Here is a 72089-nt window from a genome sequence, read left to right on the forward strand (position 1 = left end):
CCTTTGCACATAAATTATTTACACAATGCTAAATGTTGTGTGTGGTGATACAGGAGGAATCCAGGGAGTCACCCTTTTGTTTTCACCTTTACATAACTCTTTATTCATTTATACCATATGACCTGCATAAGTATTGCAGATGCATCACATACTCCATTTTTTTTTCTGTCTCCTCCCTGCACAGAAGCTGCCACCAGCAATGTATGGGTGGGCAGTCACATGTGCCATCTTACAAGAAAAGAGTGGAGTGTGTCACAAGACATATATGTCCAGGCTTTCTAGTGTCTGGTCTCAATCAGTCTTGTAAAAACATTAGCCTGGCCAGTACTGATACCAGTTAAGCTTGGGCCTTGAAAATTCAAAGCTTAAATATCTGTTTTGGTGAAATTTCCACATTTTGGTTTGATTATTATGTTGTTTCATCAAGAATGAATAGAGGCAACTCCTTATGCTGGTTCTGTCAGTCTGCATTCTGCAGAGAAAGAGAAATTTAAGGAATTGGCTCACAAGATTGTGGGGACTGGCGAGTCAAAATTCCTCAGGGCAGCAGACTGGAAACTCAGGCAGGCCATTTCTATTGCAATCTTGAGAAGAATTCCTTCTACATCCGGGAACCTCAGTCTTTTTCTTAAGGCCTCCAACTGATTGGATGAGGCTGCTTACATGAGTGAGGGTAATCTGCTTTACTCAACATGTATTGATTTAAATGCTACTTACAGGGGGCCCAGTCCTGTGGCCTGGTCGTTAAGTTCTGGGTGCTCCACTTCAGCAGCCAGGGTTTGGTTCCCCAGTGTGGACCTACACTACTCCTTGAAGGCCATGCTGAGGTTGAGACCCACATACAAATTAGAGAAAGATTGGCATGGATGTTAGCTCACACAGCAACATCTAGACCGTGGTTTGACCAAACTATTTGGCACGATAGCTTAAGCCAAACTCACACAAAAACTAACAATCACACCTCTTTTATACAGGGCTATGTTCAAACCACCCTACTGATGTGGACATCTGTTCAATCTTTAAAATCTTTGCCGAGAAAGTATATCATATAGACTAGCTTGAATTCCAAGTTGAATTTTACAAATTCCTGTTAAATCTCCATCATAATGTTTAATTGTTAAATCCACTTGTCCTTGCTCTCTCTCTATTAGACGTGGATAATAATTAGATATTGTATCCAATTCCTATTAAATGGTCATCTTTTTTACTGATATTCAGAACAAATTTGTTTTCACAATCATGCAGTAATCTCTTCCCATTATATATAGATATTTAAAAACAAAATATGGCAGTCAAGTATATAACTAATAAGTATATAACTAATGCTTTCATACCTGTGCAAAGTACATGAAAAATACTTATTGATAAGGTGTAGTTACATTAAACAATTAAAACTAAATTGCTTTTCTGAAAAAACTTAGATTATATATGCATACATATATTTATGACATATATATCTTTTGTGATTCATTTTCCTACAATCGACCTATTCTTTTTTAAAGAGGGTAGGTGTATAAGTTGTAGGTACATACTAATAATTTTTCTACACATTACTATCTAGAAACTATCTTCAGTTATATGATATCAGTCAACATACCATGAAAATGAATGCTCTTCATATGCCTATGAGGTCATATCATATTGGTAATGCCCCATTGTGTGGGGTATAACCAGGAGAGTGGGTTAGAGGATGTGTTATTTAACTAATGCCTTGATTTAATGACTCAATTCCCTGTACATTGACAGTTGTGCTTATTAACGTATTTCTTATCTTAACCTTATGAAGCAACAGCAGTGGACATATCAGATGCAGATTTCCTATCCTAAAATCTTTGTTTACTTATGTATTCACTCAGTCACTCACTCCCGAGCACCTAAATTGTCCTAGGATGTGTGCTTGGTGTTGGGAACCCATGCTGAACTGACGGAGCCTGCCCTCATAAAACTTAATAGTCTCCTGAGGGAGGTAGACATTAGCCAAACATTCAGACAAATAAGTGCAACATTACAACAGCTGTACATGCTGAAAGGGAAAGGCATGCAACTTTTCAACTTCCCAGACGGAGGGGAGAATATAACGCATTCTGGCTTTAAGGGAGAGAGTATTGTTTGTTTTATTTTATTTTTAAAATGTTGCTAGCTGGTAGAGTAAAACAACAATTTTTCCTTTTCAGCATCATATTGACAAAGATCCAATCAAATATGTTGGCATTCCTACCTTGACTGACTGATTGTAAAGATGTCCTTTTCCTGCCAGAGAGAAGAGAGCAGAGGAGGACGAAGGTCGGGGAGAGGCATTTCACCATTTCTCCAAATGGGAGCCCCCCAACTGCGATGACTGATAGGAAAGTCAGAGTCGCTTCATGGTGTGCTATTCCCTCACGAGAGGTACAGATTCCACTCTCAGGAATCAGCCACCAAGCATGACTTTGGACCAGCAGTAGGATCGCTTGTGCCTTGACTCGGTTCAGAGGGAGCAGGGCAGCAGGGCCTTCCCTAGGACCCTTAGTTGTGTGAGACCGCCTGTCCTGCCCTGCTGCTCTGGGCTTGAACAGATTCCTTGTTTATTTTTAATGTAATATATGAAACCATAAAGTAGTATAGGAAGGTATATATTATTTACAAAGCTCAATAATAGATTATATGCCTTTCCGATCTCTACCCAGTTAAGCCCTAAAACAATACAAAATTACATTATATCTACCTAAGTTTTCATCCCTGATCGTATCTTTCTGCCTTTCCCTAGAGGTAACCACAATGCTAAATTTTGTCGCTATCCATCTCTTGCTTAAAAAGTTTATCACTCCATATGTTTCCCCCCAAAATCTTGCTTAGCGCTCTGCTTTTGTGTGTCTCCTACAGCTTGCTTCATTCCCTCGATACTTGTCACTTTCCCACTCTCAGAGAACATAAGCTGAGTCTTTAAAAAGAGGGCAGCATGGTTTAGAAAATGGAAATTGTGGGGCTGGCCCCGTGGCCGAGTGGTTAAGTTCGCGCGCTCTGCTGCAGGCAGCCCAGTGTTTCGTCGGTTCGAATCCTGGGCGCGGACATGGCACTGCTCGTCAGACCACGCTGAGGCAGCGTCCCACATGCCACAACTAGAGGAACCCACAACGAAGAATGCACAACTATGTACCGGGGGGCTTTAGGGAGAAAAAGGAAAAAATAAAAAGAAAAATCTTTAAAAAAAAAAAAATGGAAATTGTGAGAGCCTGATTGGCAAGGAACACGGCCATAGAACATAGACTAGTGCAAAAGTTGAAAAAGCGCATATAAGGGGCACGAGATCCTGACTTTAATATTTCAGAGATTTGGTCAGTAAGACAATACAGGAGATAAGCAGATGGCATGGTGGAAAATGGTGAAGGCTCTAGAATGAGGCAGGCCTGGGTTTGACTCTCAGCTTTTTCAATTAGGAGTTGAGTGGCCTTGAGACATTAATTCACCTTTCTGAACCTCGGTTTCCTCAGTGGGAAATGGGGTTGAGAATGTTTCTCTTGCAGGTTGCAAAGACCTGGCACCTGGTAAATCTTCAATAAATATTGGTTTCTTTTCCTCTGTATAGCACCCACTTAAACCCCAAATTACAATCATTAACTCTCTGTTTCCCATCTGTTTTTTTAATATATTAGGATCTTTGTCTTGAATTTGTCATGTTTGACTATTTGCACCGCCAAACCACAACACTGTAATTTTATCCAACACCTTCTTTTTTAGCAAAATTTCCCCGCAAATCTTCAGTTTTTAGGTTACCCTGTCATCTTGTTTCTTAGCTTTGTTAGTCTTTTCAGCATTTTTGCTGTTTCTCAAAAATAAAATTTTGGTTTTCTCCTATGTCATAAGTAACTGACAATAATATTTAGCATCTGTATACTTCAGCAAAAGCTACACAAATGCAGCATTAGGAAGGACGAAAGTGTCAACGTCGGATTGATTCTGCTGGGACCAAACGCTGATGAGTGACCTCATCGTACCTCTCCCAGTCACTCACTGCATTCTCGGGGCTGCTGTGAACTTGACCTACAGAACTATTTGGCTACATCTCATTGTGCTGTGCTTTACAGAGAACTCAGATTTCATCCTGTGGGTTGTGTGCCTCTGGTACATAGACTTGCAGACAGTGAACTAATATACTGACCTCGTGACTGAACGATGTGGATATTTGAGATTCAGAGGAGGATGCGGATCTGACACAAAGAATGATTATTATTTCCTGCAACAAGAGCTGTATTAACAAGAGAAAGGTGATAACATGGTGACGTGTCAGGAAAATGTTGGCAAGAGCCTTGGAGAATAAAGTTCTCCTTAATATGTTTTCTTATATGTAGTTGCACTTGTATCAGCAAATTCCTAAAAATCAGTAAATGACAAATTTTGTAGGTCAAATGTCAATATTGATAAAAGTGTTAGAAAGTGCAATATTCTTCCAGGACATATGCTATTGATTTATTTTATTGAGTTTCTACACGTCTATTAGGGCTATTCCTTGGTGGGTGTTTTACATCTGAAAGCACAATTAAAATCCATTTATAATATCTGTTCAAGTAAAACATCTGCAGATAACAGCCAGAGAGTTCCCCCGCCCAAGCCAGCTTTTGATAAAGGACACATAATTTTGTATGTGCACATGTGCAACTTATCTTACTTAGGCGCCTGGGAGATGGTTGAAAATCACTTGGGTATAGGGGTAAGAGGGAAGATGGTGGGCTTTCAAATAAGGGTCAGATGAAACTGTTTTGGAAGCTTAGAGATTTTTTAAAGTAGCTCTGTAAGACATGAGGTTTCTTACTGTAGGTGGCCCAGGGCTTGTTGAAGATTATAGGACACAGAAGGAGGACACAGTTATGTAACTCACTTTATTTATTCAAGGAAGTCTGTTGCTTAGGGAATACTCCCACCGTAGATTGCAAAAGCCTGAACACACAGGAATCTACAAAATTAAATATTCAAATCAGCAACCAATTCATGGCCATATTCAAGATGCTGGACTATGATGTGAGATGTTTATATATCTCATTTGCCTCATGAATGTGCTTCACGCGATGTGATGTTTTAATTCTTCCTCTGGGCCCCAAGCTGTGTGTGTTTCCTTTATGGTGACTCTGTACTACACTAATGAATTGTATGTTTTTGAATATGTAATCATTCAACAAAGTTTACGTAAAGTTAAGAAGTTTGGAAAAATATGAACTGAATCAATAGAGGAGAAAGATGAAATGAGTATTTACAAAGGGCTTGGCAAGGGTGGAGCATTTACTCCTTTTAAAAGCATTGACAAATGACAAAGTAGGTGATCGATGCTCAAGCATTGATGCAATTTTTCTTCTTTATTCTCTGTCAATATTGGTGCAAGAGAACACAGCCTAAGACCAGAAGTTAGACAAACTAAGTTCTAGTACCAGCTCTCTTCCAAATGTCTTGGTTTCCTTAGTTTTTTCTTTTGTCATATGAAAGTTGAAATACATCGTTTAATATTTTTTATTATAAGAACAATATATTAAACATGACTGAAAATTTACATATTCCCAGGTGGTAAATGGCCCTAACATGAAATAAATTATTCTGTGCCAGTTGGCTTGGTGATTGATTAGATGGTAAGCCACGTCCAAATCATGAATCGAAGTCATGGCTCCTAGGTGTAGGGAGTGAGCAAGAAAACAGTGGCTCAGGTCATATCTCATGGCTTAATAATCATAAACATGTCCAGTATGTTCACAATTTGATTTCTGGCTGTAAGTTTCGAATATAGATTGTGTGGTAGAAAATCCCTAGAAGTAGTCAGAAGGAGCAAAAGAAACCCACCTTAATGATCATCAGCTTCCAATTTATTTCAATATGCAAATTCTTTTCTAAAGATTAGCTAGATGGTGAATTATAATAGGAAATTAAAATATGATTAAAGATACTAATATAATTAAGTAATAGTTGATTTGGATTCAAATTATTCTCTTTATGAGAGTTTGGCGCTTTTTTGTATTTTTTAATGGTTAGAATACAAAATTTATTATCTTGGCATTGCCTTTCGCTTTCCCCTGTATACCACGTCATGGTTCAAATCCCATCAGTTTTTACTCCTCAGGGCCCTTCCCTTCTGCCCCTTTTTCTTCAGTCAATTGTCCCTATTTAAAGCCTTTCTCATCTCAGGCCCAAACAACATGTTGTGTTATTTTATCAGGACCATGTGGTCTTAGATAACATGTGATTTTAACATCCAAATGAAAGAATGACCTCCTGAAATCTACCTTTGAAAAATAAATTTCAAGGAAGTGTACTATGTTGCTTGATTTAGTCATTGGCTAAGTAGGATTTTGATTTTATTCTCCCTTAATTATACTTATGAATTGACACAGTTAAATTGGAATTTCCCTTCCTTGAATGGACTCAGTATTGAATGATGAGACAATTATTATGCTTCATTGAACTTGATGCAGATGAAGTGTTGTCACCATCTGCACATTTGTTTTTAAAGGACAAAATTGTGCATATATTTGTTATTTTGCCATGCACTTGACTTTCTGAAGACACACTTGTTCAAAGACTTAATACAAGTGAAATAAAATCTTGTATCAATTCAACCAGGTATCAAGATAATTTCCAATCAAGTTTCATTTACAGTTGTGTACACTAATGATACTCATTTAACTGATGTTTTATAGGAGAAAAAATTAAGGTAATGATTATACTGAAAGCTAACAATTGTTGAGAATTCCTAATTGATCAGAGACTTTACCCTCTTCATCTTTTCTAAAGCTCACAGCACTGTGAAGTAAGCGTGTATTAGTATCCTAATTTTCAGTTGAGGATTTGAGGCTTGGTAAGTTAAAAAACTTGCACATGATCTTGCAAATAACAAGCAAGAGAGAAAAAAACTGTAAGCCAGCCACCCAGACTACATATTCTGAAACCAGTACTCTACTCTTGCTCTTCAAACTTTGGTCTGAGGACCAACATCAGCATCAGCACTTGGTGCTCGACGCAGGCACAGAATCTCATGCAGGACGAGCAGTTCGTCATGGTTAGCTGAGTACTTTCCGTTTTCTTACTACAAGTCCCTTGTGCCAGGAAACTCTTTGCTTCTGGGGAAACCAAGACAGTCTGTCATCCTAATCTCAGTCTCTTCCCCTGAACTAATGAATCTGGATCTGCACTGTAAACATCCCCAAGTGACTAAGATGCACATAAGAAAAGGGAAGCATTGATCTTTAAAGTTTCATTGGTTTAATGAATACTTCCTAAAAAGATTTCTAGAGAAACTAAATCTTGGAATCAACTCTCGTGCTTTGAACTGACATCAGTTCAACTGATCTAGTCATACACAGTGCTCATAAAGGATTCAGATTCTGATATATTTGTCTCCAGAAATTCACTCTCTCCTGGAGAAAGAAGTTGTCTCACTCACAAGAAGAGACACTAAACTACTCAGAGTTATCACGATCTGAGCTCACCATGCCACAGAAACGAAATTAAAAAAATGAGAGAAGCCTGTGGGATTATTCCCTCCGATTGTAGTAAGAAGGATTTTGGTTGTCAAAAAATTGTAATTTTAAGTGAAAAGTGACATATAAATGTATTGATATAGTACAGAACATACCTGACATCTGTATTACCAGTCTTGGTTTGCATTCTCACTGGATTAGGAAGCTGTATCACTTTATTAGCAGAAGCCACACTTGTCAGACCTCAGTTTTAATGGTATGACTTGTTTAATAAGCCTTCCATATTTCACTTATACACTTTTATGCCTAGGATTTTGCAGATAAAATTCTCCCAGCATGTGAAATCTCAGGGGACACACCTAGAATGCTGAGAAAGTTGGCACTGACTATTCCTATCTTATAGCATAGATTAAAAACAGTTAGACCTGGAAGAGACCTTGGGGAAAATATAGCCCATTTATTTTATGAATTAGGAAATTGAGACCTATCAGAGTTAAACAACTTCCTATGGCCGTTCACAGTACAATCAGGCCCAGAATGGAGCATGGTTGAGAATAGATCTGACAATATTGGGTTTTCCTTGAGTCTTCCTTATGTTATTTGAAATATAAGTTAATAGCTGTTACACTGAAAGAAAATTTTAGGCTTTTACTGAAAAGTTATATGATCGCAGATGTCTATTTAAATGAAGATGGAATATGACATTGCAGAGAGCTACAGTGGCAATTGCTCCCTTTTCCTCTCATGATCAAGATAGCATAGTCAGTCAGCAACAAGGAGCTGAGCTTAGAGAATTATGTTCCACATTTGATTTAATTTTTAATCTTGGGAAAATTCATGAACTCTTCAGCATCTTTTATGGTGTGTAAAGTAGCTTCAAAAGCTGTTCCTTCTCTGACTAAAATGATTATTGGAAAGAAGAATGGCTACTGTGTGCCTAATGTATGGCACTAGAAAGGAGGGATGTAGGGGCTGCTTCTCATAATTACATAAACGTTCCCGCTACGGAAGAGAAAGGGGCTAGAAGTTGGGGAGTCTGAAGCATGAGAGAAGACCAGCAGCAGTGAGATAAAGAAAGGAAAAAGAAACTATAATCAAAATTTAAAAGTCTTCATTTCAAACTTAGAGAGCAGAGTAAGAGAATAAAGTGTTGAAAAAATAGCAAAAGTAGTGAAGGTTTTAAATTTTTAAGAAAGGAAACTGCAAACTTGATAAGGAAAGTAGGACAGGTTTAATTCTCTGCAGAAAGAGTGAATGACTCATTCAGGCTCTTAGATTAAAAAAGGACTCTTATTTTTTAAAAGAAACATTGATCTTCAGGAAGATTTAGAACAGAGATGTGTAAGGGTCCATAAAGTAATTTTTGTCAGGAAGACTTTGATTAGAAAGCCAATGGAGATGACATAGAGACATCTTAGCAGTCAGAGATGCCAAGCATAAAAGCATATGATGTCAGCTTTAGGAGTGGGCAAACTATAATTTATTTGTGAAGGAAATTTCTGGAGAAGCAAATGAAAACTGCTGGCTGAATATCACCAAAATGCTATGAAGCAGCAGCAAGATAAGACTGGTTACATATTATTTACAAATGAAATGCTTGCTAGAGAGGACATATGCCTATAATTAAAAGACATCAGAAGATTATGTCAACTGAGTAAGAAACTGGATGTCTTTAGGTGTAGATAAGGGGACATAAATTTGAGGGAAAGATTTTGGCCTAGAGAAACTAGAACAAAAGGTCTATTCTGCAACTTCTCCCTGTGAGTGCCTGAAGAGATACTGGCAGCCATGCTTTCGCCATAAATGCAGACCCAGGTATGATTTTAGGAGAGGTGCTCTTTCTTACCTCAGTGCTTGAGGTGGGAGGCAAGGGGCCACAGAAGCGCATAACAACTTGTGAACTTTGTGCTAGCAAAGGGAGAGAGGTTTACTCCAAAAGCTTATAGTCAGAACAGAATTTAGAGGACATTCAGGAATTCACCTGGAAGAGAAGGCAGTGTGGAAGGAACGGCACCCAAATGGGTTTGTCCAGAACTTTCTATACTAATAATAGGCATTAAATGTTCAATAAATGCCTATTATTATATGGAAATAAAGTTTGCCAGAGACTGCAAAGTGCTTAAGATCATTTAATAAATAAAAATTAGCTGTGGCTGTTCTACTTTCTGAGGTTGAAGAAAGGGAAAGCAAGTTAAACAAAGAAAAGAGACGACATCTGTGCAATTATCTCTTGCTCTACTAACTAATTATCCAACAGGCAGGTTTTGACCATTTAATGGAAATTACATTGGTTTCCTCACATGGCCACTCTCACAAGTCTGTTCTTACTAACTTTATACCTGACTTCTATAGCCGATGCCTGTTTCCTCCTGTAGACACTGCTCACTCTGACCTTTGATTTGCATCCCAAAGGCTGCTATGATTCTGCTACTTCTCCCCTAAAAATTTTCAAAATCTCTCTAACCCTGCGAAAATAAAGTCCCAACTACACAAATTGGCTTGTCAGAATCAGGACTTAATTTGCCTTTCCCACTGTATTTCTTAGGAGTCCTCTGTAAACTATCCCGTCCTGCTGACCTGGCCAGGTCAGTGTGTTAATTGATTCCTGAACACAGCTTAAGCAGTCCCATTCTGTTTTTAGGCACAGCTTCCCCTGTTTTAGGCACCCCTTTCCATATTTGGCAGCATTTTCCTGACCACATATAACCATCCTGCAATGAAGCCTCTCTCTTCTTAACCTTGTAGAGATTATTACCTCGATCATTTGGTATTTACAGTAATAGGGCCTGCCATGTTTAATTCTGTATGGCAATATCTTGTCTCTTCAGATATAATAATAAACCTGCAGAGCACAAAGACGGTACTTCCTCTTTGCCTTTAGGAGTTGACTTTGGATAGGTAAATTACACAAGAAAGACTGGGGAAAGGGGAATAAAGAGAATCTTTAAAACTAATGACAAGTAAGAACTAAATATCTGAGATAAGCAGAGGAAAAATCAGAAATTCATCAGGATTTACATAGCTTGTTGAAGACACGTGGTCAGCTAACGAAAGCCCAGGTTAAGGGATTTAAAATGATTCATAATCAGGGGGAGAGTCCCGTTCGCTGATTAGATGACCCAGAGTTTAAGATCAAGGAGAGACTGAAGTGGTAATGCAAAGAACTCTGAGTTTTAGGAAAGATGAGTTGAAAATGATCTGTGTGACTTGTCTGGGGACCACAGAGAAGGGTAAACTAGAGAAAATGTAGAGTTAAAGAGATTCGTGCATGGTATGGATTAATTCTGTGAATGACGGAGGTATAGCAGTCATACAATTGCTTCAGCACAGAAATGATGTCAGTGGGAGTGATCGAGGGAGACAAGGCTTTGAATTGGTTTCATTTCTTTGGGCTTCAAGGGAAAGAAAGTCACATTGATGCATATTTTTTTCCATTCTCCTTTCCCATTCCACCATAACAAAGAGGCCACAGACATCTCTGGGCACAGCTAGGACTAGAACCTGCAATGTTTTCTCCCACCACTAAGCTGGTGGTTGGCTTAAGTTTCTCCTTAAAAATTACCAAGAAAAGAAATAGGAAGATAGAGAGTGAGGTTTGTGAAGGCTGTGCCACACCACACATACACACATACATGAGACACTACCTTTGAGCCTTATCTCTGTTTCTGGGCACTACAAGTTCTGAGGGAAGTTTTGCTGCATTTCAGGAAAAACTGGGCCCAGCAGGGATTGCCAAAATAAAAAATACATATGACTGAAAGTATTTGGAGTCTTTCTGTAGAAGGGAGAGATAATATCCATATCATATGCCATGAGAATTCACTTACAGGAGAAAATATACAAGAAACTGAACTGTGGAAAAATTATTCCCCACCAAGAAAAAGAAATAGTTGATACTGTGGCATGGGACTTAAAGAGTTTCTTAGGGGTGGCAGTTTGCTTTGGAAAGGAGGAAATTTAGAGAAGGATATAGAATCCCAAAGGTAAGGCAGATGATTAAATGGTGAGGAGAACACTTTGGTGAGAGAAATATTTGAAAAAGATGGAGGGAAGGCAGTAAGAGAAGGAAAAAAGGAGGGCAATTTAGAGAAGAAATCCATCCTCGGAGCCGGGAGAATGTCTTTGGAGATACACGAGGGAAAGAGAAATTACCTGAATAACAGATTAAAAAACCAAATGAGAAAAGCCTACTTTTGAGCGCTAAGCTAATAGAACAAGCAGCGGGAGATAAACCTGAGCAATGGCTGGCGCCCAGGCAGCTGCCCCAGGTTGCACTGCTGCTGGCGTTCCTGTTATTATTTCTTTATCTCACCAAAAAAATATCTATGAAAATAAGTCACTAGGAAGGGTTTTGGTGCAATTTGTAAGGGCGTAGCTGGTCAATTGATTTTAGATGATACTTGATTAGAGAAAACAAGTGGGCTTTTGGTGAAAGGGATTTGCTAAATTAATTGTTGCTAGGTTTTTTAATTTTTAATTTTAAATATACTTTAAACAAGTGTTAAATATGCTTTAAACAAGTGTTACTAGTTGCACACACACAAATTTCCAAGGAGGCGCAGGTTAGATCTGGGTAGAATGATGACACTCATCTCCTGCTCTGGTCTTCCATGCACACCCGGGTCCTGTCTGGCACAAAGTACCTGCTCAGAAAGGTCTCCTCCCACTAACAGATGGGTAGGAGTTCTGTATTCTATCTTCAATATCACCGTGAAAGAGTAGTGAAAAGATTGAAAGGGAAGATGTGTGAGCTATATGCTGCATACTCACAATAGAGGAAATATTTTTTTCTTATCTTCTTTTTTTTCTGTTTTAAGTGAACAGGCACATGGGCAGTGATATACCTACCTACATTCATCTTTACATTTGGCTAAAATTCAGATTTTCTTTTCTCTCATCCATCTCCGTTTCCAAGAGGAGAACCTGTGTTCACTGCCCCTACCTCTCTATTTTGTGACTTCCTTTCCTGGGAAGTTCTGCTAGGCTCTCCCACGCTGCCCCTTGCTGCTCACGCCCTGGCGTGTGTGACCTCTCTGGGCATATTCTTTTATACAGTGTCTTTTGTGATTATCTTCCACCTCTCTCCTTCTGTTCCCACCTGCCTTTCCAGAGTTGTATCCTACTATCTGTGCTCTCTCTTCTTTAAGGGAAAAAACTGGTGAGTAAGCGATGATACATATTGATGCTGATAGCATATTTTATGATACTTAGTTTACAAATCTCTTTTATGCATATATTCTTTGGAGTTCAAAGGAATCCAGACAATTGCATGCAGTTATTGCCTTCCTCTTTTTGTAGAGGTATAGAACATTGAAGTGACATCTCTAACATCAACCACATGCATAGAAAGAGATAGAGTTTGGAGTTGAACCCAAGTTATTTGATTGAAAGTCCTAATATCTTAACCCTCCCAGTGATATTTTCATCTTAAAACTCTTGAGACACAATGCTCAACCATTTAGATATTCATCCTAAATGACAGGATTTCAAGACAGCTAGCTGGGGTGATCATTTTGTGGTAGAGGGAGCACTACCAAGAATTAAAAGTGAGTGCATAAGACTGCAAGGTTTAGAAGGAAAATGAGGAAGGAAAATACAGTGGTGGATAGATTCTTTAATATATCTGGATCGGGTAATCTTTGGACAGGACAGAATGTTGGGTTTTTGAATATATTATAATTTGATTTGGTAAAAAGTTGAGTTGCCTGACAAATGTATGAAGTGTGGGAAAATGTGATTATTGTTTAACTGAAAATAATAAAACAAAAAGGTGATGTAGTTCAGGTGAGTGAGGAAGCAAATTGTTAACAAATACAAAAGTAACAAATTTGAAAGTAAGTTCTGGGGACATGATAACAGGAAATAAATATGTTGGCAAACTCATTTATTGTTATTCAAATAACTAATAAATTGGGCTATTGATGACAAAGATGCAAATTTCTGTTTTCAAGGTCATGACGAATAGAGCATTCAGAGTTCAATATCAATAAGTACGTAGAGAGAATAATTTGTTTGGGGAAGAAAAAATTAGAATGGGAAAAAGACCCATTAAAATCCCAGCTATATAGAGAGCCAATTGCAAAGAAATAATAATACGTGAGTCAGGACAGAAAACATTTTTAAAGGAAATAAATCTATGAGGAAAAATGAAGGAGGGATAATTGCTCTCTCTTTGAAGTAAAAATAACATGATTACATTCAATTAGGAATTCCGTTACTGTACTGGAATGGCTTTGAGGAGTAAGCTAAAGGCATAGCTGGGAAACCACACAATCTACTTCAGCCTCCTCTTCAGGCAAGAGACACAGGAGGGAGACAAGCCATTGTTTGACAAGAAGCAGCCTCCCCTTGCTTTGAAGGCAGGTGGCTGGCTGTGTGTTTAAACCCAGAGGCACGCAGAGGTTGCAGCATAGTTCTTTTCATGAGAGACAACTCCAGTTGTTTCTGTGCACAGAAAACCCCCTGCCCCAGCGCCATGAAGACTTCTGGATTTCTACACCCTGTATTTCTACAGGCTCATCTTCTCTCCAGTTCTCATGGGGAGAGAGGATTGAGCTCACTTGTAAACTTGAAAACTCATCTCATTTATAGTAAGTTCAGTTTTATGATTTAAAAAAACTTTTATCAGTAAATAAAGGTCAACCATCTGGCAGCAATGTGCCTATTTGGCTCTGCTTTGGTTTTCTACACTATGTTATAAAAATATTACAGTCTAGTATGACATTAGCAAAGTGTGACATCTGGGCTTATACAAAATATAAATGTTGGCAGGGGGACTAATTTCCCTTCTGAAAAATTGCCATGGCACAAAGGGACTGAGGACAACCCAATGGCTTAGAATACAGCCCTGGACATCGCTGTACTTCAGCCAGGATCATCCTCCAGAATGTCTGCCTGGAAGGAGAAAGGAGCCTAATTACCCGAGAGGATCACATTGATGGATTGCAATGGGCTTTTGAGAATAGAGGCTATTTTAGCAAAAGAGAAAAATTTTCTCTACCTGTAGTGCTAGGTGGTCATGCATTCAAGAATTAAATGAGACTGCTTCAAAAAAAAGTACTGGAGGTATGGCAGTAATAAAGCTGGGCAGCTTTTCAGTGGGTTTAGATGTTAGAGCATTTACTTTGATGGTTGAAAATGTATAATTAAATTTTGGCATTGCTTTTAGGTAGTAATGATTTTTATTAAATTCCTTTTTGGTATGACCCCTTTTATGAGTTCAAGACAAATGCCATATTTATTTTTTCCCCCTTAGACTCTGTGCGTGTGTTTTAATGCACTATAATCTAAAAGATATCAAGTCACTGACAAAAAGAATACATGCATCCGGACAGGACCATTGTGCAATCTCAGTTAGAAGCTGATTCTTTTTTTTTTTTTCTTTTAAGAAAAGAGAGAGGATCAAATTTAAAGAAAACTTCTCTCCTCATCTCTGGGCACTCAATTTTGTGGCGATTCAGGCACTATTAATGGCAGGTGGTACTCCTAAGTGGAAAACTGCAATATCAATTTTTCACAGGGGTTAAAAAATCCCTAAGCTTTAAGAAGTTTAGATATCTAAAGCTATAGTGCCTATTTTGAGAAGACTAGGATGCAAAACGTTTAATCAGGAATCCAAATTACTGAAGCTAGGAAAATCCAAAATTCTTACAAAATGCTGCACAATGGTGACAGGGAACATTGGTGACTTGTAGACGCAGCATGGTATTCTCATTTTTTTCCCTGATAAGTGGTGATGGCCAAGATTAAACACTGTAATACTGAGAGCTCTCTGCCCATCACTGCCTGATTTCCTTAAGGTTGAAATAGCAAATTACTGCTTGTCCCTATCTGACTTTCTGTGAGCACCTTTCTCCAGGGAACATACAGGGAGGAGAGATGATTGACTAGGAGGAAGAGAGCAAAGGGCACTTTGGGGGCCCATCTCAGAATGAAGGGGAGTGAAGTTGTCAGCATTTCCAGTTGTCGCCTGAGGAAGTCGCAGCACGGAGATGTTCCATGGTCAATGAGACGATGGGGAACCAAGCCTTGAGGGCAGGTCTTGTCACTCCTCCTTTAGCTCTTCGTAGATAATTACTGCCATCCAGACCAGGGGACCTTATCATGTGTTACTTTTCCAAGACTGAATAATTTCCACTGCAATAGTCAGAGAGAACGAAGTGTGCTTCTGGAATTTACAGATGTGATCCAGGGGTTGGGGAGGGATCTGGGCGGTTTTGACTTTCCTTCAGAACTACTTCTATCTCTGGGGAACTTGCCTCACAAGAGCCTCATAACCCCTCAGTCATACTGTTATTGATGCAGCAGTTTTTGTTGCAGATGGGGAAGCTGTGAGAGAGAGTGGGCAGTGAGATTTTTCCTGCCCTCTGTTAAACAGGCTGTGCTCCTCCTTGCTCTCCTGCACTTAATATTTTCCTCCTTTCCTCGGGGGATACTCGTAATAGAAGCTTCTGACATAACTCCAAGGAGTTGAAGGTTATGAGCATTCCTGGCCCTTGGAGACTTCTTAGGAAACGACCTGAGCTGCCCTTCCAGAGTCCACTTGTGGCCCATCTTGGTATTCCTGCCCCTTATTCTCCAACTCCTGGCTGCTGTTCCTGTTGCTGCTCTGGTTTAGACAAGCTCTTGGCTCTGCCTCAGTGCCTGAGTCAGTCGGACCAAGGGCTGGCTTAAATACAGAGCCTCTCCTTAACCTCTTCTAGGACTCTGGGGTTCAGACAGGAGATACAATCAAGTTGGGAACTGAGTCAGTGGTTTACAAACAGTAGTGCTGCAAGCTACCAGGAGCACACTCCCAAATGATACCTCTCCCCAAGCCCTTTCATCCCTCCTCCTGGCACCCACTAATCTACTTTATCTAAATCTCTATAGCTTTGCCTATTCTAGGCATCACATATAAATGGAATCATACAACACGTGACCTCTGTGTTTGACTTCTTTCACTTAGCATAGTGTTTCCAAAGTTCATCCATGTTGTACTATGTGTCAGAATTCCCTTCCTTTTTAAGTCTGAATAATAATCCATTGTATGGCTATATCACAATTTGTTTACCCATTCATCCATTGATGGGCATCTGGGTTGTTTACACTTTTTGACTATTAAGAATAATGCTGCTAGAAACATTTTTTGTACAAATTTTTGTGTAATCGTATGTTTCCAATTTTTCAATTCTTATATGAGATAAGGTCACAAGACTAGATCTCAGCCTTTTTATCTTCTATTTTATTTCATTAATTATTATTATTATTTTTAGAGAAGCAGTGTGCATAGTGGAAAGAATGTGGACTTTGGGGGAATATATAAAATTAAGTGCAATTTCAAACTCTGTTATCTAATCTCTCAGCCTCAGTTTCTTCTTCTGTAAAATGGATATGTATACTTACTTCAAAGGGATAATACGATTTAAGTGAGATATTGTCTATTGAGTGAATATAAATTCCTAACTCTTCAGCCTTAATCTTAGTTTGCACCAGTTTAGTCACTAAGAATTCTAGCCTTCTGTTGCCCAAACATAGCCCAGGGACCAGAGGGTCTTCCATTTGTTCTGCCATAGGGATGCACTGTCCCTATGAGACTTCCTTATTGAATATGGCCTGAGTTACTTTTTGAATTGAATCTCTTGAGGCTGACTGTTGTCTGACAATGGTGTGACCTCCCATTTCTCAGGTACCCACCTGTCCCCCTGGAGCCAGCCCAGGAGGAGGGGACATTCCCCAGGCCTGGATTCTGTAAATTCTTTGCTTACTCCCTCCCTGCTTCTAGTGACATAGTGATGATTTGAGTGACCCAGCAAACAAGTACTCTGAACTTGAATTAAGATATAATGAAAGACAGAAGGAATGAATAGATATTTTGGAAGACGTTTTATGGGGAGGGAGGCTGAACCGTGCTGAGTGCTCTGCAAATATTGTCCCATTTAATCCTCACCACAGTCCTGTACGATAGGTACCCTTTTTTCCTGATGGGCTGATTGTGGTTTATAGACATCAAATTGTTGAGGTTCACAAAGCTAGTAAGTGGCAGATTTGGAGTCTGATCTTAGAGAGGTTTGATGTAAAGGCTGCTATCCTTTCCATGATACCCTGGGCTCCAGAGCCGTGAAGAAGATGTCACTTTATGACTACCCTACCTAAAATGTGATGGTTTCCTCAAGTTCTTCTAGGTTATGCTACGACTAACGGGAAATACACAAATCTCAGTGGCTTACAGCAAGAAAGATTTTTCTTCCTTACATTAAATGTTGGATATAGATCCACTCTCATGTCTTCTCCATTTTCGGTTGACACTGAAGGAGCAAACGCTAACTGGGATGCATCTTTCTTGACACTGAAGGAATAGAACAATGGCAGAATCATGCAATAGCTCCTGAAAGTTCTGTTCGGTGTATAACACATCACTTCTTCTCACAGTCCATTGTACATAGCTAGTCATGTGGCCAAGCCTTATGCCAATATTGATTGATGAATATTCCTCCCATACGGAGAGCCACTCTAGAGCAGCAGCTGGTAGAAAAGATAGTGAGTGTTTTCAACAAATAATGCAATCCTCCACATGTGACTTCCACATTACCATGCACATAGTAGGAACAGCAGGAATTAGGGTATCATGCTTTCCTGGACTTCCTCCTACCTTATTGGCTCTCTATCTCAGTTTCTCTTGCTATGGCTTCCTCTTCCTCTAACTAGCCTCTAAACGTGGGTGTGTCCTAGGATGCATTCCAGGTTCTCCTCTCTCTGTACACTCAAACTCCAGATGACCTCATCCAGCATGGATTTAATTACCCTCAACTTGCTGATAACTGCCTAATTTATCTTCAAGTCCTGACCTCTCTCCAGGCCTTACGTTATTTCCACTTGGAATTCTAATGTGAAGCTCAAATGTAGTACATCCAAAATGGAACTTCTGATTGCTATCCTATCCACCCTGGCAATCTTCCCTGCTGTAGTAAGTGGTACCATCCTCCACCCAGTTACTCAAAGCAGAAATCTGGGGTCCCTCCCTTTCCCTCACTCCCACATCAAATCCATCAGCAACACATGTTATTTGCGTGTTTCAGATAGTTCTCAAAAATGTTCACATCCCTCAGTTGTTAAATGCCAACACACTGACTCGAGCCACTATTATCTCTCACCTTGAGTACTGCAGTAGTCAACTAGCTGGTTTTGTACTCCTTTTCTTTTCTACCTAAAACTCTTTCTTCATATGCTAGTCAGAATGATCTTCAAATGTATAAATTAGGTTATGCCTTTTCCTCTGCTAAAAACCTTCCAAAGGTTTAACATTGCATTTAGAAAGAAAAAGTTAAATTCATGGGTTACAAGGCCCTGTATAATTTGATAATTGCCCACTATACTGGGTTGAATAGTGTCCCTTTAAAATTCTTATCCACCTGGAACCTCAGAATATGAGACCTTATCTGGAAATAGGGTCTTTGCAGATGTAATTATGTTGAGATAAGGTCATACTGGTAAGCATAGGCCTTAAATCTAATATGTACTTGTATCCTTATAAGAAGAGAAGAGACATAGAGACATTGAGGAGATGCACAGGGATGAAGGCCATGTGAAGATGGAGGCAGAGATTGGAGTGATGCAACTATAAGCCAAGGATTCCCAGGGACCACTAGCAGCTAGGAGAAACGCATGGAACAGATTTTCCCTCAGAGACTCCAGAAGGAAACAACCCTGTTGATACCTAGATTTCAATTTCTGGCCCCTGAACTATGAGAGAATGAATTTCTTTGGTTTAAGCCACCTGGTTCGTGGTAATTTGTTACAGCAGCTCTAGGAAACCAACACAACCACCTCTTCTTGCCTCATTCCACCCTTGCCTTCATGCATTGATGCCACACTAACCTTCATTTTATCCCAAACCTTAGTCTCATGTTGGGACCTTTGAGATTTCTCCCTTCATTGTGTCTCAGAGCTCTTCCCAGGTCTGGGTCATTTACATCAAATATGCCTCTTCCCACACTACTATAACGTCTGATGTTGGTGCTACATGTTTACAGCAATATGTTGACTTGGATGTATTCAGAAAGTGTTCATTGTATTTACTTCTTTTGTGTCACCCATGTATACACCTAAAGGATATACGTATGCTTGAAGCATCATTAAATAGTAGATTAAGTTGGTTCCAAACATGGGTCAGATAAAATGAAGATGGGTGAGGGGATGGGTAGTGCTCAGTTCATGAATTTCATGAAATTTCAGGATGACCTGATCCCCTGGGATCTGTTTTCCTGCCTTTCAAAGCCAGTGGCAATAAATTACCTCCAACTGTGGTAATGTCACAGAAATAGAGGATGTCCATGCCACATAGGCACGGAGGGGATTTCCTGAGTGGAGGCAGTCGGCATTTTCAGAGCCCATACATTGGAAGAAGCAAATTTGGGAACTAAAAATACAGGTTTCACATAATATCTAAACTCTAAAAAATTTCTGGTGGAAATATGGCAATTCTCTAATTTGGATTAAAAGTCCAAATATGAGGATATTTCGATTCCAGGACAAAGGTGGCAGGGCCTCAAAGTGAGCTCATAAACACTGGTCACTAATTACACAGAATTCTTATGAAGAAGGAAGAGTATCCATATGGTTCTGAATATTTGTTCTCCCTATTCTGGCTTGGTCACACCAGGCTATATCATTTATCTATTCCCAGTGATAAAAACTGGAAATGAATATATGAACCAAATTGTATATTACTTTTAGCTTGCATATTTGTGTGACTAGGGTTAAGTAATTTAGCAAACTGCTTATAGTTCTCATTTCGTAGGTTTATGTGGTTCTTCTCCCAGAATACTTTTTTCATTCTTAAATCGAAGAGCTCCTTCAAGTAGTATATAGATAAATATCAAAACTGAGTTACCGTAGATTGTTACAGCTTAGTGTCTGGTGCACCAATCAAACCAATAAATCAATAACATCAGTGGTGAAGAAGGAACCCTAATATAACCTAACTACTCATTTCAGGAAGCAAAACATAACCTCTGTTCAGTGGGGTCATGGTGGTTTTTATGACTCACACACCCACTACCTCTCCCCACAAGTAGTGATTCTTTCTCTGGGAAGTTCTCTGTGGCTAGATGGAAGCCCTGTAGTTCCGTGAATTTACTACGGTAGCAATTCTTACCTAGGGGCTTTATCTATGTATTGGGCATGCATTTCAGAACCAGAAGGATGATTATGAGCACCTCAATGTAGTCCCCCAGGTGGTCCAGTCAGTAATGTTTCTGTTCTCCCAGACTAGGAGTCACAAATTCAAACTCTTGATTATAATGCATGGTGCCAATGTGGTCGTGCTCATGGTTATATCAGAATTGTGCTTTTTAAACTTTAATAAACATGCTTTCAACCTTTTTATTTAATTTGTTTCTCACAAATATTGGGCAGGAATCTACCCTGTTTAGCTGATATGGAACCAGAGGTGCCTTATGGCTGACCAGCCACTGAAGCCTAATGACTTGGATTTGCGTTGTCCCTAAGTTTGAGCATAATCTGTAAAATGGGTAGAATATCAGATAGCTTGCCCTCTAATAGACTGGGAAGTGCACATTAGCAGCTAATTTGTTCAGACCTACTGTAAACATCATCCTGGGAGGGCTGACTATCTTAATACAACCCTATAGATTTAGGTAAAATCTGATGCCCATTTTTGAGATGAGACATCTGAAGTGTGGAAACATTAAGAAACTTGCCCAAGGGTGCACAGACCTAGTAAGTGGTAGAGTGAGGTCAAATAGAAGAACTCCTGTTGGACGGAACTATACGTAAATATCTAGGCTCACTTTTCTAGCTGCCCAAACCATGGGTCCAGTGTCTGCAGGTACCAATCTATTCATTGTTACATCTAAATCCGTAGGCTGTAAAATATCTGAGAGGAGCCAAGAGATGAGTGAGGTTCTTTTCATTGGTGTCTCAGAGAACAGGTTGCGAATAGTCTAGAGTGCACAGAAAAGAACAATAAAAATGAAAGATGAAAGAAAAAGCTAGAATTTCAAAGATGAAAATTGGTTTGAAATAACCAAGTGCAATAAAAAGTTCCTTGTGAAAAAAATAATCTGCTCCACCAGATTTTAAGACTGGAACATGTGAAAATGCAGAATTATTTTTACTACAAATCTGCTACCTCTGGGGGCCCCCTTGGAGGGAATAGTGTAGACTATATCCTTTTGGGGATACAATAGATTCGCTAACTGTGAAAGGGTATTACCCATTCTGGAGTAGAAGGCAGCCCTTCAGGCATCAAGCCTCAAGAGGGCAAATTGTCTTTGGTTTCTCTCTCTACATTCCATTTCCCTTACCAACTAGCTTGCTAACTTTTTCCTGAGTTGTACTTAATGAATGAGCTAAAGCAAACTTAAATCATGCAGCTCAATTTAAAATAAGGAATGTTACATTCTAAAAGCTTTTAATTTAAATTTTTTCTTTGAGAAATACTAAACTAAGTCAAAGGCCTCCCTTTTATTATTATAATTTCAGCTCCTTTGGTTTTTTGTGTTCCTTTTCTAACTGCTAGAAGATATTTTAAATATGTCTTTGTTGAAGCAATGCTTTTATTTTTTAGGTAAGCAGAGTCACATTTGATTGACCTGTGAGTCAAATAGTCCTCAAGCCACACACATATTCCAAAATTCCTTTATGCCTAAACAATTCTAAATACTCAGAGTGGATCACAACAAACACTGACAGAAAAATAAAAATGAATTTGTATCCATTGATATGAATTCATTTCAGCACTCTCTATACTTTTTCTCTTCAGGATAATTTGACTATCATTTTCTGCTATTGTTTTAGAGTTAAAAACCAGATTCAGAATATGAAATAAGAATTTGTTTTACTCTTGTCTTGTGCCTTACACAAAAACAACTCAAAATGGATTAAAGACAAGTATAAGTCCTGAAACTTTAAAATTCCTAAAAGAAAATATAGGGGAAAAGCTTCAGGACATTGTTCTTGGCAATGATTTCTTGGATATGACACTAAAAACAAAGGCAACAAGAATAAAAATGGACAAGTGGGGCAACATCAATCTGAAAAGCTTCTGTACAGTAAAGAAATAATCAACAGAATGGAAAGGCAACCTATAGAATGGGAGAAAATATTTGCAAACTATATATATATCTGATAAGGGGTTAGTATCCAAAATGTATAAAGAATTCCTACAACTCAATAGCAAAAATACCAAATAACCCAATTAAAAAAATGGGCAAAGGAGTTGAATAGACATTTCTCCAAGAAGACATACAAATGGCCACCAAGTATGTTAAAAAGTGCTCAACATCACCAATCATCAGGGAAATGCAAGTCAAAACTATAATGAGATATCATTATGGTTATTAGGATGACTGTTATACTTATTAGGATGACTACTATTAAAAAAAAGATAATAGGTATTGGTGAGGATGTGGGGAAATTGGAACCCTTGTACACTATTGGTGAGAATGTAAAATGATTCAGCCAGTATGGAAAACAGTACGGGGATTTCCTAAAAAACTAACAGTAGAACTACCGTATGATCCAGCAATCTCATTTCTGGGTATTTATCCAAAAGAATTGAAATCAGGATCTTGAAGAGATATCTGCACTCCCATCTTCATTGCAGCACTGTTCACAATATCCAAGTATGGAAATAACCTAAATGTCCATTGATGAATGAAAGGATAAAGAAAAGATGGGTTACACATACAATGAAATATAATTCAGCTTCATAAGAGAAGGAAATCTTGCAATATGTGACAACATGGATGAACCTGGAGGACATTATGCTAATTGAAATAAGCCAGACACAGAAGGACAAATATTGTATGATTCCACTTATATGAAGTTCTAAAATAGGTAAACTTATAGAAACAGAGAGTAGAATGGTGGTTGCCAGGGGCTGGGAGAAGGAGGTGATGGGAAGATGTTGATAGGTATAAAGTTTCAGTTACACAAGATGAGTAAGTTCTAGATATCTGTTGTACAACATTGTGCCTTATAGTTAGCAATACAGTTTTGTGCACTTAAAATTTGTTAAGAGGGTAGGTTACATCTGAAGTGTTCTTGCCATAAAAATGAAAACAAAAATACAAAAAGGCAGGAGGAAACTTTTAGAGGTGATAGACTTGTTTATTACCTTGATTGTAATGATGGTTTTAGGGGTGAATGCGTATGTCCAAACTCATTGAACTGTAAATTGTATACGTTAAATATTTGTCATTTTTTGTATATCAGTTATATCTCAATAAAGCTGTTTTTAAGAAAGGAATTTGTTGCTCACTGAGCACTTTACTACAAGAAGGAAGGAAGATAGCCAGGGACCACCACACCAACTTCTGAACACATCGATGTTATGGACTTTCTTTTACACATAAGGCTAGCCTAAAATTACAGGATTTCTTTATATGTAAGTTCCGACTAAGGTCCTTCTGAGAACTGGCTCTAGTCAGCAGGACAGGAGGGGCCTCAAGATACTCAGGTTAAGAGAGGAGATCTTTGGATACTTGACAGTGGAGGAGGGAAGACCTTTGTAGTGTGAAGTTAGCAAATATTATTAAGGACCGGTAACATACATTCAAAAAGTCACAGTATTTGTCCAGACAGTAGTTAAGGACCTATTGCTTTGTAGAAGCTTTAACTTTCTTCCTCTTAACTAACAACATGTAATGTTGTCTTATTGTGTATGAGCTGATTTCCTCACTACTATATACGGCTATTTCTGTGACAAGGGGACAGAAATAGTTAGCTTGTTTTAACATTATCTGGCTTAAGAATGTTTATGTCTCCTTTTGTCACTATAACTAATGCCCTTAATTTAATATTAAAATATTATTCCAGTATTAAAGTTATTGGACAATGATGGTGATGAAGAGAATGATAATCATGATGATGACTATGAAGGTATTTTGATTTCACTGTGGGCTCCCAAATAACTGGTTTGGGTCTTAGGGTTGCACAGAAAATGCATAAAAGGAAAACTATCCAAGCTATGTGAGTATGTATATCTGTGTACCCTCACACTGGCACCATCAGTGTCTACCACCACACCACTGATAGGACAGGGGGAATCACTCCTTCTGAGGCCAAAGCAGTGACTGTCCCCAAACCATGGTTATTCCTTAGTAACATACAAGGTCATATAAGTAGCTCTCTAGTCCCTCATTTTGTCCCTATATTATTGTCCCTCTTTCCTCAGTCCTTTTATTTCCCTAAATTTGTACAGTGATTTTCAAATAACTTTAGCATGTGTAATTTCATATGATCTCAACCAACCTGAGTGTTTTGGCCAAGTTCACACAGTTCTAACTCACAGAGTCATTCAAGCCCACAGTTCTTCCCACGTTACCCCAGCACACTCCTCCATCTTGAATCAGGTAAGCTGCATAGTTTACATTTGTTGATGTCTGGATTAGGTGGCCACCTTAAAACCTCTAATATCGAATTTATTGTTTTTTCTCCTGCACAATGGCATTAGTCTAGAGTTCTGCCTCTGCATAAATGAACACTTGTTGAATTGAGATATAGTGTTTTTGGTTGTAACTGAATCTCTTTACTTTCATATATACATTTCAAAGGTGCATCTGTTGTAAATTAAATGAAGTGTTTACAAGATTGAAGAAAAATCAAAATGACTTCTCCTGAAGAAATTAAAATATTACCAACTGAACTTTTTGACTTATTTATAAACCAACCTTAATCCCGTTAATTCTACTTCTCATTTTAGAAACACCCTAGAGATTGTCTCTTTCCCAAACCAGTCCTAAATTGGGAGTCCCAAGGGTCCCTTCGGACACCCTTTTCATGCTGTGAAAGTATGATTCATGTTGCTAAACTTCAAATCGTGATTTCATCATGTGTCTCACAAAATATTACCTTATCCTGATGACTCACCATTGTCAGTTGGAGGTTACCTCAGATTTAAGTTATTCCATGCTGGCAATATGTGCATGAGGCTTTTGCTTTTGTAATTTTTCTCAATTTACTTTAGCAGTTTAGAAAGGTCCAGATGGAAATGAACATGTTGAACGCTTGAAAAGAAATGTTTGTGCTGCTTATGCAGGAAGTAAGACTCATTTCTTAATACCCAGAGAAGGTTGTTTCCCTTTCTATTAGAAGTTCCAAATGAAATAAAATCTTGGTCCTCTGCATTTCCCTGCAGTAGTTAAGCTGATGCAGCAGATACTTTGGTTTTAATTATTTATGGATGAGCCATGTGAAATGCCTGCCAAAGGTAGCAAAGGGAAAATAATGGCTAGTATTACACAACTGACCTTGAATCCAGCTATGATTGAAATTAATTACCCAAAGTTTTAAAATCTCAGCTTCCTATATTGGTGGCAACGTCCTTCTCTGGTGATAATGAACAATCTTACTGTCTTACCACGAACTTTGCTTATCACAAGTATTTATTTCACAGAATTTAGTACATCTGATTCTTACAGGGAAAACATTATTAATTGATTGGATTTTTTTTCTAATTACTGCATATTGTGTTACCCTAACATTGAGCCCTTGACATTCTATGAAGGCCAGCTGGTATTTTATAGAATAATTGTTTGTAAAAATTAGCTCAATTTTGGGCTAACCTCTAGCATATTTTGCCACTCAGAAGGTACAAACAGGTTGTCTCATATCCTTTTCTTGTGTGTCTGTGTTGTCAGTCTAGTATACATTAGATGAGAGCAACTAGATGGGGAAATTATTATTCCTGTTGATTCCATTAACTGTCAGTCTTCCAAGGAGAGGATATTTGGTCAGAATGGGGATGACGCTAACTCATGAATATATAATTCAGTCTTTAGAAAACATTTTCTTTGAAGTAACAGTGGCTTCTTCTATCATGTTTAGAAGCCTATTTAGTTTTCACAGACTCGAGCGTCGACAAAGATATTGCCTCCAGCATCGCAGGTGCTGCTCCCCAGTCTCTGGAGCACTGCATGCTTGGGATCACATCATTGCCAGCTGGGAGCAAAGGTTTCACGAGAGAAAACTTCACTGACAGAAAAATGAAAGTTGCCACATTAGAATGCTGAGAATTCATTTATAATAAACAGTAATTAACCAGGGATTATTAGCGTGGCACGTTTACGATGTGAAAGTAGAAGTTGTGTCAACACCTTATAAAGTCCTGAAAGTAACACAGCTGAAACATTTGGTCTGGGCTGAAGAACAAGGTTCTATTCTAGAGAAGATGTAGGTTTTCTGTTTGTTGTGTTGAAAAACTCTTCATAATAGTCTTTTTGGTTTTAAGTTTTAACAAATCTTTCCCAGAGTTTAATACATAGTGCTATGGAGTCTCTCAGAGACTGTTCCTTATCATTGGGCCTTTCTCATAACCAACACTGTTCCTTTCAAAAGATGTCATTAAAAAGTATATAGTAACGTAATTTTTGTTTTTTAAATGCAAATATCAGGCAAGATAGCTGCACTTAAAAGCCCTTGTCAGAGAGGTCCGGTCTCCCCCTGTCTTTGCCTTTTTGCTTTATTCTTCCAACCTATTGGCCTTACCTATCATCTGAGATGATCACCACAGCCTCAGACAAAGGCAATTAGGCTTCCCTGATGCCCCATGTTTATTCAGTCACTCCCATTCTCTTCCTCAAGAACCTTATTCAAACTGAACTCTTCCATGTTTTAGCCTCCCACAGTTGGCTTGATGAATGAATGCTGCTTGGTGTATTAGGAGATAAGGTAGGAAGACAGTCTCCTTTTCACAAGTTCAACATTTATTTGGACTTCTGGAAACATTTCTGTTTAACAAAAAAGATCTCTAATAGTAAGAGTGTCAATTAGATAAGGAAATGAGATCAGCACATGATTGTTGAGTAGGGCTTTCCAAGTGGACACTCTACATCACTTACAATTAGACTTACCCCATGGAAAAGGTATAAGATTTCAGTTTAAATGATGTAAAAAATAAAAGAAGTTGGTAGAAGATAGAAGGGGATAAAAAAAAAAAAAAAAGACCACAGCGGTCCATCAAAGCGTCATCACCAATTTTCTAGATTTTCATTTGGAAACGTGTAAAAATCTTTTCCTGCCTCATTATTAAAATACCATTTAGTTAAAGGAACTAATAGCGATGTATGAGTCAAAGTTTCATCTTATTCATATTTCTTTCCTACCTCCTATATTCCAGGAACTTTTTAGTGTTGGGAATATAAAGGTGAATAAGACAGCAAATTCATCTTCAAAAAAGGTTTTAACTAGGGAAGGCAACTACTACTAGATTTATTATTTCAAAAACCTATATTATGCCCTATTAAGTAAATCAGGTTTAAACAGGCTTAAGTATACACAAACAAAACATCCATCCTAAAGAAAAATCCTATGCACAAGTCATCCATGATCACCGTTGGGACTCTCAATTTCTCTGTGGGCTTTCCTTGATTTGAAAAATGACCACTTTCTAAGAGAGAGAATTCCAGAAGAGACAAAAGGTTTACCCATGCAGAAAGATGTGGTAAGCCTCCCTATGTCCATCTCCCAAATAGAGCATTTATGTTTACAAGCTCTGCTAAATAACAATTTAATACACGGCAGTTGATTGTGCCCGAAAACAGAAAAGAAGATCAAAAGACAAATTTAGGAAGGATGATTTAGTTTTTCCTCTAATTTTATGGAAAGAGAAAATAGTTTCTAATGGGTGGAATGCTGCTAAGGAGAAATGGATAGTCTCTCAAGATCAGAGTTTCCTCTAGGAAAAAGATATAGGGACACTAAGAGCAAAATAGCTGGGAAATGCCAAATGAGGGACATCTCATACAACTGGTATATAAATATCCTAAGTCAGAGGACATTTGAGAGTGGGGAGCTTGGCCAAGGGAGATCAGAGGCAAAATGAGCTTAGGAATTGGAGAATTCTCTGCTTTTTGTTTTTTCTAATAATTGGAGAAGTATTTGTGGAACACCAACATTATAAGGCTCATCTTCAAATTCATGTTGAATATAAAAAGTTTTCTGATTAATTTACCAATCTTTAAATTTCTTTCTAAAATATTCTTTCTAAGGGGATAGCTATATGGGATAGCCCAGCAAAATGAATTTGCTCAAGGATTTCTAGTTGAGATATAGGTAAAGAGAAACAGGATTCTGGCATCAATTCTTGTCAGCTCTCCTGCAAATAAAATTATCCTGGATTCTTCATGACAAGAGCATTTTTAACACAAGAGTTACATGCATGTGTTGCTTGTTAATGAGAGTGTAATTCACAGTACAGTGTGGTGGAAATTGCCTGAATATGGAAGTCAGACAGCTCTCGGTTCAAATTAAAGTTCAGTGAGTTACTAATTGTGTGACCTTAATAAATTGCAGTAAAATCCACATTTGTGCTACTTTCATTCCAGTTTTCCTTGGCAAACTAAGAACGACAGGATGATTTCCTTCTCTATGACACAAGATTGCCCTCTCCTTCAATTTACTTGAGCTAATGTTTACATAGACTTCTTGCCCTGAAAAATTGCAGTCAGTGAATTAATTCAGTTACTGTTCAGAATAAATGTACAGGTACGTTCTACTATGTCAATTTCACAATTTATCAGAAAACCCAAAGGGATTAACTAGGATTGCTCCTGAATACATTGTATTGCTCCCAAAACTCAGAGTCATTGAGTTTATTTCTTCAGGAAGCAATGCCTACCAGTGGGTAAAGGGAAAAAAGAAGAAAACTTTTAATTTACATATAATTTTCCCTTTACTAACAATCTCACATTACCATAATACCCTTTATTATAATTTGTATTCCTCATTGCATTATTCTTTATGCTTAGAGAAATTTTACTGGGTTCAACTGCAAACATCCTTTGCTCTTTCCTACTTTCATTTGCCTTTTATACTTAAAAGTTTTCTGAATAACATGTCAAGGGAGGAGCATATATTAAAAAAGGGCAAATACTAAACTAATATAAAGTACGTATTTTTTCAATGACTATTTTATATATCATAAGTCACGTATAAAAAAATCTTTGGAGTTATGACTAAAATGCAAAAGGAGGAGGATGTTATAAACTTACGACTAGAAATATAACTTTTTATGTGTGAAACTATTGCCTACAGGCCAAAATTTCCTTAAACAAAAAATACGAACAAGAAGCCAAAACCATGTAAAACATTGCAAAACTCATGGGCAGTTTTAAAGCACAAATTAAATAACAGTTGATACTCATTTGGCTTCCATTTGTAATTAACAGCTCATCTATGTGTGTTTATGAGCCTGAGGAGGGAAATCAGTTAACCATAGGATTCCTTGTTCAAAGTGAACTACGCTGCTCTTTTGGATTGTTATTTTTAACACACTAGCCTTCATGAATTCTATTTGAAGTGGGACATCAAATATATAGTTAATTCTTCCCCTTATAATTTCATCAGAAGAAAAAATTAATAGAAAATACAATGAAAGTATTTTGACCTGAAGACAATATTAAATTTTTGATGACACTTCCTTTAAGATTTAAATTGACCACCAAAATGTTTCTTTTCTACATCTTAACCAATAGAGATCTATTTGGGTTAAGATGTCACATCTTTCCAGTTGTGTCGATATATACACAAAAATGTCTTCAAGGTAGATTATAGAACATACTCTAGATATGGAACCACTGTGGTAACAAGAATACTTTTACAACGTGATTTGAAATCTGAAGAAACTACAAGCGTTATTAGGTAGGCCATTGATTTCTCAGTTGTTTTAATCTAAAATACGTTGTACTTTGAAGTGACGATATCTTTCCATACATCAATTTAGTCATCCATTCAAGCATCAATCCATTCACTCACCCATTCACCCATTCATCCCATCTACCCATCCATGCATCCATCCAAGAATACATCCATCCATTCGTATTTCCATTCATCCATTTATATGACAATTATCTAATGAGTGGCTACTGTGTGTTGGAAAATAAACCAGCAGCTGGTAAGGCAAAAATGAATAAAATAAAATCCCTAATTTCAAACTGCTTAGGACCTCACGGAAAGAGACAGACATGTAAATCAATAATTACAACAATATCTTGTTGTAAGTGCCATAATAGGCATATGTTATCCTTGAGAAAGACTTTGGAAAGAGCACTTACATTTTACCTGGCTGATTGGGGTTGAAGATGGAAGAAATGAGAAAGAATCAGAATACAGTCAATATATTAGACGGAATTTGAATTATACTGGTGACTACAGAGGATGAGAGATGTTGCAGGAGCAGAGGAATCTAAAATGCAAAACATGAGTCATGAGAAAGCAGGGATAATTTAGACAAAGTAGGCTGTTCAAAATAGTTGAGTTACAGGGTACATTTAGCAGTGGGACATAAGGGTGGCTGGATCATGGAGAAACTTGGTAACATACTGAGGCATTTAAACTTGAGCTTGAATATGAGCATATCCTAAACTTGAGTAACATATGGATGCCTTTTAAAGGAAAATAGCGCTTAAGATTTCCGTTGTTCACTTCAATTATTTTTATCATATTCTTACTTACATATGTACATATACAAAGTACAAACTCCTTATATATAAACCTCTTACATAACCAAAACAAATTTATAAGTTAAAAATAGAAGGAATTAAAAAGCTATTTTATGTCATTTGGGTTTAAGATGTTAGTTAAGTTCCCCAAGTCCACTTTTTTCTTAGCCACGTCAATGTCACTGGTTGCTAATCAGACTGTTAATGCTGACAGTAATGCAGATGCTGAAATCTTGTGACACGGCTATGTCATCTTTACCATCTGAAATATGCTTATATTTATGTTTTTGGATTATCATTGAAAAAATGCACAACTTGTAAGTTCATAAAGAAGTCCAGGACCCTTGAAACCAAGGCCATAGAAATATCTTTGAAAAATACGGCCAGAGACAGTGAAGGGGCCAACGAAAGGATATAAGTAAGGAAGAAGTGTGGATGGATTTTCTTTTGGAAAGCTCATTCTGTAAAGAGAAAACTTGAAATAGTCTAGGCAAAAGATGATGAAGAATTTGTAGCAGCCATGGGAATAAGAAAGAAAAGATAGATTTGAGAGTGATAGGAGTACAATTGACAGAAGGGGTTTCAGATTGGATGTGGGAGGTAAGGGAAATTGAAAATTCAAATACGATTCTCATATTTCTAGAATGATTGTCCAGGTAGTATGGGATACCACTGTTTAAGAGAAAGAATGTTAGAGACAGTGTAGGCTGTAGGTGGAAAACAATGAGGTTGGCTTTGGATGTATTCCATCTGAAATACAACAGCTGTGATGGAGTAGACAATCTGAAATATGAGCCTGGAACTTAGGGGAAGGAACTGGGCTGTGGTGGAGGTTTGATCGTCATTGGCATACCTGTGGTCATTGTGGCTTTGGACTTGTATGAGATTCCTATGAGGAGAACATAAGGAGTTAGAAGAAAGCCAAAGACGGCCTCCTAGGAGATAGTGACACTTTAAGCTGGGCAAGCTGATGAGGGCCAATCAGAGAGATGAGGAGACCCAGGCGAGCAGGGCTTCACTGGTGACCATTGAAGGTGCTGTTGCGTCTTGCCTGAATTACTGCAGCAGGCTCCTAAATTATTGTTCTGTTTTGGGTATTGATGTCTTCAAATCCATTTCCATCTCCACTGCCATGGTGAATATTTTAAGCATAAATTATTCCTCTCCTTCCTAATCCAATATGTTTAGTGGACATTCATGCCTGTCTCACTAATGTATAAGTTGATGTCCTTTACAAGTGTCACATTTTCTGCCATGCATATGTTTTAAAACACAGATTAAGTCAGGATATAGTGCACATTTGTAATAGTAGATTCTCCCAGCAGAAGCATGGTTCCTTCCCTTTAGCCTGATTCCCATTATTGAATGTCCTAGGAATCAGCCCAACGTCACTTCTTTATTAACGTTCTCTCCCATAGTGATCTATATGTTGCTGACTTCCAAGCATCTCCCTCCTCTATCCCTATCTATGTATCACCTATCTATCTATCTATCTATCTATCTCATCTATCTGTTATCCTGAGCTTTAAGATTTGTATCCAACTACCTTCTTGTACTTTCCATTTGGCTCACCAATATCAACTTTCAATTTCTCCAATCCCAAAAATTGTTTATTCCCAAGTAGTGCGGTCTGAGTAAGTAAAAAATTTGGCAATAATCTTTTATTTCTCTCCTATGCTCATCCCCAACATTAAAACATCAGCTAATTCTTAACAGTATATCCTGAATCCAGACATTTATCTCTTCCAAGATCACAGTAACTCTCACTTAGATGCTCTCACGTTCTTCTATGCTCACTGCCTGGCAATCTATTTTTTACACAGCCATCTGAATGATGTTAAAAAAAAATAGACCATAACACTCCCCAACCTGAAACTCTCTAATAACTTTCCTCTGCCCTTAGAATAAAATCCAAACATCTAACTATGGTGTGAAAGACCCTACAAGATCTCACATCATTGGATGCCCTGTTCTTGCTCATTGTAGCCCAGACATATTTGGCCTTCTTTCAGTTCTGCAGTATGCTGAACTTCTGTGTGCTCCTCAAGTAGGCAAAAAGCTTCACTGCCATAGGGACTTCAACTTGCTGTTTCTTCTACCTCATGTCTCAGAATTTTGAACTGCTGTGTTCTTCTCATCATTTTATTTTCAGCCCAAATAACACCTCCTTGGATGTATCTTCCCTGCAACCATATCTGAAGCATGATTCTGGTCTCACTCTAGTTCCTCGGTCACGTTACCTTGTAATTCTATGTGCTATGGGAGGTTAGAGGAAGGAATCGCTCCAGTGTTTTGGAAGTTTGGAGAACAATGGAAAGGTATAGATGATGGAACATGACAAATCTGGGTTTGAAGCCTAACTCTGACTCTTACCAATGTTGCTAGTTTCTGAACATTTCTGAATCTTAGCTTTCTGACCTGAAAGAGGAAAATGATTGTCTCACAGTTACAATGAGAATGAAGTAAAAGCAAATATGAACAATGTCTAACATGGCTCAGATCCCAACACATAATAGCTGCTTATAAAACAGAATTCCTTTTCCACTACCCTCATTCCTTCTTCCTTTCTCATTTTCCTGGGGAATTTTCAAGAGCATAAAATGTTAGATATCACAGAGATTGTGGCTAATATCCTGATTTGTCCCATTCTGCAATTTCTTATTATGTAAAAACTAACTGGAAAGTCAGCTACGCAGGTCACCAAGAAAGGTCGGGAAAAAGACTGAACCCTGTCCAGGTTATTCTACTGATAACCTCCGTCAACCCTTGACAGGAGATTCTAGCAGCCTTGAATCTGGAGCTATTAGAGAAAATATAATATTAGAAAAGCATTAGAGAAAATATCAGAGAAAACTTTGCTGGGAGTTACTCTTCAGGTTCCATGAGTTCTGTTGCATTAAGCCTTTGATTTTAGTCCTAACCCTGACTTTGAAGCTTTTTACCTTAAACCACCTTTGAACGGGTCTCTTGCTTTTAAATTGACTGGGCCTGACTGACCACCATTTGTATATGTTAAACCAGAGGTCGTCAAACCATAGCCCACAGGCCAAATTTGGCTCTCATCCTGTTTATGTAAATAAAGTTTTATTGGAACACAGGAACACCCATTTATTTACTTATTGTCTAAAGCTGCTTTCACACTACAAAAGCAGAACTGAATATTTGCAACAGAGACCATACTACCCACAAAGTCTAAAATATTTACTATTTGGCCCTTTGTGGTAAAAGTTCCCAGACTCCTATGTTATCCTATCTAAACCTTTGTATTGCCATCTTTTCAGCAACAAAACCCGTATTGGGTACTTACTGGATATCGATCTCTGGACTAGATACTGAGAGTAGACAGGGAACCAAGAATGCTTCTGTCCTCAAGGAACACATAGTCTAGATCAATAACTCCTAACCAACTGCTGGAGATAAAACTGCTCTTACCCACCTTCTTCATTCATCTCTACTTGGAGGATAATATTAAGAAGAGTAACAATAAACAAAAAGATGCTTTGTATACAAGACTTTTCCTGCCCATGCCTGAAGGTGGTCCTCATTTAAGTCTCCCTGGCACGGAAGTTTCAGTGGTGGAAATAATTCTTAAGGAAAAGAAAAATACTCTCCTTCCCCTCACCCAGATTCTCGGCTCCTCAAGTCTCTGCTCTCGGGACTAGGTTAGACTTTGAGATTTCAAAGGCATTTCTTGCTTAAGACAATTTGTCTATCAAAGTAAAACAGGTAAGTTTCTTCTTTTCATGAAACCTTTCATGTTTCATTATAAAGTCTCTAGGTTACATTATGCACCCAATGCTGCTTATAAACTCTTTGAAATATGTAAAATGTTCTCTTTGTTCAACTATAATAGGAGCATCTTGGAGATTACAGGTAAAAAACAGTAATTGGGATATGGGTTCACAGGCGGCTGAGTTCAAATAAAGCTTTTTCCCTAGTTAACAAGGTGTGTGTGAATGTGAAATGTCATACAGATGGAGCTCAAGTTTGTGGGCACTGTGCTCTTTTATTTACACTAAAAAGTCACAGCTGAAGAGGATGTGTGGATAGATCGGATCAACTCTCAAGAAAATGAATAATGTATATGCTTTAAAATAATTCAACTTGTGACAAAAAAATACCAAACATACAATGATACTACAATTTACTATTTTCAAACTACTCCCCTTGTTCTCCACACTTTGAGTTTAATAGCAACAAATATAAACTTAGGGTTTTGTTTTTTTTTTCCTTTTTCTCCCCAAAGCCCCCCAGTACATAGTTGTATATTCTTTGTTGTGGGTCCTTCTAGTTGTGGCGGGGTTTTTTTCCAACTTGATTTAAGTTGTTATTGCTAAATTTATTGGTGAACAAAATTTTTAGTGCAAATTGAAAAAAATAGAAGAAAACATGAGTGGAATGAAATTATATTCAAAACATGGTGCATTTTATAGCTCTTCAAATTCACTTTTTAAATACGAAAGAAATTTATACAAGTGAATAGACATATTCAGAAATTTAATATATGAGGATATTATCTAATTCTATCTTCTTGTTTTTTCAGGTTTACAGAAATTAGAGATTTCTTACTTATCTTCAATTTCACCTTGAAATATTTTATCATCATTATTATTTTTATTTATACAATTCAAGTTTATAATCCATAAAAAATTAAGATTAAAATTCCTCTCTGCTCTAATGTTCTACAGTCAAGGAGAAAAACCTGAACTTCGCATACATTTAAAAAAACCATACGAGGCAATAAAGCCAGACTGAAAAACACATTTCCCACCTTCTTTCAGTCTTGTGTTTCTGCTGTATTGTCTGTCTGCCTCTGACCCCTCAGAACCGGCTTTCCCCTTTTGCACTTTCCTTGTCCAGTTCTGTAACTTGAACCAGCCTTGCCAGGTTGCTTGTCACTCAGTGTTTTGACTTTGCTCAGTCGAGGGCCCTGTGTTGGCCACACTGGCAGCTTCTCTCTCCTGCCTAATCACACAGCACTTGGGGAGCCTGTGATCGGTGAAATGCAAAACTGGGTGAGCAGTGAGTTGTCCTCGCCCATGCTCCCTCATTCATCTTCCTCTAGATCTCTTCATATCTCTTTGAGTCCCACCTTCCTCTCTGAAGCAATAATGTTATACTCTTCTCTGAGGATTTAGAGCTTTCTCTGTGGGCCACTTTCCGTTCATATTTACATTTTCTATTTCTTTCAAGTACTTTTGACTGAGGATTAATGATTATGGTGATACTAATAATAATTACGGCAGTGATGGCTGTCTATTGAGTGCATGCTACGTCCCAGGCACTATGACGAATTATTGGCATTCAGAAAGTTCTTTTAAACTCTCCATCTTCCATTAAGGTAGATATTATTAGGCCCGATTTCTTTCTTTCTTTTTTTTGAGGAAGATTAGCCCTGAGCTAATTACTGCCAATCCTCCTCTTTTTGCTGAGGAAGACTGGCCCTGAGCTAACATCTATGCCCATCTTCCTTTACTTTATATGTGAGACGCCCACGACAGCATGGCTTTTGCCAAGTGGTGCCATGTCTGCACCTGGGATCCAAAGCAGTGAACCCCAGGCTGCTGAGAAGCAGAACGTGTGCACTTAACCACTGTGCCACCAGGCCGGTCCCCTAAGCCCAATTTAGAGATAAGAAAACTGAGGCTTAGAAAAGTGTTACTCCAAACTTGCCCATGAAGCTGAGTTCAGAACCTGTCTGTCTGATTCCAGGCTTATAGACTTTAGCACTGTGCTGTATTTTTTCATTTCCCTGCTTTAATCTCTTCCTAACCTTTTTCGTGTTCACTCTGAATTTCAAACCTGTCCCCCTGCTTCTTGCTTTCTGCATCTATTTCCTTTGTTTGGAGAAACCTCAGCGTGCTGTTCCTCATGGTCTCCTTTACTTTTCTGTGAAAACACCCCACTGAAGGCTACATTGTTTTATGTGCATTTGTGGACCTTTGCAACTACTGTCTTCATTGCATAATTATTATAGGCCTTTTTGGTGACTAAGCAATGTTGGGTGAAGACAGAAATATAAAAGAAGTGCAAAATCTGTTCCTCAATCCCTGGTTGGGGAGACAAGGCCCTCACATGAAATACAAACTCAATACATAGAGAAATATTTGCTCTAAGGTGTTTGGGAATTTGCCTCCAATCTAAAATAAAAAATTTTTCTTGATTTTACCCCACTCTTAAACTGTCTACTTTATTTAATTAAAGTTTTCCTTTAACTTCAATTCTTCACCTTTCTGATTCCATTCCTTCTCTTCTGAATATTCATCTTGGCTGCTTTTTCTTTTCTATTTTCTGTTCAGCTCTCCTAAAGCCTTGTTCTGAGTCATTTTCTCTTCTTTTTCACTATTTTTCTTTGTTATGTTACTACTCTGAAGTAGTATATATCTCTTATCCCTAATCTCAAAAATAATACCCCATTTTATAGATGAAGGGAAATCGTTACAAAATAATTCAGAAACTTCCTCAGTTTCTCACAGCTGGTGTTGAAATTGATGGAGTTGGTGTTGAAATTGATGGAGCTGAGATTCAATCTAACCCATGATGAATCTACGTCACCACCTTGGTTTTTTAAAAAAATGTTTTTTATGCTAATTGTTTTGTCTGCATTCCTGACACTTTGAGAGTATTTCAAGCAAATTATTTTGGAAGCGATTTGGTTTGGTTTAGTTTGATGACTTCACTTGAAGATATGAAGGATGAAACTGGGGCCCAAAAGCCAATAATGAAGTGATTGCAAAACTGCTAGAATGCTATTCTAAAGAAATAATTTGACAATATCTAGGGATCTATTGTTATGACCTCCAGCAGCATCTTCCAACCATTAACAATGAATTTCCAGCTTTGTTTTAAAGTAGTGGATAATGGACCTTTTCGCTTAAACTTCTCTTGGTGCACCCCAATGATTTTTTAAAAAAGTTTAAATGAAGGAGGAAGGATGAGACAGATGCCCACCTCCTTTTTGTTCACATTGGGGTAAGATCATGGTTACTGATAATTTCTTCACTCTATTCTCTGGTTCACCTGGAAGATAGCAACCTTGTGGGTAGAGTAGGGGAGGTGAGAGCAGAAGGAAAAATGCTTTGTCCCTTCTTTCTATAAATTTAGGCCCATTTCCTCTTGTCCTTTCTCAGGGGTAAGCTTATATTTCCATTTTAAATATGAGCTCCCAAAGGGCAGTAACCATGCCATTTTTCCTTAACTGACTTTCATTTTCTTCAGTATGATGCTGTGCTCACATAACTGATCTACAGTCCTAAGAAGAAAAGGACGAAAACTGCATTCCAGTGACTATAAGCTAATATTTTATGGGCCATTGTAATGAAAGTTCTGACCACTATTGTAAATCATACCTAGAATGTTCATAACTCATGGTCTGTATTGACAATACTGTGAATATATCATACAACACTAGGCAACTGATTTGAACTCTCTTAATTGGGGTTTGGTGATAATTAGGCAGAGCAGGAAAACTTTTACCTCTGCAATCTGTGAGAAATGAGGACACTTCTAGCCAAGAAATTGATACCGTAAACAAAGGCATGGAGTCATCTTTCACTTCCTTGTGCAAACAATTTTATAAAAGTGGATTATATTATTGTAAACTCATGTTAATGACTATATATATGTATTTTAGGACAAGGAAAATTTCAGTTTGAATTTGAATTCTAAGGTCACAGCATTTGTAATATACGAAAGTAATTAAAATCTATTCATTAATTACCTGTGATGAAAACACTAATTAAAAAAAAAAACTTTGCTATGATTTAGTACAAGTTAATGAGAAATTAGTTCTTTTTCTATTCCTTTCCTTTTTCCTTCCTTTATTTCTTTTTGGTTCTTTTTTTTTTTCTCTTTTCCTTTCTTATAAAAAGCATTACAAACTAAATATATCTTAATATATTAGATGGTTTCCTTTTGCAAAGCTTTGAAACTAGATGGTAGGGCAATTTGGACAAATATCTTCATCAACAGATCTTCTCTCTGTTTGATTGAGGGAAAGTATCTTCACTTGTTTCTTTCACTGTTAACTCTCAAATGAAAGGGCAACTCATTTTGGTTTCCTGGTGTAGCTCAGTGGAGGGTATCTTTGCTCTGGTTTAGGACTATCTATTTTCCAAACCCTGGGAGGTTGAAAAGTTACCTTCACTGATTAACAGAGAAATGAGTAAATGTGCCTGGAGAGCGATGTGCCTGGAGAGATGGGGTGGTGGAGGTATGTACACTCTAAATGAATTCTAATTTTATTAAATTCGTTTGCATAATTTGAAGAATGCATGTGGGTTGCATAAAAGTGCTGAATACTTTTTTAAGGTTGCTCATCTTCATAATTTCTGCAATTTCGCGTCTATGAATGTTTAATAGGTTTTCCTTGTTCCTCTCACTCCCACCCCCTTTTAATTGATGGTTCTGATTCATTTGTACTAAGTTAGGCCTCAGCAGACAAAAATACCAGGGAATGCCCAGATGAGCTTCTCTGGGAAGATCTTGAGAGAATCGTCTGCTTTTAAGGAAAATACCTGTTTTTCTCCTTGCACGAGACTGGTAATGTCCTTATTGTGCACCTTTGAAGGAAGGTCAGCCCTGCTGGCAAGTTTATTTTTATTGACTAATGAGGATTGGGCATCCTGGAGCCCCACCATGGCAGGGCATTTATATGAGGCTGGAGCGTGTTGGAAACAGGGTAGATAACTAACGCCTTTATCCCTTGCTTCTTTACAACTAAATCCTGTATTTTTCTAACTGTAAAATTTTTATATTTTTGTCTACCAAGAAATTCAAGCTGCTGCACAGAGGATTACCCTACACAATGAAAACTCTAAAAGAAAACAGGTCAAATTTAGGCAGCAGAAGGAAATAAGAAACTGCAAATAACTGGTGTTTGTGGATGTGTGCCAAAGAAGCCCGGAGTCATGCTTTTCCTTTATGTCAAGCCACAAAGACAGTTTTCAGTGTTCCCACATCCATTCTCCCCTGTGAAGCCCCTCAAGTGGCCAAATTGCTTTGATTGTTTACTCTCTGCAATGGACTGAATTTTTGTTGTTCTGCCAAAACTCTAATGTCAATGTGATGGTATTGTGGAGTGGGGCCTTTGGGAAGGAATTAAGTCACGAAGGTAGAGCCCTCATGAAGGGGCTTAGTGTCCTTATAAGAAGAGGCCAGAGAGCTAGCTAGCTCTCTCAGCCATGTGAGGATGCAGTGAGAAGATGACCAGGAAGTGGGCCCTCACCAGACACTGGATCTGCCTGCATCTTGATCTTGGACTTCCCAGACTCCAGAACTGTGATAATTAAACGTCATTTAAGCCACTCAGTCTATGGTTTTCTGTTACAGCAGCCAGAAAGGGCTGAGACACTCTTTGTAATATACATTTCACTTTACGTGAACATCATGAGAGCAATGCTAGGCTCTGTATACTGATTAAACTAATGTTCATAGCTAGTGAAAAAATAAATGACAATCTATAAGGGGGGAGGGTTGTAGACATAGCACAGGTGTTGGAGTTGGGAAAATTTAGCCTGACTTAATGCTCTATTATCTACTGACCATGGGTGATTTGATGCCTTAATTTCATTATTCATATGGTGGAGTTGTAAATAATAGTAATAACAAGAGTCAGGGGGCCGGCCTAGGAGCGCAGTGGTTAAGGGTGCACGTTTGGATTCGGTGGCTCTGGATTTGCTGGTTCTGACCCCAGGTGCAGACATGGCACTGCTTGGCAACTCATGCTGTGATAGGCATCCCACATATAAAGTAGAGGAAGATGGGGATGGATGTTAGCTCACGGCCAGTCTTCCTCAGCTAAAAGAGGAGGATTAGCAGTAGTTAGCTCAGGGCTAATCTTCCTCAAAACAAAACAAAACAAAACACAAACAAGAGTTGCAACAACCATTTACAAATCTGTTAACCCCTGGGCTAGACACTTTATTTGCATCATTCCTAATCCTCAGAACCACTTTGGGGATAATATTGCCATTTTATACATGATGAACTGAGACTCAATAACATGCTCAAGACCTCACGATTGTTGTACAGCCTCACTATCTGCATTCATATGTGTAATTCATGAGATAACATTTGAGGAAGCATTGTGCACAGAGTTTGGCTTACAGTGTTTGTTGAAATGGCTAAAATGAGCAAGGTCGTGTGTAAGTCTCTGGAGGAGGGAGAGAAAGATCGTGGCCAGGTTTCTGGATTCTTCCTTGGTGATTTGCCTCCCCCCCAGCTTCTGAATCCCATCCAGGACTGCTGAAGAAATAATTCAATTTTGCATTTTATGTCCCTCACACTTTTTCCCCGCCATAAGGAAATAATATATAGATGGCTCTTGCAGTCAAAGTCTCATCTCTCATATCACCTCTAGTCCTGTGGTGCTGGGCAGAGAATTAGTGGTATTCCAAGATTTATTTCCAAAGGAACGGCGTAGTCTTGCATATTTCCAAGAGAGCTGTGCAGTCTTGGGACTTGCTTGAGGCAGACCAAAGGAAACACAACAGGGAAGGAATCCATTTCCTAATCCCTACAGCCCAGTTAAGGCAACTACGGGCTTTATGAGTCTCTCTGCAACTCCAACAGTGCTTTCCAAAGAAAGCTAGGGATGCCTGTCCTAAAATTTCCTACGCTAAATTTCAAAATGCAGATTCTAGGTCCCTTCCCTAGACATACCCTGCCAGAATCCCCAGGAGTCCCTCCCTAGTGAATTCCTCTCTCTCTCCCATTTGGGACCCACCACTTCTGGTCCTGAATTTCTAGTGGGGAGGCTCGCCTGTTCGTGGGGAGGAGTTCATTGAATGACTTATGAGGAAATTTCACCTGTTTCATTTTCAGTCTGAACTTGACTTTCTTTGTGTATGGGTTGTAACAGGTCTGCAGTCAGTTTCCGTTTCTGGAGGAGACGAGGAGATGGCATTTTCTCTGTGCAGATGTCCACTATCCCATTCCGTTCAAGCTCTGATGTGTTACTGTAATAGCTGCACGTTCTGTGGTTCCCTCCTGCCATTGTGCAATGTCTATTCTATAGTAGAACTCAAGTTCATCTCTAGCTTATTTCTTTGTTACTTGAAGATAGTGGCTGCAAGAGTTGTTAAAAGAAAATCTAGTATGAGTTTTGATGCAGATATTTCCTTGCTCACTTGAAAACTCACAATTATTGCTAAAAGGATAAAGACATGCAAAAGGGTGTCATTTATGAAATCCCTTTGAAATGAAATCACTGAAAAATTCTTGTGAGGTTGATCTGATTATCAGCCAAACAAATGCACTAGGCTTTTGCGGTTGTTGTTTCTGCTTTTGATATCTGTAGTTGTTTTTTGCTTACTCTGCTAAGGGCACATCAGATAAGATTCAGGTTGGATTTCTATTTGCCTCTGTCACTGATAAATGAGAAATTCTGTCCTTTGTACCTAGACTTGTATTGTATAGTATGAAACCATTCTGCTTTCATTTAGAACCTATTTGAATATATTTCACTTATCATCCCAGAAAAATCATTACTTAGGAATAGACCTTTTTACATTGTTGGTTCCTTTGGGTTCTATTTAAAATCTTATTTTATTTTGTAATGGACATTCTTTTTATCTCTAGTTCTATATCTGTCTTTTCATGGTATACAGTGTCAGTGGACCCTTTGGATGGATCTATATATGTGTGTGTATTTTCAATACTAGAGAGAGATCATATTTCTATTTCTAATATTAAAAATCTTATCTATTTTCATATTGGCTTAAAAATCACTATTGAATGAATTCTGTGAAATTTAAAAATAATTTGCATCACTTGTGAACTAATTCTGGCTCATTTTTCTTTGTGCTCTATTTTATTGTATCGTCACTTAAATTGGAACAAGTTTCATACACAGAATACTCTCTTTCCCAAGTTTTCCAAAACCCTTCAATATTTCCAAGAGCAAGTCTTTTGATGTAAATTCTGAAGGTGACTCTGGGAGTGTGGCAACCTGCATATAAATTTCCTTACCCCACTAATGATGCTGGAGGGATTTGCTGTTCTTGGGCTAAGTGCTGCAGTGGCGGGGGACTACTGGTTTTGGTGAAATCTTAGGATATGGAGGAAAGAGCTGCTTCCAACTTGGCAGGGCACTATGCTTGTCCAGGAAAAAGATCAGCTTTGACCCCAGGTGAGTTTTCTGAGTTTATGATCTCACAAAGTTCAAGATGGATTGAACTTGTAGGGTGGGGCTTCCATGTCTTTCTGTTTAGTACACTGTGGGAGCAACAGAACAGAGTGTCTTTTGCCAAGGGCTTCAGCCTGAGTCTCAGAGTCTACCTTAACCCCCAGTCCATAGGGAAGGAGATAATTTTAAGAGGGTTCACCTTTTTAAACTGAAGGATGTGTAAGTAAATTTATTAAAACCCCACATAATTAGGTTCATTCTGGTAAAATTTCTCGCACTCTCAGATGAAAACAAATTTTACAAACTTCTAGGCCAGTGGCTCTCAACTCGGAGCAATTTTGTGCCCCAGAAGATATTTAGGAATGTCTAGAGACACTTTCATTTATCACAGCTCAGGGGAAGTGGATGGTGGTACTGGCATCTAGTGGGTGGAGAGGAGGGATGCTGCTGAACATCCTAGAATTCGCAGGACAGCTCTCACAACAAAGAATTATCCAACCTAATCAATAGTGCCAAGGGTGAGAAACCCTGTCCTAGAGAAAAAGAGCAAGTTCCCATGAAGGAAAAAAAAGTACATCAGACTGACATTAGATTCTTCATCTGTAAGACTAGAAGCTACAAGAAGCTACCATTTGAGAGCAAAGGACTGCAAAGGAAAAACTCTATTTCTAGCCCAAAGTTGTTACTCTCATACCTAAATTTGAGGAACTACTAAAAAAATGACATTAATATGTAACAAACTGACCAGACAGACACCTTGAGATGGTCTCTTCATTTATTCATTTATCAATCTATGATATAGTTAAAACATAAAAGTAAGGATAGTTTGATAATATTTAATATAATAACTCAAAACAGAAGGCTCACTGTTTCATAAAAGTGTCGATAAGTTCTAGAATTTTTCATCAAAATCTAGGAGTAGGAGGAAATAGTGATAAGGAGATAAAGACATTTCAGAGATCTCCGGAAGGCAGAGTGAAGGGAGGATGGGAGAAAGAGAAAGTGAAAGCTCTTATCCTATGACATATGATATCAGAGAGAGGTGGTGGTGAAGTGGATAATTTGGAAAGCCAGTGAGGGGAAATACAGGTTATCTTGTTCACAATCTATTGAGTCCTATTTGTGGTGTAGTAACCATTACTGAAATAGAAAAGTTACAGTAGTAGTTTCAAATTAATGAGAGGAAAAATGGAATGGATAATAGTTGCATACAACCAGCAGAAGGAAAGGGGAAAAAGTGTGCAAAAAGATATTGGAACAAACACTTAGAATGATGGGCATGCAATCATAGGTATATCAAGGATTCCTCTAAATCACTGTGAATGGACTGAATTCTCTAATTAAAAGATAGAAACTCTCCTTAAATAAAAATAAAAACAAATATTAATATTTGTGGAAGAGATGGCTAGGTATTGGTCAAATCTGTTGCCTTTCTTCCTGGGTACACTAGACTGTGTCTGAAATGTCTTTGAAACTGAGTGTGTCCCTGAGACTGAGTTCTGCATAATGGAATATATGAGCAAGTGTGGTCAACTGGTTCCTGGCCTTGACCATAAGAATCTCCCATGTATGATTCGCTTTGCTGATGAGTGCTGGCCAGATGGGGAGGATCCAGACAAAGCTTTGAAGGCCCTACTGGATGGTGGCAGTACAAGAGGGAAAGATGGGCAGAGCCTGAGGTCCGTGAATGATTGTGTGGCTGGTTGCCCACCCAACATGTGCACTGAGCTGGTATGTTAGTAAGAGATGAATGCTGCTTGTGTGAAGGCACTGATTTTGGTGTTTTTGTTTCAGCAGTTAACCTATTTGACTAATACTAGGATACAACTGATTGTGTTTCTGTAAAAATGTAATAAAGACACATCGTCAGGACCTCCTGGTTATGGCAGACTATCCTATTAACAATGATTTAAAATGATTCAGATGCCCATAGTTGGTGAGGATAATGGGAACCGGACACTCTAATAAACTGGTGTGTACAATCTTTCTGGAAGCTGTTGGTATCCAAACATCAACAGACTAAATAATGTCCATTTCCTGTGAACCAGCAAGTCCACTTCTAGGAATTTATCCTAAAGAAATACCCAGGGGTTTTTAAAAAGACGTATTGATGTATGACTTCATTTAATCATTTTTAATAAAATTATGGAAATATTAACACCCTAAAGTACAATAGGAGATTGGTTAAATAAATTGCTGTGTCCTTAAGATGTACTAATTGAAAGTCATTAAAATCACACCGAGTATGAATATTCCTAATAGAAAATTTTCAAGATATATTGTCTGAAAAATGTCAAGATACATGGTAATATGCATAGTATATTATCATATTGGAAATAGATGTACAAAAATGCTAAGTTATGATTCTGTGTCTATGTAAGGTTTCCATGATTTCTAAGTTTTCATAGATGAGCAGGTATTATTTTTGTGATTTAAAAATCTAACAAAAATACAAAAACCATATAATCAGTCCATTTAGAACATTCAGAAAATACAATGACGCTTTAAGGAGCCATATGGTCAGCCTTTCTTCTTGTTGTGCTAGGAATTCAATTTCAGCCCAGGTCATAATAAACCAGCCTTACCACAGTACTGGATCTTTACATAGTGGATCTCAACTTCCATGAGGACTGGGTTTTAAAATCAATGCTTCAAGAAAAAATTGCATATAGATAAAATTACCATTAAAGATCCCTCAGGAAGGTGCCATATAGAAGGTCTTACCAGTTTTTCCTCCAAAATTACATCAAATCCCCATTCTTCAGTTGAGTAATTGACTTGTGTTTAGGGACCTTAGGGTGGCAAGCTCATCATAACTTAAGAGGCAAAGAGGGCATCAACAGATTTCATCTCCCATCTCACATTCACTCTAGACACACACTTACTGAGAGGAATGCTGGGAAGAATCATTATTTCCATTCATTCTCTCTTTCTGATCAAGCACATAGAGTGGAAACATCAGACTCTGCATGCACATTTGCTTTAGCTCCATTGTGCTATTTTCACAGTCTAAGCTCCATTGAGACAAAATCCACATTAGTTTGACGAGATATTTGGCCCTGCTCTATTTTGTTAAAAATGTATTGAGCTGGCCTCTGCTAGTTGAAAACATGCATTTTTAAAGGGACATTATGACCTTTTTTTCAGAACAAGAAGTCACTTTTGGAATTCAAGACTGCAAACAAGCAGCATCATTTTAACTAAGACATTTGGTATTAGAGATATTTATTATACTCTGAAACCTTTCTTCCTAACTTCACAATTCATTTTTCTCTTGTCTAATACAGCTTCTAACTGAAGGGACTAAAATCAGCAGGAATTGCATATGAATATCCATCAGAATATTTTAGGATCATGTGTCCATACCTTCAAGTTCATGTATGTGGTCTGCTTTTTTAAAATGGAGAATACATTGCAAAGTGTTTAATGAGGTGCCAGAGCCAGAGATTTAATATAACCTTCTGTAATTTCACACCCATATTGCATGTATTTTGTGTGGAGAAAATTAAAGTTTCCAGCTGCTGTTGCATAAGATGCAGAAGTCCCCACTACACTTATAAATGCTATTTCCCGCCACATGGAAGAGATTAGGGCAACATCTGCTGCAGTTTAGTTGATGGACACAGGGTAGATGGTGTCAAGAATCACGCTGCACTGGAGTCTAGTAAGAGAACAGGAGGCCACCACCCACAGAGGGACAAAGTTCACAGTTTCTTATGGGACACCATTTAGTTAGGCTGACTGAGTTCACTCAATAAGATGAAACATTACACACTACTGCCCGCAAACTCATTCATGATGTTTGCCTACATGTGACACTCAGATCTACTCTAGAAGTATTTTAATCATAAAGTTGATTGAAGCCATCAGTTGTGGTCTGTCTCCGTGATAATGAAATGTTATCAAAGATACAGAAGTATTGCCATTGGTCACTGTAGGCATGAAAGCATGGAGACAGACCAGCTTAAGAGAAAAGAGCAGTTGGAGTGTATAAATGAATTACCAGCAAGGGGGATGAGGGTGTCGTTCCTAAGTCCAATTTAATACTAGAGTGAAGCCAGTCATATTAGTTACAAAAGGAGGGCACTTTTTAAAAATTGCATATGTGGGATAGCAATACTCTATTTTCTACAAGGAATATTAATCTAAACACAACAGCAAAGGCATGAGTATAATTATTATAAGTCATTTTTACGTTCTAAGTGATATTTTGTATCTGCTTTTGTAGAATAACCCTCTGCAACCTTTCTCAAACAACAGTTATTGTAATTATTATTAGCTTCATTGTTGTTAGCCATTGACATGCTGATTTCTTTTACAATTTGGAGTTTTCTTTTCAAAACCTTTGGATGCCCTGGATATGTGTTTAGAATGCAGAATTTTTTTTGCAACATCAGCCTCAATTGGTTGAGGTTTCCAGTAATGAAAAGTCTGATGTTATCTCAGGTTTCATATTTTTGTCAAGATCTTTTCTTTGCTTTAATTGTCATTTCTCTGGTTGTAATTTTGGACATTGCATCTCTTTTCCAGTCTACTAGTCTGCCATTTGGTGATTCAAAACTTTACTGACCCATCTTCCTATGATATCAAATGGATAGCCCTGGAGTCCCTTCAAAGTCTCTGTCTCCTGCGTAATGATGATGGTTATCAGCAGTGATAAACTTACTTCAGGATGTAACTTGATCTCTATTTTCTACCCTGTAAATTGCTTTTGATTATAAGTTTATAAGCAAAGATTGTGATGAGTTTTTCTGACTTTTTCTTTAAAAACCTCTAGGGTAACATTTGGCTCAAAACTCTTCTACCTTAATTAGTTTGCTGAAACATTAATCCATGTATTCAGTGCTACAGGCCTCAACTTCCATAATTGCTTATAGGCCTCTGAGCCATGTCTAGAGCTGAGAGTTAATATAGAGTCTAGTCACTAGATTAACTTAAGGAATATAATGTGTAATGAGAAAGCATGAAGTAAAATAGGAATTGTACTTTATAATTCACAAAAGTGGCATTTTGAGTTACCTGCACATGCGGTGTACATTGTGTTCACCCATTTAAGCAGTGGCTGAGACCAGTCCTTTCATTCTTATTGTCCTGAAAATCTACTCACTCTGTCTTCTTTATGTTGCTACTGTTCTATACTGGGGCCAGATATTTCTGTACTATTGACCTCTAGTTGAGGATTTTTCAACTTCTTTTCCTCCCGTGAAAAGTTATACATGAGGCAATGAAGGATGCTTTGCTAGGACATTTCTTCAATTTTACTCTGCAGAGAAGAACATGTTCCATGCTACTCAATCTAGCCATTTTATGGCCCTACACAAGTAATCCTCACATCTCCCTATGCAGCCTGGGGATGAGATTACACAGGCAGACCCTTGGCCTGCATCAATCCCCTTCTCTTTCAACCCTGGCTTCCTTCTACTGTACATGAAGGGCTTCATTCGCAGGTGTGAAGACATCACACTCCACAAGGTCAATCTCATTCTATCGTGCTCTCCTATGTGCTGCACACAGCATATTCTATGCTACCCCTTGTTCCTAGAGTTATACACAGCAGAAGCAGGATTCCACCATCTGGAATGGATGATGGCCTGGGGGAGGTCCTGGTAGTAGGTTTCGGGTCATTTGGGCAGGGTCTAATCTGGATTCCTCACTCCATACACAGGACTTAGAGAGCAGGTGGGCCAGGCTGGAGTCCTCTGCAGTCTGGGGACCCAGGGTAGGACCAAGCTTGCTGGTCTCTAAAGGTGATACTGACTCTGCTCCTACTTAGAGGTGTATACACAAGGAACACATGATATTTAAACTAAGACTAAAAAAGAGTAAGATTAGTCATATATGTAGGAGGGCTGGGGATTGCAAGGAGGAGAAGGAAAGATTTACAAGCAGAGAAATCATTACCTGAAAAGTCTTTGAAACAGGATGGAGCCTGGTGGTTCAAGGATCAGAAAGAAAGGCAGGTTAATTTTGTTGAAAAGGTAGTCAGGAATCAGATTTGATTTTGAGTTTTATCTGAAGTGCAATGGGAACAAATGAAATATTTAGGCAGGGGATGACAATTAGAATTGTATTTCTATAAGCTCTTTCTGTGTATTGAATGCAGAATGTAGCCTGGACTCTGGTGTGTGATAGAGATAGAGAGAAGTTGGCAGTTTAGAGAGACACATAAGAGGTAGACTTCATAGGATTTGGTGACAAACTGAAGGAGAAGGGGCAAATAAAATTTCCGCAAAGTTTCTGGCTTATGCAACTGGGTTGATGAGAGACACTGGGAAAGAATCAGCACTTAGAAGAATATTAGAACTTCAATTTTGAGCAGGATGAGTTTGATATGATTAGAAATCCAAGTGGAGATGACATGTAAGCAGCTGAGTGAACCAACAGGGAGCTCCACAGAGTGGTCTAGTCTGAATGCATGGAATTGTATATAAAGGGATATATGAGACTGCCCAAATGATGGTATACCGAGCGAAAAGATCAGAGTCCAGGAACAACTCCCAGAAGGTACAACTTTCTAAGATCTAGAAGAAGAAGAGGGAGAGCTGACACAGAAAACTGTGGAGATGTCTAAGAGATGAGAAGAATGTCAAGATCATACATCTGGGAGCCGAAAGAAGGGAATATTTTGCCAAATAGGGATTGAGGAATAAAATGCTGATAACAAATCAAGAAAAATGAGGAACGAAGTCGTTCATTGGATATAGCAACAGAGAGATCAATGGTGACTATAGAAAGCTTTTGTTGCATAGCGTGGTGGAGGTCTTATTTGAGTGAATGGATCCATGAATGAGATAAAGAAGCGTGGAGAGCGTATATAGAACAAACCTTTTATAAGCTTGACTGTGAAAGAGGGAAAGAGAAATCAACACCAAGAGTGGACTACAGTGTTCAGGGAGAGATTTTTGTTGTTTTATTTTTGTTTTTATGGGGAAAAGTAGGATATATTTTAACACTGATGAGAAGAATTGAATCCTATACACAGGGGAAGATTGGAGATGCAAGAGAGAATCTACATAAATGATAGCATAAGATTCCAGAAGGAAGCCCCCGGAGACAGAATGGGCTCCAATGGGAGGAACACTTTCTCCACTGGAGAAGAATTTGGGTGTAGACCATTGTGGTTTGAAGATGTGGTGATGAACAATTGTAGGCACCCCCAACAGATGGCTTGTAATTCTCAGTGAACACAATATCATCCTGAGGACGGGCTGGGTGTTCAGGCTGGAGGTTTGATGAGATTAGAGCAGTAGTGGTTTAAGCCTCTGTGGAGAGTGGAAGAAAGAACTGTTTATGGGGCAGTATTAAAAGCCCAGTTGAGAGTGATGGACCTAAATTTATTGTGACATCAATCTGCTCGGTTGTATAATTTTCCTAAGGAGAACTGGGGATTTGATAAGTGGGTGCAAACAAAACATGAGAAGCAACGGATTTTGGAACACTTACAAATGCATAATTTAAATAATGGGCTGAATAGAAAGGAAGGGATGACAACTGGATTTTGTTGGTTAGAGAGACAGCAGAAGGGTCAAGATGACGCTCTCAGTGAGAGTGAAGCACAGGTTTATGGAGGTAGTTGATTGTGTAATCTAGAACCATGGAAATCTGTGGCTGAAAAGTGGAATATTTTGATTCATGATTTAGATAAGAAGCAGTCCAGGAAGTAATGGTGGGGGAGAATGGCTGCCAGAGCAGGACGAGAAGAAAGTTTTAGTCTAGGAAGTCATTAAACCTGAAGCCTGAGGTGGTAGGGGCATCTTCATGTAGACACTGATACAACCCGAAATCATAGCCAGAGAAAGTGTTAGAGGAAGACTGGGAGCCGTATGGAAGGGTCACCACTGAATGCGAGAGAATGTCCTGGAGGTCCATAAGTGACAGCAGTGAACCTGTACTCTGGAGATGGGGAAAGTGGCAGAGCAGGAGGGGCATGAGTTCAAAGAAACAGAAACTTTTACAGAGTGAGTGCAATGGGATAAGAAGCCCAGGAGGTTATGGTGGCAAGAACTCTGTTTCTACTTATTGACCTCAGGGAAAAAAATAAAAATCTCCACTTGACAGTCCTGAAGGGATGCCTTATATTCAGAGAACACATAAGCTTTCTAAATGACAAGGGAGAAGGAGGGAATGTTGTGGAAAGAGGTGGAAGATGTAGCCAAGTGGCTGATTACCAAGCTGAGTTTGCAGAGGGCACTGTGAAAATGTTTGGGGAGGAGGGGAGAAATGTGAGGTTGTAGAGAGAAATACAGAGGTGAATGCAAGGACAGGAGAGGTGAGGTCTTCTGTCTCTTGGAAGAGGCTGCTATCTGGCCTAAAAGGTGATCTCTGGCCTGGGAGGGAGGCTCAGTTACAGGGTTACATGGCTGTTTTCCTTGGTCTCGCTGATTTTGGCAGCTGTGACAGGTGCAGCAGTGGCCATGGCGCCCAGCATGCATTGGTGAGGGCAGAGATGGAGGGTCACTGAATCACGGTTTTTTTTAGCTTGCTCTGCGTCCATAAATCTGCCTGTGCTCATGTGGCTCACGATCGTGACGGCCTTGTGGAGCTGGGAAGGGGAGTGCTTGGTATTCAGCTAAGGAACAAAGTCCACTGAAGTTTTTCTCACTAGTAATATTTGCTTTTTCACTTTATATTAGTCTTGAAGGTGGTTTTTTTTTTCCTCCAAAGATGAAATTCCCACTATTTATAGGCACTCAAAGTGTTTTCTCAGCAATATCTTTCTAAATGGGTGGTTTACAGATTGCTCTAGGCAGCTATGCTACAGAGCCATTCTCTGTGACCTAGAACATCTCATTTGGAAACAGATGTCGACAGGAGTTTTGAAGAGGGTTCTCAGCCAGTTCCTGCACTTTCCTTTTCCCCACTAAAGTGTAGTCCATCTCTCATTTGACCTGCCTTGCCTCCAGAAAGCTCACCCTGATTTTCCTCTCTCCACTAGGATTTCTACAATCTTTGATTCACCCTTCTGTTTAACACAACTTTACCAAAGACCTGACACATGCAGGGGAAGGATAACAGAACACATTCCTGTTGAATAAATGTTTATTTTGACTTTCTGACCTCTTAAACTGTGAGCTCCTTGAATGTGGGACTGTGTTATCACATCTTCAGTGATAGACAACAATTACTGTGAAGATTGAGTTAGCTGTTGTGAACCGCAGTATTGTGAAAACCCAGGAGCCATCAGGGGCAGGGCCGGTGCTCCAAGCATGTTTTCAATCACCCTTATTACACCTTCTGATTCCTTAGCCTTAACATTCCTATCATGTGTTCCTTATGACCAGGGCTCATTAAGATTCCTACTATGTGTTTCTTCAGCTTCTCTGCTGAAGAAAGCAAATACCAGAGACAATTGTGCTCAGCATCATGGACACGGGTCTTTTAAGGAAGCAGTTTCTGCTTTACACAGGAAATTTTTGTTTGGATTGAAACCCAGTTTTAAAGTGTCTCCTGTGTAAATGATGAGCGCAAGACTTTGGCATTATCTCCTTGTGTGCTTGATATCCAGATTTACTGTTTGTTATTTGGATATATTTCAATGAACTGAGGCTGGTAATAGTAGAGGAAAAGATATTTGTGAAACAGTTTAGCTGTGATAGCAATTATGATGAAAACAAGAAACACTACATAAATGCCTTATGCAGTAATAATTGTAAGACTTAATTTGGAGTGGCTTTTCCTTATTTGCCCAATAAATTCTATTTAATTATTTGCTACAGCATTAAACTTCCAAGAGAAGCTATGCATGGTCTCCACCTGTTTTAAATACTCTGTGTCTCAATTACAGGCTTGCCCTTGTGAAACGTTAGAATCTCACAATCCATGTTAAAGCTAATGTTTAACTGGAAAACACATCAGTTAAAGTTATCTTTTAGATTTTATGTAAAACCCACGCATGCTGGCACTTTGCTTGCCATTAACAGAGACTGGAATCCTATTCTTTTTGAAAAGTTCATTTTCTTTTTCAAGACCATGAAATACCAAACTGAACTTGACCCCGAACAGGCTCTCAGTTTCAAACTGGATGTGAAAACCACTTACGAATCATGTGAGTTAATTTCACAGAAAGAGAGGGGACATTTCAAATTTCTCTTACGAATCATGTGAGTCAATTTCACGGAAAGAGAGGGAACATTTAAAATTTCTAAGTCCTCTCTGAATTGCTTATACGCATATTCAACAATTCAGTGATGCAGCCCTGGATATACAAAGACTTGAAGAATCAGTATGGTTGTAGAGAGTACGTAGCCACCTTGTATCAATGCTGCGTTTCTCTCCCTCAAACACTGACCTGCACAGCTACGTTTGCAATTACGTTTACTGCCGAATAGATTGTTAAGCCGACAAATGGGTCACTGGCTCTCTACAGGTGTGTGCATCTTCCTGAACCAGTCACAACTCACAAAGAAATAAAAAATTTTGCTGAGATTCTGGAACTAGCATACTAAACTATAAAAGTATAATTACGTTTGCAATTTAAAATGTCTTAATTCTACAGTAAATAAGGGGGTGGGTGGAGGTAGGTACTTGTAAGTAAGCATGGGACCATGAAAAGCAGAGATGTTCTAGACGTGACTGCCACTGCTCTGAAGCTTGGCAAGGGAGGCAGCTGGAATCGACACTTGTCTGAAGCAATAATCGGGGCAAAGAGGAAGTCTTCTGTGACCCTAAACAAAGAGTGGAGTTTTGTTTTGAGATAGTCCTGTCTGCCAGTTCAGAAGTAATACGTTATGGAATTGTTATAAATACTAATTTATTTCAGGTTATTGTACTATAAAGCAGAAATTTATGAATATAATCATTGACATACTTATTTCTTCAGGTCTTTATAAAAATAGAAGGATTTTGCATCATTTTAGGGATACAATTTTTAATTGTATTTTAATTTCAATTTTGAATTGAATTATATACATTATTTAATTTATATATAATTTAAATACATATTATATATAGATATAATTTACTTAATTTTAATTTTAAGATGTAGAAATTATGATAAATTTATGTACATTTTACACTTTGTTAATTACAGGAACATATGTTGAGTATTACTATGTACTGGGTCTGACGTGACTGAACAAAAACACAAGGTCCCATAAAACAGTCTTTCCCTTTGAGAGGCTCAGTTCAGTGTGAGGGATGGACACTAAAAATAAATATTCCAGAAATTAACTACAGCATAAACACTATGATAAGGATCAGTTGTTTCTCCCTCTCTCTCCATTTCCATCTCTGTCTCCCTCTCATTCTCTCTCACTCTCTCTCTCTGCTTCATTCAAGATTTCTAGTTTTTTTAGAGGATATCAAAGAAAGATCATTGTATAGTAAAAAGACTTTGGAGTCCGACAGCCCTGGGTTGGACTCTCAACCTTGAATGATAACAGTTTCTTAACTCTGGGTGAATTATCTTGTTTCTCTCAGTCCAGTTTCTACATCTGCCATGGCTATTGTGTGAATTAAGTGAGATCATTGGGGTAAAGTACCAAGGGCCTCAGCTGACTCCACAAACTTCCCACTTTTCCCATTCAAACCTGAGATTTCTCTTCAGTGAAGAGTGAGAAAGGCAAATATGAAAAAGAGGGCATTTCCTAACTCTCATAAGGGCTCTTTAAAATAATCAATACAGAAGTATTTATTTTATTAAACTTCCCTTTCTCACTTTTTTGAGACTTTGGTTAATTTTATCTTTCTGTGTCTGGCTGTCCTATCTTTAAAATAAGGTGGTTGAAATAGTTGGTTTTGAAAGTGCTTTTATGCTATGATATTTCCTCCCTTTCTGCTCACTCTAAAAAACAATAAGGAGAATACAAAGCAGAAAGGGGAAAAAGATGATATTCCAATAGATTTAAAAATTCAAATGGTGAAATAAAAATAGAACTTTAGAAGAGATTAGCATTGATTACAATCACATTCTTTTTCCTGTGCAAAGAACGAGATAACTGATTTGACAACTATGAGGGTACATATGGGGCCAATGGAGGCCATATTAGAAATCAGAATTCTTCAGAAAAATTCAGGGGTGGTATTCTTACTTCAGTGCAACTATTAGGATGATAGTGATAGGATATATTGAAATGTGCCATTGGATTATTGTCATTTGATGTCTAAAAGTATCATGAGGGCTAAAGTAAGCTTGTCTTGGTTTTCTACTTCTGAATTGAATGGGCTGTTGAGAATGGCTGAGTTCAGTACTCTAGGGGACAAAACCCTAAGTGTGGGTTATCTTTCCTGCCTTGCGGAAAGATACAGCAGCAGCAAAAATGATTGAGCCATAAGATGTCTGTAGGAGAGATCATTAAGAAGGATCCTTGAGTTTGATTAACTATCTGTGTGTGCTGTTCTGGGGCAATACAACTTGATGTATAAATTGTTTTTATTGCCATGGAGTAACATGGAGTACACTAAAGAATATTTCAGTATAAAAAGCCACGTTAGCACCAAAATAAAATGAGGCAAAAGCAATTTTGTGGAGAACTACCTCACAAATATTTATAAATTTAAGTAGCAGAGACGAATTCAAAGACGCTGATTCTGTTCTTCATTGTATACATATTTCTGTCTTGCTCCTTCCATTATTATTTCTTTCTTGTTCTATCTCAATAGAGTTGAATTGCCTAACAGCACAAATAAACACAAGGGCAATTTTATATGAAGTATTCTTCATAGTTATTTTATTAAAAAATCACTTGAAAAATATGTATTAAATTTAAAATGAATTCATTATTTAGAGCAAAAGAGACTCTGGTTTCTCAACTTCTCATTAAAATCTTTCTTAATTCATGATTAAAATATCAAAAGCTATAGTATCAGGGAAACTCCATTGAAATATAGGCACATCTATACCAAAGTTAACAGAGAAATGGGTTAAGTGTTAGCATTCATTAATTCATTTGAGTTATCAATTCCTATTATTAACTAGATATTGGGAGAGTGAGGAAGGCTATGACAGAGGTCCTGATCTCAGATAGCTACAATCTGCTGAGGGAAGCAGGTCAGTACTGATCTGATAGTAACAATCACAAGGCAATGGAGTACACACAGGAGGGACCCTGATTTTTTTGGAAGGACAGGAAAGGTTTCTGGGAGGACATAGCCGCTGGGTTGATCTTCTTGGATGACGGTTTATAGAGGTGAAGAGAAGGGCTTGGTTGGTGGAGGAAGCAGTGTATGAAAAGGCACAGAGAAAGAGCACGAAATATGTGGAGATTCATGAGTAGTTTGTTAGGTCTGGAGAAAAAGTTTTCAAGTTGGAGATTGGTAAAAGATAAGGCTGCGTAGATAGACATGATGACATCAATATTTGTCTTTGATGAAGTAACAGGGTCTGGATTTATCCTTCCACATGAAACAGCTAAACAATAGGAAAAAAATATATGATGGAGAAGTTTTTAGACAATGCACATTAGGCAGCTCGTGACATTGATCCTGGAGAGGGAAACCAAGCAGGTGAAGCCTATGATTGTTTTGTTTCTTCCAGGAGAGTTTCTAGGCCACAGCAGGAAGAGAGAATTCAGGTGGAGTCCTTAGGTTTTGCCAAGATGAGAAGATGGGTCTGAGAGTCCAGAGAGGCCAATGTGGTCATCTCAATACATAGAAAAAAAGAAAACACAATACTTATTCACAAGCAAATCCAAACTAAATGGCTACATACATTTTACTCTCAAAGACACATTTGGAGTAGGTATCTTTATAAACTCAAGCAGTAGAATCTGTGAAGGATATGATTTAATGTGTTTAACTCTATTTAAAATTTAATGATTACCATAATAAAGACATCATTACAGAATGATAATCCAAATGGTAATTAACATTTCCGTTTTGTTGCTTCAAGGTCAACATGGTGGCAGAGCAGCCTGTTTCTTCCATCGCCTTCTGACATTTCATTTCACTATGATAAACATTCATAGCGTAGATTGATATGACTTTTGGCCTCTCTCCCTGAGCTGGATCTGAATCCTGGTGGTTAGAGGCAGGGAAATTAATGAGTCTACCACTTTGCCTCATTCTCTGCTCCCCTCTTTAGACAGTAATTATAGTGACACCATTCATGCTATTACGGTTAAGCTTTTCCATTAGAAAACCAGTCTTTCTTCTGAGATTAATACTTAACCTATGAAAACAGTCTACAAATTTAAATTTGACAGAAAATATATAAACCAATAACACTGAAATTGTGACCTTAAAGGCAAAATTGAGAAAAAAAGTAAAAACAGGGCTGATACATAATGTAGTACAAGTTGCGCACTGAACAATTCCAGAGAATGTCATTCACATAGAGTTGTGCATCAATGCTTCTATGTTCCAAATTAGCTTAAGCAATTTAAGCAGTGGAGGAAAGAAACCACATCTATAATAGGCTAAAAGTTAATCTGTGAATAAGTACCTTAGAAATACTGCATTAAAATTATGGGTAGCAGGTAAAATCTTAAAGAAAATTTTCTAAGTTGCTGCATACTGAGTGTGACAGATCCATCTAGGATAGAAGCTATAAAGGTGATCTTATAAGAGCTGGTGACTAAAGAAGTGAAAGCTCGCATTGTTTCATACGGGAATGAGAATTTAAAGTAAAGCTCTTTTTCCCCTATGCTTCCGTTCCTATATTCGTAACCAGGGAGTTGAGATCTCCTTTTTAGCTGGGGCTGGGCAGCTGGCAAGGTGCATCTATTGCTCTGAGTTTTTGGAATTAACTAGACGTGTTTATTTAGAGATTAATTCTTCTATCATGACAGATGGTCCACCAAATATGGTGTCTGTTTTTTAGAGCATACTTTCTGGGCTTTTCGTTTTTATTTAGGCCATGATACCAGGTGCTCTGCAATTCCACACTGTAGTAGCAGTACAGAATTCATTTTAAGCATTTTTTGTCATTGGAGGCGATTCCACTGAACTGTGGTATAAAGGTCAACATAAGGAGGATCTATCAAATGAAAAGGATGATAGCATTTTACAGAGCCCTCTTCTCTACTACATCATTGTAAAATCTTTAGCCATCCTTTCGGGTTTATTTATTGGCTTCCCGACTGAAAATGTAAATAAGTTTCCATTTGTTTTGCAGCTGGAAATGTTCAGGCAAGAACAAAGAGCTGAACCCCAAAGGAAGGAGAAGGTCTGAGGCATGGTGGGCTACGCTGGGGTCCTAGGAAAACTGAGAGGTTGGTTTCCTGGACAAGATACCTGGACATTCTGGCCCAACAGCAGCCCCAAGAGTAAACACCTGAGCTCCCATAGAACGCTTAGCGCTCTCTGAAATGCCTGGGGCTGAAGCAGTGACCAGACTGATCGAAGAAAGAGGATGAAACTCAAGATTTTTTATACTGTAGACCTTGAGGTCTCAAGGTAGGGCTGTGTCCCTGCCTTCTATCTGCTGCACAGCTGGGAATTTTCCTAGCATCTGGGGGCTGCTCAAGGAATGTTTCTTGAATGAATCAATAAATAAATGGTTGTCTTTCCATACACACTGTCTCATTTTATTCTGACAACTGACTCCCTTGAATTTTCATTTCAATGAATGTTACTGAATTTCAAGAAGACTGACAATATGTTTGAGATAATGTCCCTGACGTTAAGAACTCAGAGTCTGGTAGGCATCTAAGAGCTGTCAGTATACCAGAGCATGTAAATGTTCATGGGATAAGAAATGTGAATGCGTCCAACTCTGCAGGTGCATGAGGTGGTCGGGGGCAGGGGGGACTGATTTACACCTGTCGGTTCCTGGAGTCTTGAAAGGTGAGCAAACTTTCTTTAGACACTCAAATGAAGAAATCTCTTTTCAAGCGAAAGGCTGGATGTCAGCACATACCCAATCACCCGGAGATATCAAAACACATATTTGGATTCAGCAGGTCCTGGGTGGGACCTGAGATCTTGTATGTCCTAGGTAACATATTCTAGTAATGCTGATGCTGTTGGTCCGTAGACTGTACTTTGAGTATCAACACTCTAGAAAAAAGTCATATTTAGAGAAATATAAATAATCTGTTATAACCAGAGCACCGTCTCCAAAGCCGTGGCTGTGTGCCGCAGGGGACGTGAAAGATGGGAGTGGGAAGGAATCATTACAGCTTTTTTTGAGAACACACTCAATTTTTTACTAATAGGGTTTAGTGTTAAAAGAAAAAAAATGATGGGTTTAGACAGAAGTCCTGCAGTGCATAGGAAAAGGCAAGGCATAGATCGTTATCTCATTTTTTAGACAGAGACGCCAAGACTCTGAGATGTCAAGTGATGTGCCCGGACTCACCAAGCTGAGGCCCGAAAGCAGACTTCCAACTCCGAATCTAGTCCTCTTTCCTCTCCTCTGTGCCTGGGGCACTTAGCTGGAGAACAGAGCCATAAAACAAGTCAGAGCCCCAGGGGGAAACCTCACCTACAAATGCACTTTTCTTCTGACCTCTAATAAAACACAAGCAGAAAAGGAAAGTTGCAAAAGCCAGATTGTCTTACATAAGCATCTCATTTGAGATAAAACCTCCCTTGCTGATGTCGTTAATCACCTTACCTCTTCCCCTCCCCTCAGAATCCCTGGTGACAGCGCAACTACAAGCTGTTTTGTATCTGTATTGCGGCTATCTCAAGATCAGCTAGTAATTTTCACAGAGCCGTCGCATAGAAATACAATAGGGGATGTGGACAAAGTCAATGGTTGTGAGGCCACGGTGCACAGTTTGAGTTGTCTGTGGGCACATCCAAATGGCTGACACATCTTATGGTGTCAACCTGAGCTTTAAAAATGATTTTATCATAACAGAAGAAGGAAGCCATAAACTGGGGAGGGGTGGAGGTTGAGTATTACCATTGAAGTACTTGCTTAGTTAGCAGTCTTGCAAATGAAGTGAATTCCACTTTAATATTGCAAAAGACGTTTAGCAAGTCACCTCCTGCAGGGGGTGTGGGGGAGACCCAGGAGTCAGGCCCTGCAGATATACTAGACATTCCTGCCCAGTGCATGAGAGGTAAAAAGTATGTAACATTTAAAAAACAGTTAGAGTCTATTTAGAATGTGCATGCACTCTCTCCTTTGCCCTAGTCTGCCTCCTTTGTTATTTTTGTTACCCCTGTAAGCCCTGCAGGAATGGGAGGTTTGGACTCCTGAGGACTCCAACACCTTCCAAGTGCTGACACAGCGTTCCTGACTAGAGACTGCTCAGAGGCTGGAGACTTTCACAGGCCCCTTACCATTTGCCATATTGAATCATTCTTGAATACCTCATTGCCATGATTATGAACCGAGTCTAAGGCATTTATTCCTGTTGATTAACTCATTCATTCCTTCATGCACTCAGTTATTCAATTATTAACTTTAACAAGCAAGTCTTACCCAGCTCCTTCTAAGTGCTAGTCACTGTGGGAGTCCTGGAAGAAACAGAATGCACACCATTCTCGCTCATTAAGAGCCACCAGTCTAGAGGAGGGCAGATAAACAGGTAATCACAGCCCGGTGGGATCCATGCTGGCATGGAGTAGAATCACTGATGAACTGGTTTCTAGTTCCAGATCCTGAATTTGTCAGCAGTGGAGGGTAATACCTCTAAAAGGCTGGGCAATCTCTGGAGATATCAGCAAACGCAATAATAGGGAGGAGAAAGTGGCATTTACCGAGTATTGGGCTAGTTATAGCAATTATCCATCCATCTATCTATCTATTATATCTTTGCACGCATATACATATATATATAATGAATATGCATATACACATACACATATAGATATATTCACAAATATACAGACACATACACGTAATTGTATATATATGCGTACACATATAGTATGTATACACACATAACACATATTTCTATTATATATACAAACACATTTTTCATTTTTCCTCAGATGAGGCAGTATCTTCAATTTACATCAAATTAAACTATAATCTAGACTCTAAAGAACTTGCCAAAGTTACTCTGAATCCACAAAATTCTAGCTCCAAAGCCAACATATTTCTGAAACACATGTCCTTAGAAGGCAGATGTAACACCTAGTTCTTACTATAAATGCTTTAATTGAACATACAGAAAAGAAGCACAGTGTTGCTCTGGGTTATGGGAAGCGTTCACTTTTTTCTGTTTGTGCACAGATTCTTTCGTATGTTCTGGGTCACTATAGTAACATAATCCAGCTCTAACTCCTTCCCCAAGAGGTAATCTCTCAATGAAGAACTACTCAGCTCTGCCAAGGAGTGACCCCCTAGGTAACAAATGTTTCCCTGTTAATAATTCCCTTTTAGAGTGTTTAGGTCATGGACAATCCACTTTCAACAATTCAGGAATCATATTTTAGAATTTCAAGAGGGCATATCTTGTATTACGCCATGGATTGCTCAGTAACTGTGAATCTGGCATCTTGAAAACATACTCTCATGGACAATAAAACAAACCAAAAGGATTTTCAGTCTAATCTTTCATGATGTTTCCTGGGTTTTACGTATTAAATGCATGCACTCTCGGTTCTGAGGTTTGAGAGGCCAGCTTACCTGAGAGAGAAGGGAGGAGGGGCAAGTAAGGCATCAAAGTTCTTTCCACTTTCCCAGCCCATGGAGAGTACAGGTTTTCCATAGCTCATAGACCACCAGCTCGCCTCAGAGCATCTCAAACTGGTTCAATCCAACCTCTAGCCTTCCCCCACTTTGGTCAAAGTGTGAAAGCGGGTAAGTAGTGTGGGGGCCTGGAATTGGCCACCCCAAGATATGTCTCTTTGGCATGATGATTATTTGCGGCTGGTTACGTTGCAGGCAGGAAAACAACTGAAAAGTAGAATTTACTTACCCTTTGTAAGAGACATTTACATTGTAAAGGAAATCTCCAACTGTAAAGATATCTCCCTCTCTGCCAGGAAGAAGGGGGGATGACCTTATGTCTAGAAACTCTTAATCAATGGGGAAGGCAAGGACTTAAATCTGCATTTGTTTATTGTGCTTGTCTGGTAACCTCCTGTAACTGACTCTCCCCACCCCCAACTTCCTCTTTTGTCTTCAGCAGGATATGATATTTAAGGTGGAGGCTTCAGCCATTTTGGCGAGTTGCTCAGCTTGCCTGAGCCTCTCCCATGTATACAAGTTATAAAGCTTTGTATAATTTTCTCCTGCTATTCTGTCTCATGTGAATTTAATTTGTTCTCCAGCCAGACGAACCCAGAGAGGGTAGAGGACATGTCTTCCTCCCCTACTGTAGTCACCACTCTACCAGGCTCCCAGCTTACTTGGTGTCTTAGTCAGCTCAGGCTGCCGTAACGAAATACCACAGACGAGGCAGCTTAAGCAACAGAAATTTATTTTCTCACACTTCTGCAGGCTGGAAAGTCCAAGATCAAGGTGCTGGCTGATTCAATTCCCTGGTGAGAGCTTTGTTCCTGGTTTGCAGGTGGCTGCTGTCTCACCGAGTCCTCACAAGGAGAGTGACCTCTCTCTCTTCCTCTTCTTATTAAACCACTAATCCCATCCTGAGGGCCCCACCCTCATGATCTCATCTAACTCTAATACCACCCAAAGTTTCCATTTCCTAATATCAATCATGCTGTGGCTTATGGCTTCAACATCTGAATTTGGGGAGGACACAATTCAGTACCTATCACTTGGGTTTACAGTGTCCTGGAGATGCGTTGTGCTCAAGTTGAGGAACCGGACTGCCAACACCAGTAAGTCATACTGTCTTGCAGCAAAATCTTGAGGCGTGGACCTGAATCTCCTAGTAGGCAGCCACCAGTGAGATACCAGAAGCCGACAAAGGAAAATCTTCACTAGTTACCAAAAGAAGGGACAGTGAGGCTTCCCTGGGTGCCCAGAGCAGCAGTGAGAAGGCTGCCAGGATGAAGGAGAACATTCTGTTCCCACGGGTCTTCCTGGGTCTCAGAGTGGCCCCTCTTCCTTTTGAAGCAAAGTCCTCAGATTTATCTCCCAGCTCCTGCCCCATTCCTTCAAATGCCTACAGTCCTTCATCATCCCTTCTCTTCCCAGAGGCACTTCCTTGCTTTTATTTTTTTATCCGTATGTTCTTTCATAATAGATTGTGATGATCCAGATCTTCCACAACTTCAAGAGGAGCTCATTTTTCCTGGATAACAGGGAAGATTGTTCAAATACTACCAGAATTTTGGAGAATGAGAAGGGGGGAAAGAATCTGCATTCATATTTCTTTTATTATGATTTTGTATGCATCTACTATTTAAAAAAAATAATAAAAGTGCCACATTGCCCTATTGAAATATTGTACACATTGTCTCTTAAGAGAAAACAACTCTTAAAGAACCTATGTACTATACCTTGACACAGAGTGGTAAATTGGAAAAACAGTATTTCTTAGAAAGGCCATTCAAATACATGACATCATTGTTTCACTGGTGAAGACATCTCTGACCTCCCTAGACAAAACTGATCATCCCTTCCTGTCTACAGCCACTGTACCTATCACATCTGTCTGTTTTAACATGTATCACAGTACCTCGTAATTGCATATTTTTGTATACATTTCCTGCTGTACTCTTCAAACTCTTTGAGTGTACGGGCTCTGCCATATTCACCACAGTAGACTTGGTGTTGCGTGAACTATCAGAGATATGACAGTGCTTAATAAAAGTTTATTCATTGAAAAAGTCCTTTGAAGACCATGCAAACACTTCAGTTCATTTGAAGGTCATTGGGTGTTTAATATGTATGGAGTAGGTATACACAAAGTTATATCATCTGCCAAACTGACCAAATTAGGAAATTCTTGAGGTCTAATCAAATCTTCAGCTTTGCCATTGCATAAAACAAACTATTCTGGGGCTTATTTACAGTCAGTTTGGAACACAAAAAAGAACCAGCTTCAGGTTATGCTTGTTACTAATTAGCTAAATGAACTTCAGCAATTTGGGTAACCTGTGGGCCCTAGGTCCTCTCCTGAACACGAGTGGATTATACAGGATGATGTCTTAGTTCACTTACAGCAGCAAAATTCTATTCTTTGATGTGCAACAGTAGTACGAAGGTGCTGTAAGAAGTGGGAATACGTTAATATAAAGCCGTGCAAAGCAGCTTGGTGGAAACAGCAATTGTACACAATTAGAGAATGTGCCACAACTCTATAGAATGAACCACTTTCACTTTTTCTCTCTCTTATTTTTTAAAAGAAATTGCCTTAGAGACTACAGACCCACTGTGATGATGAGAATATTATTGAAAGCAATACCTAAATTGAGGAGACTTTCAGACTCAATACCTTTTGTGAGATTCAGTGAAGTCTTTTTGCTGTTACTTTGGGGAGAACAAATTGGAAAATTACTGTGAGCCAACAAAGGAGGACTATAAAGCTACGTCTTGGCCATTAATGTACTACTAAATGATAGTATTCATTGGACAAGGCTCAGGAATTCTCATTCTAAAAGTTGGACTTGTTTTTGAAAAAAGAATCTGCAAAGACAATGATATATTTGCTCACAGTTTGCATCTCAATGATACATTTGCAGGCACATTCCTGTCATGTTAATGAGGCTTTTGCCACTGCTTGGCCCCAGTGACAGTTGGATCCACAAACAGCAGTCCATCAATTGATTGCAGGTGTTTCCCCTCGGAAACTAAAAACTGCGTGTACAGACCACAAGGTGAGGGAAAATCGATTTTCAACAGCCACACAATCTGGTGAGTTCTGGAAAACAGCTTTGGGAAACAAATTCTCTTGCTGTTGTTTTCATATATAAATATATTCCATTTATAAAATGTAAGATCAAAGACATCAATAGTAGTAAGGATTCATAAATCGAAAATTAATTACAACACACCTAGAAAGGGACAAAAACTTTTTCCTAATTAATAGAATATAAAATCTCAAAATATTCTATGTCATGGTCCACTATTATTCTTATGGAAGTCATTCATATTTTCACTACATTTGTAAGTTCCTGTCGAAAGTATTTCTTAACATACATAAAGGAACAATTTGATGAGAAACATGCTGAATTTCAATTTAGAAAGCTCCCAGCAATGTATATAATCTTACAAGTACATAATTCCCCAAGTTTGGGATTCCACTTATGCTTAACGTTTTTTCAAATTCTCAAATAGATGCTTAAGACAATCCTATCTCATTGGGCCCTCTGACTTTCTCAAATGAGATTTTCTTCTTGATAATCATCTTTAGACTTTTAGGGAAGGCTCTTGTTTTCTCCTAATTGACCTGTCGGCCTTCATCCTTTCTTACTACCGTCTGCTGTAGACGATTCCACCAACACCATCTTCCATCAACATTTTCACACCTCGGCCCAGCTGTCTTAGAGCCTTAATAAGAATGTCATTATACCCAGGAAGTCTAATTTCAGAAACTGAAATTTGTTCGTTGGAAAAGAACTATACACTATGGGTTATTTATGGATAGTAGTTGGCATGTGTTGTATGATGCAAAAATAAATAGAAAAAATAGACAGGGATAAATTTACAAATGTGTTCATATCTGAATATCCCTTGATAACCCAAAACCCTAAGGATCAGTTTCTACTAATGTTTTCTAGTTTTAATATGTTCTATATAACAACTATATGCGTAAAAACTATTAGTAAGATGCCGTCATGTCCCTAAGGATCTGGATAGAGCAGGGTTTTGCACCCTCAGCACTATTGACATTTGGGGCCAGACAACTCTTTGTTGGGGGCTGTCCTGTGCACTGTAGGGGATTTATCACTGTAGGATGTTTATCCCTGGCCTCTGCAAACTAGATGCCAGTAGTAACTATTTTCTCTGCCTGCTCCCAAAGTCACGTCTCCAAATGTCGCCTGGGGAGGCAAAATCATCCCAGTTGAGAACCATTGATTTAGAGCCTTTATTGGGAAAATATTTTACTTTCCTCTCCCTGTAGATATATTACAACAATTCGCAGTGGGAAATCAAGAAACAGGAATTCTGATGCTCAGTTCATCTGTCAAATTTTGAGAGCAATGACAATTTTGGAGAGAGCACTCTGAGTTAGGACCAAGAGGCATAGCTTTTAGTAGCTGATTTTTCTCACTATTTCTGTGATTTTGGACATGTTTCTTAAATTCTAGAGACTCTGGTCTCCTTACATACGTATAGGGATAGTGAAGCAATAGAGTCCTCTGCTCTTTGCAATGCTGAGATGCCATGCTACCGACTCTACACATTTATTTTGAGGAGTAAGGGTAGTACTTGCAAATAACATCAAAACTTTCAAGTTAAAATAGCTGTAGAAAGGTAAGTATCACCTGTTCAGGTCATTTCTCATGTTTGCCAGTCCATTACCTTTCCATCCTCCCTGTAAGCCCAATTTAAAACACACTCTTTCCAGAAGCTCTTTCCTGATTAAATTGACTCTAATTCCAAATTGTTTAACTCTTCCTTTGGAATTTTCTTTAGAGCCAGTTTATGAGTCATTCAAGGAAATAAGTCTCATTACTTTGTAATCACACCTCGTTTGGGATTCCAAACAGAATTACATTACTTGATCGTTCACTTAATTCACTAGATTTTGTTCCAAAGGACTTTCACTGTTTCCAAAACAAAATCAGTTTTCAAAAGTCAAACATTTGTCAACCTCACATATGCTGGAAAGTTTGTGTTGCAGACTCTGAAACAATTGCAAAGGAGGGGTTTCACAAGGTTTGAACCACAGAACACTGTGAGATTGAATATATTGTTAAGAAAAGAATGACTGAATGTGGGTACTTATCACGATTCTACTTTTGTTAGTTAAAAGAAAAATCTATCCTACAAATTTTTGTATGTCCTATATGTGTGCATGAGGTCATTTATTTTTATGTGTCTATTTTGCTGTAATTACTTTGTTGCTTCTATTCTCAACTTTCTTGTCCTTCTCTTGATCTGCATGCTCTCTTGGCTTACCCATATTAGTTAGTACTTATTAGTGCCTTCCAGGGGATCCTGACTTCTAGCGATGCTGTGTGTAGCAGAACGGAAGCCTGTGCAGTCTTTTTGCTCCATCCTCTCACCTTCAGGCGCTATATTGGACAATGCTCCACTGCTATTCACAGGATTTTCACGGTTAATTTTTCAGAAGTTGGTGGCCAGCTCCTTCTTCCTAGTCTGTCTTCGCGTGGAAGCTCCGCTGAAACCTGTCCACCATGAGTGACTCTGCTAGAATTTGAAATACCGGTGGCATAGCTTTCAGCAACACAGGAACATGCAGCAACCACTGTGACAAATGGCAAATGGGTGTCTTGGTTCCCTGACCAGGAAATCCACCTGGCCTCGGTCGTGGAGGTAGTGAGAGCACTGAATCTTTAACTTCTAGACCACCAGGGCTGGCTTTGCTTATCCACAACCTTAGTTAAATCTAATTCTGTTCTTGATCTGTGTTTTCTCTCATGCAATTTAATGTGGCCAAAGTAAGAGACACATCTTCTTGACTAGTTTCATTTTAAATCCCTAACCACAAACCCCAAGTAAGCCTTTAATGCTGCTTGACAATCTTATGCTATTTCCCTAGTTCATGGACCCATCTTTCTACTGATCTAGACTATTCCTTATTGTCTTCTTTTTCTCTTTTAAACCTCTACCACTTCTTTCCCCAATCTCACTCTCAACTGATGACCTTGATTTCTCCCATACTGAGAAAAATGAAGTAATCAGAAGAGAACTTTCACAGACCGGAGCACCACTTGAACCCATGTGCAGCCATTGTACCCTGTACTCTTTCCCTCTCCTTGCTAGCTGAGCTTCCTGTGCCCCTACACAGAGCAGATGCCTTCACTGTGCACCTGAGCTCATCCCTTCTTGCCTATTCCAGGGTACTGCTCCAGGACTTCTTCCTTCTCGCTTTAGCATCGTTCTTTCTCTCTTTACTCTATCATTCCCATCCGCATAGAAATATATCTTTAAACTGTAAGTCCCTTGGCCCTTATCCTTTCAATTTCTTTCTCATTTCTCTGTACTTTTTTTAAGCAAACCTTCTTGAAATAGTACTCTATGCTCCTCCCATTCTCCCTGACATTCACTCCAACCAGGCACGTGCCTTCACCACACCACCCAAACTGCTCCTATCAAAGGCACCAATTGGCCTCCTTGGCTGCGTGCAATGGCAGCTCTTCAGTCTTTATGTTACTCAGCCAACTGGCAGAAGGTGGATCAGTTCCTCACGTCCTCCTCTTTGAAATACTTTCTTCACATGGCTTGTGGCAACCCTACTCTTTTGATTCTCTTCCTTTACCAGCTGCTCCTTCTTAGTCTCTTGTTTATTCCCTCTTTTCTCCCTGCCCTTTTAATGTCAGAGTGTTCAGAACTTATGCTTGGTCGTCTTCTCTTCTATAACTAAATTTACTCCTCGGATGATTTTATTCAGTTTTCTGTCTTGCTGAGGATTCCCAAATGTGTATCTACAGTCCAGACCTTATTTATGAATTACAGACTTTCATATCATACTCTCCCTATACCATCTCCACTTGAATGTCTATTAGACATTACAAAATCAGTCAGTCCAAAAATAAACTCCTGATCGGCCCTATTAAACCTGTCCACTCATGGTTTTCCTTATCTATGTTGATGGCAACTCCGTCTTTCTGATTGTTCTGGCTAATATCCTCAACCCCTTTCTCTCTCACTCCTCAATCAATTCCCATGGAATCTTGTCAAATCTATCTTCAATATATATCCAGCAGCTGAACCGTTTCTCACCTCTTCCACTGTTACCACTTGGGCCTAAACAGCATCACATTTCTTCAGGATTATTTCAACAACCTCATAACTGGGCTCCATAACTTTACCCTTGTTCCCTGACCATCTGTCATTAAGACAGCATTCACAGTGATTCCTTTAAAAATCTCTTCAGATAATGTCCCTTCTCTGGTCAAACCTATTTTTTTTCCTCAGAGTAAATACATTAGTCCTTGCAATGGCTTACAAGGCCCTATGTGATCTGGCATTAAGAACACTGGCATTCTTGCTGGTCATCAAATATTCCAGGAATGTAAATGTCCTTGGACATCATCTCATCTGTTCCCTCAGCCTGAAATTGCCTAGATAATTCTCTCAGCTCCTTCAGGTATTTCTCAAATGCCACCTTCTCACTGAGGGCTTCCCTCCCCGCTCTATTTACAACTGTATCTCATGCCCTACCACACCATAGCGCCCCCCTTCTGCCTGTATTCCCAATGCTCAAGTCCTCTTTCCATCTATTTTTGTAGCATTTATAATCTGCTATTATATAATCAAAATGGTATTAGAATGTCATAACTTCATTCTTATTGTCTGTTTCCCCAGGACAATGTGAGCTCCATGAAGGAAGAGAGTTTTTTGTTTTTTCTGTCTTATTTCCTGATGTATTTCAAGGGTCTAGCCTCATTCCCAGGCCATTATAAGAGTTCAGTGAATGTATTTTAAATAAACAACAATTAAATTTCAATAAAGAGTTACCTCTTAGATATCAGTAATGTGTCTTTCGGTGAATTTAAACTTGCCTGAAGTCAGGGATTGCACTTCTTTGCTCATCAGCTTTATAAAACAATTAGAACATATTTATACATATAGAAGGGGCTCAATAAACACTTCCCAGATGATGAACAGTTACAAATATAATCTTTTCAAAACTCATTTTGGTGTGAGGTAGTTCATAAATATGCCATTTTCAGAACATTGAGTACAAATGAAAAAGACGTACACATGGCACAATGATCTTGGATATTGTAATGTTTCTCCGTTCCTTTTACTGACGAGCAATTATAACAATGGAAATGTCACTGTGACAATATGTTCAATTGGCAGACAGAAACAATGGTGCAAAAAGCTTAAAATTATAAACATTTCCCAGAGAATTATTTGACAACTTTCTCCATGTAGACAGTGATAATCAAGTTACATTCATAAGCAAGTAGTGAAAATTAGGGAATTGATGAAATGAAACTTGATTTTTCTTAGAAAAGTAGTAGAAAAATGGGTCAGAATTGTGTCAAATTTGGGTAATTCTAGCAATAAAAGAGGCAACTGGGGCATGGAGACCGTATACAAGTCTTCCTACTTGATTATACTCCAAGTCAGGTACCTGGGGAGGCACTGTTAGCTATGACAACTGAGCAGGTCAGATATGTAATTTCTTAACCCTGGTGAGGATGGACAGAAACAGACACTGTCACAGTTCAGTTTTGAAGACTTTTGCTTTTCATTGAAAAAAAATGTTTTTAATTACTCAGGCAGTACATGAATCCCTTATCTTCTTTCTAATTCTTCTCTCACATCTAGAGGTAACCACGTTTTATCATTTAGAGTACACCTTTGAATCAATTTTCCATATAGTTATATATATGTACATAAATGTATATGTACACACACAAATACACATATATAGGTTTTATACTCAAGTAAGTACAACATATGGTTTGTATTAATTTGTGATTCATTGTTTTCCCTAATTCTATGTTTTAGAGATCTGTATTTGAGCCACTATTTTTTCGTATTCCTCGCGTGTAGCTTGTGTTAAGAGCTATGTTTTGGGAAGTTCATGTATTTTTCTGGTTTCTGCTCAATGTGTCGGGATGTGGGACTGAGGAGATTTGTGTGGATCTTCCACACACTCCTCTGTAGGTAGGTGACTTGCTGCTATTTCCAAGGTGTAGTTCAGGTTCTTCACGTGACTAGATTACCTGATCTGTCATGGATAGTCTGCATTTACTTTTTAAGCAGAAAAGGAGATGTAGTAATTTTTTTAGACCTTACTATCTTCCTCTCCCGGGTCTTATATACATGCATGTGCATTAATGTATACGTAGAAAATGTAAAATCAGATGCTGTGGTTCCGGTTCAGGTTCAGGGATTTCAGGTTCCACCACAGGACCCTGGATACGTATGTAAGCAGAATATATGACAAAAGTAAGAAATTCCCTTGGCATTGGCCACACTGCAGTTTCTGTCCTTCTCTTGAAAATAACTGTTCAGCGCACCTGTTGGTCTTTGTAAGTATTCTGATTATCTATTGCTGGGTAACAAGTTATCCCAAAACCCACATTTAAAACAACGTTAATTTAGTTTGCTCATAAATCTGCATCTTTGTTAGGGTATTGTGGGGATAACTGACATGTGCTCCACATGGTGTCAGCTAGGGCAGGAGGCTCAATGTGAGGGGCATTGGCATCCAGGATGGCTCCTTCACATGGCTGGCAAGTTGGTGGTGTACTTGGGTCTCCTCCATGTGGGGCTTTCCCCAGGGCTTCCTCTCACATGTAGGCGTTGTTGTGTTGAAGAGGTCTGGGCTTAGAAGCCAGCACAGCATCACTTCTGCTGCATCCTATTGCTTATGCAGACCCAGAGCCAAAGTTCAAGAGGAGGGAACATTCACTCGCTTCTAGATTGGAAGACATTCAAATCATTTTGGGGCCATGTTTCTAAAATGTGACACAAAATAAAATTTTTGTTATAAAATTTCGCATGCATTCACATAAAATAAACCCTGGGTGTGTTTTCTACTTTTCAACCCAAACATGAGTTTTAGCACATAAAAATAAGGCCAGATTCAGAAGAAGGTACTGCCATGAACACAGCAGGCATATAGACATTGTTATTAAATCTTATCTACACCTCAAAAAACAATCTTTACTCTCATCCAGTGCTCATAGCACATCTGAAGAGATGAAAGTAAAATTCACTGGATGCATTTTCTAAAAACCATACCTTCCTTACGTGCATTTAGTTATGATTTATTTTACTAGTCTGTTAAAGATTTCAGAGCTGATGAAGTGATATATTCCTGGCCAGTTAGTGACATCCTCTTAAAATAATGAGCAGAAGATTTTATTAGTTACTTGCACCTTGAATCTCTTTTATTTATTCCATGTGCATTACGAAGGTTTCACCAAGGGATTTTGTTGGCAAATTTATCAAACAAATGTGAGCATTAAAGGGTATCAGTCTGAAAGCAGTTCATTCTACAAACCACGTATAATGACATGCTTTTAGTCAAATTACCAAGCTTTGGTTGGTTCTATATTTTTTGACTTTCTTATTAGTTGAGCCTATGTAATAAATATTATAAAGTGCAAATCTATTTGTGAGCTAATATTAAAACTCACTCCATTCTTTCCCAAGAAATTCATCTCAGAAGCTGCTATATGCTTCTTGAATTGTTTTAATATAACAAAGAAAATGTCACCCCTTTTTTTTTT

This window comes from Equus przewalskii, chromosome 16, assembly GCF_037783145.1.
Source record: "Equus przewalskii isolate Varuska chromosome 16, EquPr2, whole genome shotgun sequence".
NCBI lineage: Eukaryota > Metazoa > Chordata > Mammalia > Perissodactyla > Equidae > Equus > Equus przewalskii.